General features: G+C 33.8%; 7 protein-coding genes across 8 annotated transcripts; 5 read left to right on the forward strand and 2 right to left on the reverse strand.

Annotated features, from left to right (window-relative positions):
* Positions 1-15,005: 15,005 nt before the first annotated feature.
* LOC122595947 (zinc finger CCCH domain-containing protein 17-like) lies at positions 15,006-18,478 on the reverse strand. Its single transcript, XM_043768429.1, has 3 exons — positions 18,122-18,478; positions 17,237-17,347; positions 15,006-16,874 (listed from the first exon to the last, which is right to left on the reverse strand). Exons 1-3 carry the CDS (start codon positions 18,257-18,259, stop codon positions 15,207-15,209), a joined length of 1,917 nt encoding a protein of 638 aa, XP_043624364.1. The 5' UTR covers positions 18,260-18,478; the 3' UTR covers positions 15,006-15,206.
* A 3,188-nt stretch (positions 18,479-21,666) lies between these two features.
* Positions 21,667-27,213, reverse strand: LOC122597734. 2 transcript variants are annotated; one of them, XM_043770301.1, is made up of 6 exons: positions 27,051-27,213; positions 26,407-26,533; positions 25,528-26,115; positions 24,049-24,541; positions 22,885-22,966; positions 21,667-21,982 (listed from the first exon to the last, which is right to left on the reverse strand). In XM_043770301.1, the coding sequence occupies exons 1-6, from the start codon at positions 27,090-27,092 to the stop codon at positions 21,779-21,781; spliced, it is 1,536 nt and encodes a 511-aa protein (XP_043626236.1). In that variant the 5' UTR covers positions 27,093-27,213; the 3' UTR covers positions 21,667-21,778. The 2 variants fall into 2 exon arrangements, with proteins under 2 accessions (XP_043626236.1, XP_043626237.1); XM_043770302.1 differs by lacking the exon at positions 27,051-27,213 and adding an exon at positions 26,871-26,980.
* Positions 27,214-34,309: 7,096 nt separating this feature from the next.
* LOC122597288 lies at positions 34,310-35,833 on the forward strand. The gene has a single exon (XM_043769902.1). It carries the CDS (start codon positions 34,310-34,312, stop codon positions 35,831-35,833), a length of 1,524 nt encoding a protein of 507 aa, XP_043625837.1.
* A 4,669-nt stretch (positions 35,834-40,502) lies between these two features.
* Positions 40,503-41,326, forward strand: LOC122598219 (HMG-Y-related protein A). The gene is made up of 2 exons (XM_043770822.1): positions 40,503-40,567; positions 40,658-41,326. The coding sequence occupies exons 1-2, from the start codon at positions 40,523-40,525 to the stop codon at positions 41,126-41,128; spliced, it is 516 nt and encodes a 171-aa protein (XP_043626757.1). The 5' UTR covers positions 40,503-40,522; the 3' UTR covers positions 41,129-41,326.
* A 9,012-nt stretch (positions 41,327-50,338) lies between these two features.
* LOC122596319 (tobamovirus multiplication protein 3-like) lies at positions 50,339-55,471 on the forward strand. The gene is made up of 11 exons (XM_043768871.1): positions 50,339-50,789; positions 52,479-52,569; positions 52,653-52,705; positions 53,131-53,223; positions 53,349-53,420; positions 53,634-53,706; positions 53,797-53,842; positions 54,629-54,692; positions 54,779-54,832; positions 54,923-55,000; positions 55,088-55,471. Exons 1-11 carry the CDS (start codon positions 50,622-50,624, stop codon positions 55,178-55,180), a joined length of 885 nt encoding a protein of 294 aa, XP_043624806.1. The 5' UTR covers positions 50,339-50,621; the 3' UTR covers positions 55,181-55,471.
* Positions 55,472-62,646: 7,175 nt separating this feature from the next.
* On the forward strand, positions 62,647-66,504 carry LOC122595543 (NADPH-dependent aldo-keto reductase, chloroplastic-like). The gene is made up of 3 exons (XM_043767921.1): positions 62,647-63,585; positions 64,684-64,938; positions 66,012-66,504. Exons 1-3 carry the CDS (start codon positions 63,019-63,021, stop codon positions 66,273-66,275), a joined length of 1,086 nt encoding a protein of 361 aa, XP_043623856.1. The 5' UTR covers positions 62,647-63,018; the 3' UTR covers positions 66,276-66,504.
* A 3,638-nt stretch (positions 66,505-70,142) lies between these two features.
* On the forward strand, positions 70,143-71,253 carry LOC122597289. Its single transcript, XM_043769903.1, has 2 exons — positions 70,143-70,605; positions 70,688-71,253. The coding sequence occupies exons 1-2, from the start codon at positions 70,143-70,145 to the stop codon at positions 71,251-71,253; spliced, it is 1,029 nt and encodes a 342-aa protein (XP_043625838.1).
* The last annotated feature ends 836 nt before the right edge of the window (positions 71,254-72,089 follow it).

The raw sequence follows: 72,089 nt of genomic DNA on the forward strand, positions 1-72,089 counted from the left end.
CACCAGGAACTATTTTAACTGTAAGGAATCTTGGGCACAAATAAGAAGGAAGAATCCAGCAGAAGGCATTGGTGAAATTAGACAAGCTTATGAATCCTTCTAACAAGTATAGACTACATTTGGAATAGGCTTACATTTGCTTATCCTATCTAAGGCACTTTCCAATATTTTTTGTTCATCGTGACTCAATACTTCATGGACAAAAGGAAAGAAATTAGCATCCATTGTGTAGGCCGAAGGCTTTAGAGGGTTTTCAATAACAACAATTAGGGGATATCAATATCCATCGTGTAGGCTAAACCTCTGAATGCTAGAGTTTAAAGGGTTTATTTTAACAGCAATTAGGTGATATCATTTTAAACTTCAAACGTTATAAAAATAGATGATAGTTTGGGGTTTATCTAATTGGTGAACAGTGGATTGGACCTTAGCTGCCCAATATGTTGTTACTAGGTCACAGACTCTGTATCCTTGGGAGCCATACGTGGGAAGTCCACGTGGACTTCCCACATATGGCTTCCAAGGATATAGAATCCGTGAACCGGTAACAAATATTGGGCAACTAAGGTCCAGTCTACTGTTTACCACCTAGCTAAAGCCCATACTATCATCTATTATTATAACTTTTTAAGTTCTAAAATGATATCACCTAATTGTTGTTGAAATAAACCCTAGCCTTCAACAGTTCAGCCTACACGATGGATACTGATATTCCCTAATTGTTGTTATTGAAAACCCTCTAAAGCCTTCCGCTTACACAATGTATGCTAATCTCTTTCCTTCTGTCCTGACAGTATTGAGTCACGATGAACAAAAGATATTGGAAAGTGCCTTCGATAGGATAAGCAAATGTAAGCCTATTACAGATGTAGTCTATACTTAAATGGAAGTCCCCACAAGTGACTTACGGAAAGACACATCATTTGGTGCTGGTGATGAGTCAACTAAGATTATCATGAACAAAGAATTTAGAGATATGTTCGGAGATTCGGGAAGTTGGAATACTACGAAATAGTTTTGATCTATATAGTATTTTTACCATAAAAAACGATCATAAGCAAGGTACTCTTTAATGCAACAGCCAAATTCAGTGTTCAAATTTCATTTTGAAAATACAGTGACTTGTCAAAAAAAGATTAATCGGTTGCATTATACAAGTTACCACTTACAATCAATAACTTATTGTTCAAAAACACACACGCACACACAAAAAAAAAAGATTATTAATGCATGTGATGATTTCCTGCTATAAGCTTCAGGAGGGATGCCTGCAGAAATTTTAAAAATTATACATGAAACACAATAAGACAACATAAATAAAAAAACACTTAACAAAGGAACAATCTAGATACCACTCATACTCAACGGATTATCGTAATGAAAGTAAGGCTGCATAATTCCCCTATATATACAAAACTAATAATCCTCTAACATCGGGAACTAATCGAGTTTACTGATATAGCTAAGTTAAATCAACATGAGAAACTTCAATTTCAAGCAAATGTGATAGTTATTTAGCTACTTTTGTAGGTTAGTTAGTAAGCTAAATACAGTTAATTAGTTACAACATGAAAGAAAAAAAATACACATTTTGCATAATTAGTGAAAGACTACAGCCCCATTTCACAATCCAGATTAAAAAAAATGAAAACTTTTTTATCTTTTTCTTTATTCCTTAGTCTCTAATATCATAAGCAAATCATAATGGGTTGAATTAAATCAAAATTAAGGTTAACCTGTAATGTCTTTTATTTAAAAAGTTTTTTTCCTTTTTATTTATCATTTTGATAAGACATGAAGTTTTGTGTATATATAAGTATATAACCTAAGTTAAACATAAATCAAGAATATGAAACAGCATAAAAAACACATACCAAAAGCACGAACTGATAGTCAGAAGAGCGAAGAAGAAGAATTAAGAAAGACGAATTTGGTAGTAAAGGTATCCATGGAATTGGGTAGTTATATGTTTATGGCTTATTTTGTAAAGTTTTTTCTATGGGAAATCTAATGTGTACTTAACTGGAAAGTTTATAAATGGACTCTGACACGTCCTTACCTTATATAAATCTCACTTTAAAATTTGTTAGTTATTACTTATGTGGCATGCTTAAAATTGCAAGAAAGCCTAAAAATCATTACAATATTACTCCTTGGAAGGTCTACGGATTAGTTACTTTTATAAGAAGTTCAAATTTTTGACAACGGATTAGTTATGCTTTCAAAAAGTTCAAATTTTTGAAAATTTGAAAATGTAACCGTTCGTGTATTGCTTGTGGCGGTTACTTCCTTGCATGTCTATGTCTATATAAGGCCACTTCCATTCAGTTTTAAGGCATTTCAAAACGTAAACACATAACAGATCAATTTTAGCATGGCTTCACTAAACCATGTTTCAATTAGAAATTTGCGTCCAAATAATAAGTCATGTACGATAACGGTTAGAATTTGCAGCTATGGAAGCAACCTCTATATGGAGATGTTAATAACATAGGTAGTATTGAGATGATCCTGATGGACGAACATGTAAGTATTCATTGTTTGTGAATTTTTCTTTTTTGATTAGATTACTTTTTAACATAACTTTCTTTCGAATTTATAACTAGTTTTTTAACATTCTAATGTATAAACATTTTCATTTTGACAATTTGATAAAGTGGTTGTTGTTGCAACAATCGGTTTTATTCCAACCGACCAGTTATGGTATTCAATGGAATATGTGAACTGTTCTCAAGAAGTTAAGTTGACCGATCTCTACATGGATGCAGTCGACATTATTGATGCTTTAAGGGACAACAAAATGTGGATTTGTTGTTCATGTAACAAGGAAAGAGTTCTCATCAATCCTAGGTATATATTTATATTTCATATTAAAACTCTATAATCATTAAGTTGTGTGGTAAAATCATTAAGAAAAATTATTTAGGGCTGTCTGTGCATCGCACGGGGTCTAAGCACTAGTATCATATAAATGTTTTTGATATATTATAAAAATATCTTCTCTAATTTTCAAGGTAATTTTATTAAAAAGTGGTTAAACTAAGCCTTTCTTTTATGTATTTATCATGCAACAAAAGACGGTATTGAGACACGATTCAATATTATTTAGTTACTTATATATTTACACGAACAAAAAGGGTAAAAGCGGCGACGGTGGCAACAACAGATGGTGCCAACGGCGCAGAAGGTAATAGTGTGGTTATGTATGTAATGTTGGAGAAATAATGATTCGTATTAATAAATATAATGTAAACATGATTAATAATTACTAACCTGAAGATCCTGTGGAACCTGTTAGTTGATTCAGCATTCTTGCCATTGAGATTGGTTCCCAAATTAAGGTGATTGTATATTTGATGGGGTGTTATACGGCTAGGTAATTAGGCCGTGATTAAGAGAGCATAAACACACAATTAAGAGAGATTAGGAAGTGATTAAGAGTTCTAATGAAGTGTAATTAGGTTCTATTTATAAATATAACATTTATACTTTAGCCCCCTAGTGTTTCATGAGTGTGCAATATAATTATCTATAATTCCAATCACCTAATGGGAAACCCTATATTATGTCATTAATGGTAAATACGCCCATCGTATATTTACCGACATATGGATTTCATTTATTTGTCAATTATCATATCGGACTGATATATGATCGGTGAAGGTCACAACTACGTGAGTCCAACATTCTCCCACTTGACCAAGCGATCATTTATCTATGAGTATCACAGTTAATCCGGCCGGGATAATACTCATTTTGTTTTAAACCGAAATCATAGCCAATAAGTACAGTCGTAGAGAAGAACATCAACTCAGGACCCCCACTAGTCAAACTATGACTCAAATTTAAAACTAATAAGCAATGATCAATTGACTAAGACAAATTTTGTTAAATAATGTCTATACACTGTTATGAGCTCAAAGTGTAACTAATAGACAAACAAAATCTGAATATAGAGGAAAATTTTTATTAAGATAATAATGACCAATAAGTACAACATGCTATCATAATGGGTCTTTTAGTAAGCCTCATCTTCGACATGTGTCCTACAAAGATTTTAGGAGGAAGACCTTTGGTCATTGGATCCATTAGCATATTATGTGTACTTATGTACTCAATACAAAGAACATTTTCCTCAATCCGTTCGCGTACAAACAGAAACTTTGCATCGAGATACAACTCAGCGTCAGTTGAACTGTTACTGTTCAAGCAAGTTACGGTAGCTGAGTTATCACAATAAAGCTTCAATGGTCTAGTAATAAAGTTGACGACTTTGAGTCCACTGACCAGATTATTTAACAACATCCAGTGACATGGTATTATAGATGGCAATGCATTCAACCATCATGATGGACATTGTAGTCAGTTTCTGTTTATGACTCCGTCAAGAGTTAGGTCTCCCAGCTAATCATAAAAGTATAGTCAAAAGTAGATTTCTTATCGGAATCAGAACATCCTACTACTTCTAAGTTGTCACCTCTTCTATAATTTAATGTGTAGTCTTCGGTTCTTTGCAGATATCGTAGAATCTTTTAGCCGCTTTCCAATATGCTAATCCGGGATTAGATAGTCAACTCCCTAGCATACCGGCAATATAAGCGATATCTGAACGAGTACAGGCCTGAGCGTACATAATGCTCACAACTACATATAAGTTAGGTATCATCCTCATTTGCTCATTATTAATCTCAATAATTGGACTTCGGAAACAATTACATACGTCTCCTTTTACTAATAGATCTATAGTAGGTGTGTAGTGTTGCATATTATGGCGTTCTAATACGTGTTCAACATAAGTCTTTTGAGAAAGAAACAGAACACCATTACGCCTGTCTCAGTGTATTTCGATACCTTTGACATAAGAGGCATCACCGAGATCTTTTATATCAACATTCTGCGAAAAGTAAACGCTTCGACTCATGCAACATATCCAAGTTGTTACTTGCAAGCATAAATTCATTCACATGCAAAACAAGGATTGTAAATTTACTCCCATTGATCTTGAGATAGGTGCAATGATCCACTGGATTCTTTAGGAAGTCTTTTCCTCTTATGACTTCATTAAACTTAAGGTACCATTTTATTGATGCTTGTTTCAACCCGTATTTGGACTTATTCAACTTGCAGACCATGTGCTCTTCACCTTATGTAATTTCAGGCTCACACGTATACGTCTTATTGCAAGTTTTCATTCAGGAAAGTGATCTTGACATCCATCTAATGTAACTCTAAATCATAATGAGCTACGAATGCCATGATGATCCTTAAGGAATCTTTATGACATACAAGAGAAAAAGTCTCTTGATAATCGATTCCTTCCTTTTCAGTAAAGCCCATCGCAACCAGCCATTATGCTATATGGAATTAAGCTTTCAAATCATGGCTTCATTCCACTACTAAGTGGCCTGTTTGCTTTAATGGCTTCTTGATAAGGAATAGGATCAATAAGATTTCCAATGTCCTCAACTTCTGTTAAATAAGTTATGAAATCATCAAAAGTTATGGCCTTTACATGACCTAGATGATCTCTTGAGTTGATTATCAGGTTCAGTAAGGAAGATGCTTTAGCATTAGTAATAAGATGCTTTATCATTAGTAGTATCTTGATTAGGAAGATTTTGATTAGGAGAAGGTGGATCAGTGATATTAGGAGCAGCGTTGAGTACAAGAGGAGTTATCGGAGGAGTAATAATAACCGACGAGTGGTTCCCCCCGCTTCTTGTACTTCCTGCAAATCTTAAGTTATGATTTGTCGTGCTCCCACTGATCTCTTAGTTCTCAACAAACGTGGCATAATGCGTGTCAATAATGCTAGTAGTGTAGGAAAGACAGCAAAACTAATAACCGATAAAGAAACAAGTAAGGAATTTAGGATCCAGTTTCTTTAAGTTAAGGTTATAGAGTTATGCTTTGGCAGTATAGATTCATACGTTTATATATTTTAGACTCGGTTTCCTTTCTGTACAAGAATCTTCGAGACAGATTCTGACGGAACTCTTATTGAGTATATAAACAGCTGTGCGTAAAGCCTCAGTCCAAAAGATAGTAGGTAGGTTAGTGTTGACAAACATACTTGTCACCATGTCCATTAAGGTTCTATTTCTCCTTTTAGCAACATAAATGATTCGTATTAATAAATATAATGTAAACATGATTAATAATTACTAACCTGAAGATCCTGTGGAACCTGTTAGTTGATTCAGCATTCTTGCCATTGAGATTGGTTCCCAAATTAAAGTGATTGTATATTTGATGGGGTGTTATACGGTTAGGTAATTAGGCCGTGATTAAGAGAGCATAAACACACAATTAAGAGAGATTAGGAAGTGATTAAGAGTTCTAATGAAGTTTAATTAGGTTCTATTTATAAATAGAACATTTATACTTTAGCCCCCTGGTGTTTCATGAGTGTGCAATATAATTCTCTATAATTCCAATCACCTAATGGAAAACCCTATATTATGTCATTAATGGTAAATACGCCTATTGTATATTTACCGACATAAGGATTTCATTTATTTGTCAATTATCATATCGAACTGATATATGATCGGTGAAGGTCACAACTACGTGAGTCCAACATGTAAAAGTAACCGATGTAAATGAGGTAGTGTAATTATGATAAAGGTTAAAGGATATATATTATAAATAATTTCATTAAGAGTATTATAGGTATATTATATGAAAATATTTAAATTATTAAAAAAATGAAAAAGGTAGTCTAGATAAATAATGTTGGAAAATACTTTAAGGATAATTTGGTTAGATGTAGTGTGAGTTAAGAAATAGTTGCAATTTAAAGATATTTTAAATTTTTTAATGACATTTTAAAATGAAAGATGAGTGGTTTGTTTTTTAAAGAAATAAAGATAAAGATACATAACAATGAAATTAAACTTAAATGGATATGAATCTGACTCCACTATTAAAATCTAATTTCGTCGATCGTCAATTCAAATCCAACTTTGATGAGAGTCGAATTAGAATTATGGTTCAAATAGGTAGCATAATGTAAGAAAATGTCGCTTATAGTTACCATATTTCTTTCTGTATATTAGAGAGGGAATAGTAAATTGAATGTTTTTCTAATGAAAAATGATAAATCCTCCTAATATATCCGCTTGTTAACATATGTAATCTACTAATTATCTTTCCTAATTTCACCCTCTGATTTTTCATATGTCAGGGTTCTATTAATTAGGAAGATTTTTAGGCTAACCAATTAGAATGATTGATCATTACCCTTTCTAATATATAAGACACTACTCATAAAGCAAGAGCTCCATCTTTTTTTTAAAAAATAATTCCTAATATATCCATCTCCTTTTATAGATAATTACTCATTTACCCCCAAACCTCTCCAATCACCACCACCTACAACCACTGTCATCTAAAACCATCGCCATCCACAACCACCTACAGCCACCGCCATCTATAACCACCACCAACCACCGCCGTCTACAACCACCCTCCACCGCCGTCTACAACCACCTCCAGCCACCGCCGTTTATAACCACCACCAACAACCACTGCCAATCCAGCCAATTTCAAACTACCACCACAACATTCACCAACGACCACCGGAATCCCACCACCACAATACAGCCGAAAATCTCACTACCACTACCATACTTACCCCATATTTCTGTTCAATATACCACCATACCATCCACCTCCTCTGTCGGTCACCTACCGTAAGCGTTCAACCAATATACGTATCTGAGAAGAGAGAGAAAGAGTAGTAGGTGGAAGTCACTGCGGCAGCAATAGCGACTGAGGGTTGTCCGCCAGCTGGCAGAGGGTTTGGTTTTGTGATGAACGGATCTGAGAAGAGAGAGAAAGAGTAATTGTTGGCGGTGGTTGAAGAAGGAGGAGAAAGTAGAGGAGAAAGAGAAAAGGCGGCGGAATGGTGGTGGTTGGGCATCCGTGTGTGAGAAAATTGATTGTAAAATAGGTTATTGGATTCTTTTGATGGAAGATGATTAGTATTAAGATGAAAAGATTGGTTAGGGATTGGTGGTTGAGGGAGAAAGGGACAAAGAGAGATGGTATTTCAGTGAAATGAAAAGAATTTGACTTGGTAAGTTGGTATTTGGTCTTTAAACTAGTTACGTTACCCGGGCTTCGCCTCGGGAGACATAACGTTGTTTTTGAAAACCTTATACACACGGGAGATAGACTCGTTTGTTTTTTTTGTTTAAACGCATGTCCGAAAATGTATAATAGTGTACACATGTAAAATATATATGTTTAATTGGAAAAAAATGTGGCAAAACGAGGAAAAAAAAGAATGAAAACATACTAAAACTATACTATTATATGTGAATATGAAAAGAAATGGAATATATCATATAAATCAATGTAGAAATTGTACAAAATAGAAAGACAGATAAACGTGGATACCATATTAACTTTGTACAATATATTGTAAAAAGCCAAAAACAATTTAAAGAACGACAACTTTAGTTAAAAGTATAAACGTAAAACAAATAAACAAACTCATTTGAGTAAAATGGACATGATTTGCATTAGCTTTTTGTAACTCTCATCTTACAATAAAATACCATCTAACGATCGTTAACACCCATTTGAGAAAAAAGACTTAACTCTTAGTTAGAAAAAAGGACCTCATTTTCATCCGTTATTGTTACCCGTTAGAAACTCAAACAGAAATTAACGACCATTAAAAAAGAGGACTACTATTGCAATATATTAAACGAGAGGGACTAATAATGCTAAAAAATTCGTTAAAAACTCAAACAGAAGGTAACGATCATTAAAAAAAGAGGACTGTTATTGCAAACTACTAAACAACAGGGACTGATGTTGCTGAAAAACATGGACGCACGGATTTCAAGTAACGCTATTTTGTCCCCGGAAGACATTACGTAACATGTAAACATGTGCAAAATTATATAAAATAGAATTTTCGTGGCAAAAGTTAAAAAGTGAATAGTTATGTGATAAAAAGTAAAGAAAATGAAAAGTTGGTGGCTGAAGTTGAAAAAATAAAAGTATAAAAAGTAAATAAAACAAAACTTTTGTGTGGAAAGTAGAAGAAATAAAAACTTCGTAAATTTGTGTGATAATAAGTAAAGAGAATGAAACTTTCGTAACAAAAGTTAGAAAAACGAAAGTTTAAAAAGTAAATAACACAAAAATTTCGTGCAAGAAATAAAAGTTATGTGACAAAAAGTAAAAGTTTAAAAGTTTCTGTGATAAAAAGTAACAGAATGAATTTTCGTGACAGGATTTAGAAAAACAAAAGTTTAAAAACTAAATAAAACAAAGTTTTCGTGCCAAAAAGTAAAAAAAATTAAATTTATGTGACAAAAAAAGTTAAAAGTTAAAAATTTCCGCATAAAAAGTAAAAAAAATAAAAGTTTTGTGGCAAAAGTTAGAAAAATATATGATTAAAAACTAAATGAAACAAAATTTTCTTGCTAAAAGTAAAAGAAATTAAAGTTATGTGACAAAAGTTGAAAGGTTAAAGTTATGTGGCAAAGATTAAGAAACCTAAAGTTAAAAGGTTAAAGTTAGCTGATAGGAACCATTGTTGTAACAAATGTAACGACAGGGACTATAGATGCAAGAAAAACTTAACATCCATTAGCTGATGAGGACCATTGCTGCAACAAATTTAACGACAGGGACTAAAAGTGTTGAAAATGTGTGATGCACGCAAAAAGATGCATGGTTTTTAGTATATATAGTAATGTGAAGAAAGAGATAAGAAAAATATGGGTTGGAAATCTTTATATATACACGTGAGTATAATTATCTTATCTATATATAAAAGGGATAACTGCAGAAAATATAAAACACATTTCGATCAATTCACGATATTAGCAGTGACCTTTAAAAGTTTACGTATTTAACAATGACCTTTCATGTATTCACATAAACAGTAACATTTAACACATGTACAGCTGACGTGGAAAATTTTAATGACGTGGCGATCTTTTACATACATGAAATATCTTATTTATCTATTACTGCTAATTTTGTTTCCACGTCATTTCCCCCCGAAATAAGTTTAGTTCCCCTCTAAATAAAAACCCCCCAAATCGATACAGTGATTTTAGTTTGGGGAAAATGACTTGGCAATGAAATTGGGAGTAAAAGATAAATAAGATATTCCACGTCAGTAAAATATTGCCACATCATAAAAATGTCCCACGTCACCAGCGACGCGTGACAAATGTTACTGTTTACGTGAATAAATGAAATGTCATTGCTAAAAACGAAAACTTTTAAAGGTCACTACTAATATTATGAATTGATCAAAAGATGCTTTCTATTTTCTGCAGCATGATCCCTATATAATATACTAATACTAATTTATATATACATGAGTAAAAATGGAGATTACTTTTATATTAATTACATATAAATAATGGGTTGGAAATCTAGGACTCTCTCCCTTACCGATCCTGATTCCTGAGTTCCGCCCCCTAATTATACCGCCGCATTGTGAAGGTATATGACTCATTTTAAAAATTCATTACCAAATGTATTATAAATTTATAATATCATGTTATTCGCGATATGCAACAAAATCGATGAATATGTTTGTAGAATTAGTAATCATCTGTTATGCTTTACTTTTACGGCATGGGTTTTTCAGTACGTAATTTAATTTGGTAATTTTTGTTGGTTATGCATAATTAGTTAACTCTAGAGGTGTAAATACTAGTAAACTGGTATCGGTTCTGGTTAACCAGTACCGGTTAAGAACCGGTTACCTATATGGAAAAACATAAACCGATGCAACCGATTTCAGGTTATAAAGCCCGGTTAACCTACCAGTTTACCGGAAAAAATAACAGGAGAAGAAGCCTAAAAGCCTAGCAAAAACTGGAAATTACGAAATTTGAAACAAATATGAAAATTGAGCAATCCAGAAAATATAATCATCTAAATGATATCATTCCATATGGAAAATATATAAAGCAACCAATTGATTGATTTTTTGGGATGAAGAAAAAGATCGATTTAGGTTAATAACCGATCGATTTTGTGAGAGGTGTATTCAATCTATCGATTTAGGTTTTTTTTGTGAGAGATTTTTTTTTGTTACGGTCTTTTATGAATATTAATCGATGATCATGATTGAACGAAGAAAAAGATCTATGATTGAATGAAGAAAATGATATTCGATCGACTGTCTTGGATTCCATTTTGGGAATCAATCGATTTGGGTATAAGTTGATGTTGTGGCTTTGTTTGTTTCGATTTACAATAATGGGTATCACCAATGGTGGCTACAACTCTGAAGTCCGAAACAAATAAGAACCCTAAATCCCTCTTTTATATATGTATAATAAATAAATAACTAGTTAACCGGTTATAATTATAAAAAATAACCGGTTAACCGGTTACTAATCGGTTTTTGGTTTAAAAAGTGAAAATCGATTACTAACTGGCGGTTTTTGGTAACCTATAGTCAGTTTGTACCTTGTCGGTTCCTAACCTGTTCCGGTTATAGGTTAACTTTCGGGTCGATTGGGTTAATCGGTTATTTTTTACACCTCTAGTTAACTAAATAAGTAAATTATTTCACAATTGTAAATATAAAAGTTTATAAACTAACCTTGACCAAATCACTAATAATTGACTTTGATTAAATATAAAACGGGATATATTTTTGGCTAATAAAAAATACTTAACTCGTTAAATTAGTTAAACATAATAGTTACTTGATTTATTGGGAAAAAAAATTGATTGAATCCATACCGACTTTATAAATTCATTAAGTCATTTTATCAATTTAATAATTCAATGAATAAATAAAACATACAGGCCCTAATAGTCATATGACTTGATATTCTTATAAACGGTTGTAGATGCAAATAATTCTAACCAATATTTTGAAATTGCCAGGAAAAATGTTTTAAAATAAGCACGATAATTTTTGAATTGAACATTGTACATCTGAATTCAATAATTAATGCACTCTCCATAGAAATGAAAGCGAAAACCAACTCCATTTCGTTAGTCAAATTAATGACTTCTACATCTAGTATGTTTGGTTGCAAACAAGAGTACAAGTTGGTTTGATGTGGTAGGATGAGAACGTGGCTCCATTATACATTTATACATAAAAGGGGGAGGGAGTGGTAAGTACCCAACTACAACTCCACAAGTATCCAATCTTAATTAATTCTTTCTCTAATCAAAATCCTCCATCTCACAAATACCAAATTCTATCCAATTCTTACCCGCATAACATATCCAATCTTACATTTTTTTATTTAATTTATAAACATTAAAAAATAAATTTATACATTTCAATTTGTTAACAAAACTAATTTAGATTAAACGAGTTTCAAACCCGGGCTTCGGTCCAGGAACATAACATTTATGTGTATTACAATATATAAAGTTATGATGTGCTATCGGAAACAATGATATATTGCATTAGAAATATTGATTTTAGCATTAATAAAGATAAAGTATAACAATATTAAGAAAGATAACAAAGTATAATAAAAAAAAAAATGAAATTGAAGATATAAAAAGAAAATGCATGACATTGATATTTTATTAGTACATATAATATGACTTCAATAATTTTTACATAATGATACAATATGCTAAGAAGATAATATGAGGGTTGATAAGGATGAGTGGATAACATATGAAAATACATTTAAGGAAAATAAATAAATAAATAAATTATTTTATTATTAATAAAAAGAAGTTAATGAAAAAAACATATGTAAGAGCTACTCATTTTGCATAAGAACCAAAACTACATATGATAATCTAATAAAAAATTTTTTTTTTTCATTTTCTAGTTTTGTAACTCGGGCTTTATCCACGAAAACATAATGTTTCTTGTATGCAAAAGATAAATTTATAATGTGTTCCCAAAGATATTATATGGATTAAAATATGAACATAAAATGTATCAATATTTAGTATCCCAATAATAGGTAAATTACTGTTTTGATGTTATTACAAAATATTTGACCTTATATCTTGCTTAAAATTATGTGCACGAAAATGGTAACTAACGTGTAATACATTTACGCATGTCTCTTTTGTTAGATTTTAAAAAAATGGTAATGGGTATGAACTCTCTAGTCTTATCAACCGTCTTGGTACCAATAATCATATACAATTATGAATAATAAGGTTTGTTCATTGAGCAATCAGGGTTCGAGCACAGGTTTTATCTCAAATGACATTCAATGTCGTAGATATTGTGCCGTTTGACGATCTATCCGGCGGTTAACTACCGTGATGACATTCTGCCCGGTGGGTATAGAAACCACATATGGGGTAAAAAGGCTCTGATCAAAATCTAATGTTCAAAAAAAACAAAAGAAAAAAAACATATTATATTGAAAGACATAAAAGAAATATGTCTAAAATTAATCTTCTTTAAAATATTGGTATCACAGCGAAGACCAAAGTCCAAACCTATATTGGATATGAACTCTAAAATCAAAGCAAGCCCAATTACAGAGTGAAATTTAAAAAACAGACGGGCACAAAAATCGATTCATGCCCTTTTTAGGATAGTTATAATATAATAAGAAAGATATATAAACAACTAGGGTTTTTACCCGCATAATGTGCGGATGTTGAATTGATTTTTTAAAACCTACAATATTGTCATTGATAATCAATAAAATATAAAGCGAGCAACATTTAAAAACCCAAAAAAAAAAAAACTTAATTGAACATATTTAGAAACCTAATGGTTTTGCTTTCTAACCTGGATCAGGAGAATTAGTTTAAGCAAGGTTGACGGTATCTTGTGGCTACGTATATTCTCTCAACATCATATTTGATTAGGAATAACTATAATCATAACCCATGAATGTCTTTATTAAAAACAATTACTACCCGTGAAAGAAACAAATTTGTATAATCCGTAACATCAATAAACCGAACATTCATGAAAAGACTGAACCTGACAAAAATAAGGGTATATCGAGAAGAGTTATATACCGATTCACATAAATATAATAACTCACTTTTCATAAAAATTAGGACCCTGTTTCATTATTAAAATTTCAAAACACATATACACATTATGAATCAACTAAAACTAAGAAAATAAAACCTAAAGAATAATAAATATATTTAAGAATCACTAAAAAAAACTGACAGATTTAATTTTATTGTGTAGAACGATGAAAAAAATATGTGATTTCATATTAGAGTGGATATTGGTGTGATGTTTTGATTTGTAATATCATCTATGTAGTTTGAAATATTAAAATTCCTATAATAAAATATTTGATAATATATAACTTGATGGATGCAATGATTTTGTTTTCTCTATACGGTTTTTTACTTCCATGTAAGGGATTTGATTCCTCAATTTTACATATATATATGTAGTTTGTATTTAATAATTAATGGTCAAATATTGTTAAAAAAATATGGAGATGCCATGTAAGATAGAATCCTACTTGAAGATAGTTTTAGGTTTGAAGAGTGTCTAAAAACGCTCGGTTAACTACTCTTTTAATAAATACATATAGATATTAAAACAAACTAAAGAATATTAACTTTAAAATAAAAGGACCAAACATGGATATTTAAAAAAAAAAAAACATATAAATATACAGGTACAAAACATGGATAAATGAAAGTGGTTGCCTTCTGTATTAGACTACCTGCAAAAAAATCTATATATATGTATCTTAGTATCTATATGAAAAAAAGAATGAAAAAAATTAAAAATAGCAATAGTATAAGAAACAAAGCACCGTTGAGGGGGGATCAACTTTTCAACGCTCACATTTTGATCCCAAAACTCGGTTTCAAGACTCAAAATGCTACCCGATTTTGCCTACCCGAATGGTACCCGATCGCAGCGCAGTGTAGCCAATCGGGTTCGGCGAACCAAGCTCAGCCCGAGGGGTACTTCCTCCCCCCTAACAATATATAAGTTGTGGTCATGAAAGACATGGTTAGCGATGCGTTTGGAAATTACTATCAAGAGCTACTTTCTATTCATTTGATATGAAAATTACCACACGATATACAGTAAACAATCAAATTACCCCTAATAAGGCTCATTCATATTGGGATCAAACTGATGTTGGCCAAAAAGCCAAAAGTTATAAATACTTGAGAATACAAATCAAATCTATAACAATACAAAGGGTAAAAAAAAGAAGATTAATCCTTTTTTTCACAAACTACAATCAAAACCAACGTTCCTCTTAAGACCTCATTGTATTCTAAGAGTACACCACATTTTCTTTCTTTTCATATTCTTCTACTTCCTCTTCATCAATATATTCACCTTCATCCAAATTATAATCTTCTTCTTCACCATCCATTTGGTCGTAATCATACTCTCCGTCTCTTTGATCATCGTACGCTTCAAGCTCCTCATCAAGCAATGCATCTTCATCGATCAAACCATCTTCATTTTCGACCTCGATCTGGCCATTATTTACTGAGTTGTCATCCTCTGGTTTATTATTCTCAATTACTCCTACCAGATCAGCTGATACAGCGTTGTGCTCCTCTTTATTAGATGATACAATGTCACTTTCTTTCGGAGTATTGTCTTGTGTGTTTATAGAAGAAATGTGATCTTCACTGTTACTGATACTGATCCCTCGTTTCCGCTTCAAAATCTCACTAAGAGGCTTTGGCCCTTCAAAAGACATATCATCCTCCGTTTTTGGGTATTTTCTTTTTCCCAGAGATGGTTCATTATTTGGCTGATGTTCACTTTTAACACTTTTAAGCTCCGACAATCTTCTTGGCCCTGCAAATTTGGCATCGTTATCTGACACCATGTCCCGGGGTCCCTTTATTCTGTCTCTAAGTCTGCTCTGGTTAATGGACATCGGTCTTCCTGGAGAGTACCTGGAAAGATGCTTCCGTTCTATGTCAATATCCCTTTCTACCCTCCGGTTGTTTTCATTGCTGCCAGGAATCTTTATTCTTCCTCTAAGTCGGCTACTCAGAGTTCCCTGATCTGGGTGCTGATCGGGCCGGTGGTGGTGGTGGCTCTCTCTCCTTGGAATCCAGTCAACATGATTTTGACTTTCACGGTCATAATCACGGTTAACAACTGACCTTACACCATTGTCATTACCTCTTCGTTGCTTAGATATACGGTGGCGCAGATCTGACCCGTTTTCACGATCACTTCTAGGAAAAGGCCTCCTTTCTAGATTTTCAACATGGTCGGCATCAAAATGACCATCACGTTCATTAAAATGGTCATAATCACGGTGCTCACGATACATATCTCGGTCAACATCATAATCTTGACCTCTAGCTCTTCTTGGTCCGTCCTTTTCATGGTAGTATTCAGATTCCTCAAGCTCATTATCCACAAGAACATCAAAACCAGGGGAAGGTTCTCTTGAATATTCATCAGCATCCTTCCGACGAATGGTATCGTTTTCTGATACATGATAACCGTGGTGGCCACTGCGATTGGGTTTGCTGGATGGTTGTTCTATTATGGCAGGTGTCGGAACCACATTGGCTGGTTTGTACCTAGGAGGCTCCCTGAAATTAGAAGGCGGTGATACCTTTTTATCAACAGCCCCGTTACCACCATTTCTGGCCGGAAGAGTTGTTACCTTTTGAATGGTTGCTTGTTGTGCAAACTTCTGCTCTTGAATGGGCTTCTCGGGATTAGAAGGAACCATTTTGGAAGCATTGGAAACAGGGTTAGCTGACCCGGATTGGGAGGGTTTATTATTGACCGAATTTGGTGGCCCATGCAAGAAAGGGCATAAATGTCCCTTTAAACAAAAGCCTTTCTGAAAGAAAATACAAGCAACTCCTTGTTTCGGGGTGACATAAGGAGCCTGATGTGGTGCAGGTACGGGAGGTCCCATGGGAGTCGAAACATCAGATCCCAGTAATCCATCAAGTGGCTGAAATAAATGCACGTAATTAGATATTAGCATCAATTATCCATCAATATACAATAAGGTGGCATAAATTTGATCCATTTACTTACGAATGGGTTGATTCATAATAAAATTGCAGGTCAAAACTCAAAAGTAGCAAAAAATGTATTTTTAATGCCAACCGCGCACCCCACCCCACCCCCCCCCCCCCCCCCCAAAAAAAAAAATTAAATAAATAAAAGTGTTTGGGGTGGATAATCACAACTACCCATGCACATACAAAAGACACCCATTCAAACATAAACACATTTTGAACATGCTACAATCCCGGGTCCCATTTTGACACCTCTCTCTTATTGACCACAATACGAAACAAGGATACTTACGGGGTGACGGAATGCACATTTTGGATTCAAGCAGTTCCCATTTAACCAATAATAGCAATCCCTGGGGTTGACCCGTGCAACGTCACTATGGCGATATTCACACTCACTTCCCTGTAAACAAAACAAAAGGTTTATGAGTGAACAAACCTTAATGTTGAGTAACAATTGTACTTAATTCTAAATCACACGAACTGCAGTCTGCATGATCTAAGATAAGATACACAAGCAAAAAAAAAAAAATGTAGAACAAAAACAATACAAACAAAAACTTAAACCTAACTACAAATGCAGCTAACATGAGATATTAAAAACTCAATGACTACATACAAACTAAGTATGTCGTAAAACAAGTAACCAAGTGTAGCTTCAAAAAGAAGAAAAAGGCAGTAAGGCACCATACATTCCTATTCAAGTTCCCCCTGATCAAGATAAGCTACCCAGCGGAACTCATAAGCTTTACAAGACTTCTATTTTAAACCAGTTGAGCTAACTAACATCTAATATTTTGCCAAATCTTATTACTTCGTATAAAAGGTATAAACTTGCAGCAAAATAACCATCCAACTATTAAAAAAGACTAATACTTTCACCCTGATTAGCCTTTATCGAAAAATCTTACTACTTTGTATGAAAGGCATAAACTTGCATCATCAAAATAACCAGAGAAACACTACAAAGTTACAAACTATGCATATATATCATATACACACAGCTATAACACATCAAAAATATTAATAAGATTGAATCTTTACTCAACTCAAGATCAAGATCGAAACTTTAAACCAAGAAACAATAAATTCAAGATACCTAAATCAGATATAGCTACAAGATCTAAAAGATAAATAAAACCCACAAATTATTTACCAATAAAAAAAAAAAAGGTACCTTTTTGCATGTCAAAGGTGAAGCAAGAAAGTAAACACAATCAGTGTTTCTTTTCAAGATCTCATCCTCTTCTGACGAAATTGCCGGCGCCGGTGCCGGAGATACCAATTGAGAAGAAGTAGCACCACCACCAACCATAGCTGGTCTTTAAATTTATATAAAATAAATGATAAAGATCGAAACTTTGTGAAAATTGGAATTCAAGATTGGGATCTTGGACTAATTTTAAATAATTGGATCTTAAGATAAAGGTTAGATTATAGTTTTGGATCTTTGGGAAAAACGAAAATAATTGAAACCCTAAAATAGAGAAATAAGAAACATAGATGGATGATGTTCGTTTTAGTTTAAGGAGATGTGGAAGAGAAAGTCCAATGGTTCATGTTACTTTCCCTTATATGAACTATATTGTTTTTTTTAATTAATATTTTTGTTGGATGTATTATTGAATTTCATCGATGAATTTTTTTTTTTTAAACGACATTTTATTATATAGGTTAGTGGTTGAGTACCAGTTTTATATGTTATAGGTTTCGAGTTCGAGACGTAAGAAAGACAAAAAGGACAAATAAAATCTTCTAGTAAAAAGCACGCTTAAGTCCTGCAAAAAGGACAAAGGTTTATCCCGACTAAATGTCATATCTTCGAGCAGTTTAGTTAGAGGTTTCTTCTCCTACTTATGCCCCTGTACTCAAATACTCTAACAATAAAGGTCCTCATCAACTAACAATCGTTAAATTTTGCTCGAGTGTTTAACGACAGTCAGGCCCGGCCTTTAGTAAGTGTCATCGACACAATAGAGCAGGGCACCCAAAGTTAATGGGCACCAATTTTTATATAAGATACGTTAGTATAGATAATACTCTAATGTTGCATTCTTGAGTCGTTTTAGCAATAAAAAGAGCAAGAAAAGAAAGTGATAATTTGCTTTTTGCATTCTCAAGTTTTTTTAGCAAAAGAATAGAATAGAAAAGAAAAGGTAACCATTTCAGTCCAAAGTAAAACCACCTCACATGCTGTATAATTACTTTTTTTTTATCCCTAAGGCTATATTCTCGAGTTTATTTAAAGGATAAGAAAGGAGAAGATTGAATAAGAAGTGAAAAGAAAAAAAATTATATATCAAAAAAATCATTCTCGAGTTACATGAAAAAGTAAAGAAAAGAAAAGAAAGTACAAAATCAATAGTATTCTTGAGTTAAAAAGAAAAGAAAAAAAAGGGAAAAAAAATTGTAAATTTACAATTATGTTTTTTTCTAATAAAGTTGTTATTAGTTAATAGGGGTAAACTGGTAATTATACACATAACTTAAGAGTTTTTCATCCAAATCCTCCCAAAAATGGAAGGAAAGTTTTTACATCAAAAACATTCTTGTTTTCTTTTCTTCCCCTTTCTTTTCTTTAAAAAAAAAACTCAAAAATATAAAATAAAGAAATTTTAAAATCCTTTCTTTTCTTATCATTTAAAAAAACTTGAAAATGCATTCTAAAGCTTATAAGATACTGACTGGTTAATTGGTTTTTAAGTCTTTTAATTCATTTTTTCCTTTCTTTTCTTTATGTCCCAATAATGCTTTTTAAGTCCATGAGTTTTTGTTTCTTTTCCCTATCCATTCTTATTTTTTATTTTATTTTTTAATTTAAACTAAAGAATAGAGTGTAAGTTTGGTGAAAGCGTTTTAAGTGCAGTCAAAGCTCAATTCTAGTAAAAGCATAATACATCTAAAATTGTCTTATTATTATTTTATTTATAGATATATACGAACAGCAAATCTCATCCTAAAGTAACAAATAATTTAATTTTATTTTTTGACATTTCAAGGTTTTTAAAGCAAATCGCATAAAACCAAAACACAAAACGTAAGTTTTGAAATCAAATATATATTCACTTACTTAATTTGATTAAATTTCTTTTTTTATTAATTTCTATTTAACTATTAAAAATAAATTATTCTAGCGCATCGATTATGAAGAGTTGATCAATGATTTTGCTTCCAAGAATGTTAGAAGAATGGTACTATTCGAAGCGTAAATTTTGATGCATTTAACAACTAGCTAATAAACCCGGATTTAATCCGGACACTTAAAAACATGTTTTATTATAAATACAAGATAAAAATATTTGTAATAGGTAAATTTTGATGTTGATATCGAATTTAATAAATCTTTCAAAGTAACAATCATTTAAAGGATTCAAAACGCCTGTACATATTGTATATTCGAAACTTTTGGGTACTTGAATTAATACACATATAAAAGTGTGGTTTTGAAAAAACGAAGAGTCGACAATGTTAAGATTCATTGTACAATTACTAATAAAAGAACCATACTTGCGATTGCGATGATGCGAGTAAAAGATACGTAAAATAAAAAAATAAATAAAAATTAACAATTGGAAAGGAAAGAAAACAAATTTTAAAAAATTGTTAAATTAAAAAAAAATTATTTTTTTAATATGACATCATCTTTTTTAAAAATAAGATGTATAGACAATTTTAAATTTGCCACATCAACTATTCTCCAAAAATACTTTTTAAAGACAATCCTCTTTTATTTATAATAGAGATTAGTTAAAAATTTTGCTAAATTGTTTTTTTAACGACATTATTGTTATAGTTTTTGATGCTTTTATACATACGTACTCACTGGCTTTTTCAATTTTAATGAAAATTTTTGGCGTCTAGTGGGCCCCATTTATATTATCGAGCAAGGTAACTAAAATTCATGAGACGGACCTGACGGTAGTTACAAAAACTGATGCAAATCAGGTCCTTTTTCTCTAACAGGGAGTTAAGTCTTTTTCTCTAACGGGTCCGTTTCTCTACATTTTTGTAACTAGCATAAAACATTACTTATAACTTTACAAAGTCTAATTATAGTATGTATGAGTTTTTCCACTTTTAGATTGTATGGTAACTACAATTCAGTGACAAATCAGTAGCATTTTTGTAAATAATCCTAAAAATACGTTATAAATCTTACATATAATCGCACATAATAAACGTCTGAAATACATTATTAATTTTACATGCTACAATATACATAAACGTATTGTCTCCCGGGGTAACGTCCGGGTGACATGTCTCGTTATTCCTAAATTACATGAATGTTTGGATTTGAATCTAAGACCTTCAAGTCTCAATTTTTTTATATACCAATCCATTTATTGATAGTTGGTGCTATGTTATACCAATCCATAAAAACATAGTACTAGTAATTATTCAAAGAACTTCTACTTTGATATAGTTACCTGGAAGCTGGAACCAAAAACTTCATAAAAACATTTATATTGTTTATGAGTAACTACAAATCTAAACTTTATCAAAACTTGAAGCTTTGAAAGTGTATTCATTTCGCCCGGTCTGGGATAGTTTGAGACTCGTTTGAGTTTCAGTTCCATTATAAAGTATTTGGTTTTGGTTCAGTTGCGGTCTGGTATACACCAGATGAATTTAGCGTCATAAGAAAATTGCATTACCGATCTTCAATTGAAATTTTGATATTTAACAAATGGAGAAACAAGTTTTTTAGTAATTACAAACATATCATAGAAAATGGCATTATATGCAAAGATTTTTTCTAAACATAAGTTGTTTTTTGATTACAACAAGCCATAAGGTACCAAGTTTCCTAACAAAAGAATACAGACTTACAATTCTAAAAGCACCAACAATAACATGAGAACGAAGATGGTATTCGCCCTGTCTTACGAATGTATGCAGCTTGTTCTTCTGCTCTTGCAGCTTCTCGATTTCTCTTTGCCTCTGCAGCAGCCCGTTTCTCTTCGGCCTTGTGTCTTGCAGCTGCCAGTTTGTTCATCAGTCGATCATGTGCTCCACCTCTCATCCGTTCTACCTCTACCTGCAAGTTCATGAACAAGTTACAGTTCATTCAATATCTTGGTTACCTCTAGACACTCACCATTGCATCATGGGAGGATATCATGTCATTTGATGAATGGTTTAGTGTTTATCAAAATGCATCATTGCATCTAGACAACTTGTATGATTGATTTTTATGATTATCTGACTATTATTGGTAAAAGCTACCAGATTACAAGAGGGATGAAATAACTAATCGTAACATATAAAGACTAAAAATAGAGATAGATGTGATATTATCAAGCCATACTAAACTTTGATTAAAAGATAAATTTCAGATTCTAGAGGGAACCAAATGGGCTGGTGGGCAAGGTAGCCAGGTTGGATCAAGAGTAATTATCTAGTACAGGTCGGATCAGGTCGGGACAACGATAAGTTAATATTCTGAATACATCGATGTAGGAGTTTGTATGCATTAAACGTACACTTTTTTGCAACCTTCGACATATTCCCCCTATTTTTATTTAAGGCATTATACATAAGCAAATAGGTTAAAATTGTCACCTCTGTTGTTGCAATAATCACTACACTAACACACTTCAAACACCATATAAAACTCATGAATCACTACGAGCTTGGGATCTGATTGACAGTCAACAATTGAAAGATTTTGCAAAGAGTCGCACTAAGGTATTGTTGCTCATGTGAAGTGAAGTTAATTAATAGGGATACTCTCGGATTATGATGAGAACTGTACCAAAGTCTTTATCCTAATAAAAATTACTAATTTCTGTTATTTCATATACTCAAGAAAGTTTAAGAGTATTACACATATATACTATATAGTGAATGAGTGAGGCACACGTGACATTAAAATTTCCAAGCAAGTTGTAGACCAAAAAAGTTAAGGACACAGCCGAAAATGATTAAACAATTACATACCTCAATTCTCCTCATTTCAGCTTCTGTCTTTGCCTTTTGATGGTTTTCCCATGCCTCTATCTTTACCTCTTCACGTTTAAACCTAATTCAACAAATCAGTTGATCAGCATGCATTTCTATCTGAACAAAGTTACTATCCCCAACACCTACCTTATTCTTGTATTTGCGTGTTTTTCATCTAAACATGTCAACAGTTAGGACCAAGAATATTTTTCAGGTTCTTTCATAAAATAAGCGACATTCAGATAAATTTGTAGATGACTCCAAGTTATTATAGTGCATAAAACATTTGACTCCCGTGCATCACTCACGACATTAATTTAGTAACAATATACACAGGTCACAATTACAAACGGTTCATCTCGCTCATTCTAAATTGTATGAAAATCCTGATATTTATACATCCTTATAACCTCTTATTGTGTTCCAAAAGAATGATATTATAAGTTCACTAAGATGGCAAGATGAATGGTCGGCTAACAGGTCAATATGAGTAAGATTCTTGCAAGTCAAAAAGGATCAGGCTGATTTAACCCAAAACATTTTTTTGTCCAAAAATTTGATGATTTTAATAAATATATATATATATTTTTTTTTTTTGAAAGACAGAAGTTTTTTAATAAATCGAACTAACATAGTGCATAAGTAATTATCATTATTTAAGTGTTTGACAACACATTGATCCGTCAAAATCGAAAAAATCACATTTTTTGTTGGATGCATCATTTTAATGAATATGCATCCAAGATGGATGCACAAAACAAAAAACATGATTTTCTCGATTTTGACAGACCAGTGTGTTGTTAAACACTTAAATAATGATAATTAGTTATACACTATGTCAGTTTTATGAACTTTTAATGCATCAATATGTAGTTTTTAAGTGTTTACACCGTGTTCTTATTTGATTACCCCCCTATATATGCATATATTTTACCCAGTTATCTTACAGTGTATATCAATAAGTATCCAATTTGTTTGAGCGAAACGACTAAGGAGGTTTTATGCATTGAGAGTATACTATTGGGGGTTTTTGACCAGTTCCCTGTTCAGATGCATGGTTGACCCAAACCATAGCCTTAACTAACCCATTCATAAGTAAACAGTTCGAAACTGCCACCTTTAGAGTCCTTTACTAAAACTAAAAAACTAAAAATAAATTACCTAGCCATATACTTGGCTTTCTCAGCATCTTCCCAAGCAGCTGCACGCATCTCAATAGCACTTTTACCCCTTTCTTCAGCTCCTGAATCTTTTCCTGAAGAGGATGCGCCTTTGTCTTCCTCTTCCGTGCTGGCCCAGGCAGCAATATTCTTCTTACCCAACTGCGTTCCAAGAGCCTTTATCTCTCTTCTAGTTTTAATCTGCAACTCCTTTTCCGATAACTCTTTGTTACCGGTTTCCATCCTTTGATTTGAAAGATTGGTGGTTGATGAAACTGGGCCAGTCCTTTCTGGAGTTGTTGGTCTAGACGAACTTGGACTCCGGCTAGGAGTTGTTGCCCTTATTGGGGTTCCGGTTCTAGAAGGTTCTTGGCTAGCAATTGGAGTCATTTCAGTGCCCATGTCTCGCATTGATACTGATCTAGCTTCCGAAGGAGGAGGGACAAATGTCGTGTTCTGAATGGATAGAGAAGAGTCATGGCGACTCAAATTAACTGCAGGGGAGCAAGCAACAATTACATTGCGTCAACTTATGAAATGGTTTTAGCATTTGAAGGGAAACCAGTTGGTGTACATTTGCAATTTGGGATTGCATTCATCCTACGTTCAGATTGCTTATAATGCCAGTGTTTGAATGTGAGTTCAAACTAGCTTTTTAGCTCCAAGGGCCTGGGTAATATTTGATTAGTATTTCATGTTATGTCCATAAGGTCAAATGATCATATGTGGAGAGACAAACAGTGTACCCTTTTTAACGCCTTCTTTAGCCAGCTTTGGATAAATATGGAGATGACAAAATGGGTTGGTTAAGTAACAAGTTAAGTTTCCATGTACTCATTCATACTCTATATAGTAAAATGGCAAACATCTATGTGTTGATATCAGCTTGTAACTTATGCTACCCGTAGTATTTTATGGGTCCATAACACTAGTTCCAAAAATCAGCAACTTTTTATTAATTCTTATGCATAAAAAATGCACTGGAAGCAACCTATAATCAATGCGACCCATTTGACCCAATTCCTTTGAAGTTACCCTTTGGCGTCAGAGATGAAATATAATAGGTACTGATCCATTTGAGAAAAGGGTCAATGTTTGTTAGCTCTTTTGCTGGATGGGGTACCAATCTACCTATTGAGAATGGAAAAATAAGCCTACAACACTACAAGTGTACAACCTTTTACACTCTAGACATGAATGCTAGTGTCATCAAGATGAAGCTCCCTTGAACAAGCTTATTGTCTGAGAGTTCTCATTAACTAGATTATATAACCACATGTCCAGGTTTTATTTGTCAACCACAATCCTTTTTTATTTCTTTTTTAGCATGTTCCATTAATTATGATAAGCCCATGAGCCCATGAAACAACATCTTGCACCCAAATCCAGTTATGCCCATAAACTGATTTATGGAACTCAATTTCTGGCATATAAGTAATAAATATTCAGGAAGAATAGAAATAAACGGTAGAGGTCTTACTTGCTGAATCGCCAACAGAGTCTTCAATCATCAAAACTGGCTTGCTATATGAATCAACCATTGTGGAAGAAACATAATCACCCTCCCAAGTCACATACTGCCCCTTGTTATCTTTAGAGTGGCTCAAATCGATCTGCTTGGTATCAGGCTCGTCATAAGGAACCAATCTCTGATCAGGAACTTCCACCACCACCTTAGTGACTGGTTGTCGGTTTCCATGGCTAACATGACCACTCTTCTTCACAGGCTGCTCATTTTTCACACGGCTGGATGTCGGGCTAGCTATCCACTTCTGGGCATCATCCCACTTAGATGGTGCTTGTTTTGAAAACGGAGTCATAGACTTTCTATTTGAGGCCCGTTCAGTCTTCTGAAACTCGAAGGGCGATCCAGTAACCTTATCAACCCCAGTGTCATAGTCCAAATAGCCTTCTTCTTGAGGCCCGGTTCTTGAACTTAACAAATTGTGATCTTTTGATCTATGGTCACTATCAGTTCCTAAGGCTAGTGTATCGGCCGTTGGTGATGTCACACGTTCGTGAAGTACACTTACAACATCGACATCTTTGTAATTCTCTAAACACTCACCTAGATACACACAAACAAAAATTCATTACTAAAAGTCCCAATTCCTATATAAAACTATCACCAGATTTCATATCAAAGTTTTACAAAGCGGAGAGGGATCCCTGTTCAGGCTACGCAGCCTAACCCGGGTCTCTTTTGAGACCTTCAAGACAACTTAATGTTTTATTAACAACCATATAATAAACGTTATAAAAACACCACTTAACAATAACACAAGATTCAACTAAACAAGCAACATTTTCCATTAAGAAGAGTAAAATATACTAAAAATTATGAAAAAAATATAAATACCAGAATCATAATCCTCAGAAGCTTGAGATTCCAAAGTGAAAGTAGTGGACTCAACTTCATCTTGCTTCTTCTTTCTCTTCAACATATTCCTCAATTTCACTGGAGATAATCCTCCAACTCCACTTCCCTGCCACCAAAAAAGATTTATCAAAATCAAACAAAACACAGAATTAAAACCACATTTTTAACAAAAACTAAAGACCCAAATCACATATTAGTAAAACCCAAAACCAACTCATATTTAACAACCAGTCCCATGGCCAAAATCAAAAATCACATTTTTAACAAAACCCAGAATGAAAGTCACATTTTTTACAAAACCCATAATCAAAAGCACATTTTTCAAAACAAATCCCAGAAGCAAAAATCACATTTTTAACAAAACCCAGAATCAAAAATCACATATTTTACAAAACCCAGAATTAAAATCACATTTTTAGCAAAACCCAGGAAAAAAAAATTACATTTTGAGCATAAGGGAAACTTGGATTTCAGTGAAAGGAAAACTTGCAATGATGTGATAGTGTAACAGATCTGACAGATCAAAAATAAGGGAAAGAAATGTGAATAATATGGGCTGAAAATATAGTGTAGTAATAGTAATATATAGAAATAGAGAGCTAGATATAGATATAGATACATACCAGTGGAGGGTTTTTGCTTTTGTTTATCTTATGGTAATCCATTTGAAATAATCTTTCATTAATGGTGGTGCTAGTGTGTTATTGGGGTAATTAATGCATTGGCAGCCATTATCAGCTAAAATGTAGGGATTATGGTGGACAATGAAACAGACTGAAATGTGCAAAAAAGGATAGCAGGAATCAATGTTGAAGCAAATGTTTGTAACTTGTCAAGTAGTGAAATGCATAATTTTGTTAAGAGGTCCCCTTGATGTAACTACACATGGTAACTTCCAATGTTGAATGTTGTGTGAGGGACATTGTTTTGTTGTTTTTGGGCAACTCCAATCGTATAGGTTTTTTTAAAAAACTTTTTACTCTAATAATAAAAACTCGAGAAGTTTTAACTCTAATGACAAAAGTATGAGAATGACTTAAAAATAGTTTGAACTTCTTTAGATTACAATTATATATGTAAAAGAGAGTATAATGACTTGAAAATTTTCAAGCTTTATATAAAAGAAATTTTAGATACTATAAAAGTCTTATGTCACTTTAAACATTCAAATTTAATTTGTATGACCTTGGATGTTCTCTTATATACGGATTGAAGTCGAGCACCATGAGAGACTCATGATGTTCTTTGAACCTCATCGATTATAATTTATCTAACTATATACTCTTATATTTAGCGTGACTCTAATTTACTTGATATGTTTTGCAACCTCTATCTTATAAACTACATTAACTATATTTTATGCATCTAAATGTAATACGAAGCCTGTATGATTTATTTGTCATCAATTGTTTTAGTTATAATATTAAAATGTTCGAATTATATACTGCATCCTTTCCTTGGGTTCGTAGAGTTGGGTTTCCCGTTTACCCACAACGGAGGAGCCGCCCCCACCGGGCAGGCGGCCACAGGTCATAACGCACTCTTCGGACAACAATTTCCCTTTTAAGTTGACTTACTCGCTCGGCCAATCGTCGGAATGTGTATGAGATACCATAAGGGCTCAATATCTCACAAATTTTATTAAACTTATTTTACTTGCAAATAAAATATCGTGAATCATTCAATTTAGATATTGTGAGTGTTATGATTAGCAAATTCTGCTTATTTTACATGTTTGATATAAGAGATATCTTAAATATACGTTATGAGACAAAAAATTATACAGGTTAAGTATTGATCTGATGCATTTGAAAAGAAACAAACAACCTTGTTTTTAATCAGGCTCAACCGAACATTATTAGTATAATAGAGGATATTAAAGCTTCAAAAAGTTTCCATTGACTTAGAAAACGGTTGAAAAGCTTCAACTTAACATGAGGGAAATGAAGAGCTTTTAAATTATCTGGATTTTGTTTATGCTATATTGATTATAATTACTATAATCACGATGATAACACTACTGTAATTAATGTACATATGTGTATGGAAAAAAAATTGTTGGAAAATATAAGGGGAGTGATATTTTTAAAACAAAAGTTAATCATCTACAACAAATATATAAATTTTTATGCACGGAATACAACTGCTTGATGCAGGTTTTGTTATAAATAACTAAAAGTTGCGGTGGAAAATAAAAATATCATTTTCCAAAATATAAACCTCAAAAAAGCAGCATCATAGCTCAAATATGAATCAATCACTTTATATATGCCCTTTTGGGAAATGACAATTTATGGATGTACGGATCTAGTTTATGGACTTTACTAGAAAAGTGATTCTCTAGTCAATATCAGGTCTTGTAAATTGTGTCTTGAAAATCACATCTTATGGATTTCTCAAAAGTCAAGCTAGCCCTTGTAATAGTGCATGGTTTGGACAAAGTGGAAAGCTTCCACCTCGGTATCGTCAGGGTGGTCAATTACAAGAGGTGGTGTGGTAGTGTTGAAAGGTTATTCTTATGTAAGTTGTATGGTTGTGGTGTGGTTAGAGCGTCTATAATAGGGGAAGGGGTGGTCAAAGTGGAAAGAAGACATGGGGTTCTCCCATTACATAGATGGGGTGGTTGCGGTGTGAAGTTACCAAGGTGGTTTGAACAACGATGAGGAGAATGTGGGGTGGATGGTCTTTGCCTTTTTTTCTTTTGTTTTTTAGTAATGATTATTATAAAAAGTTTTATGTATATAGATAAATGTGTTATGTTTTAATATAAAAATATAAAGGTAATATGATATGGTGTGGTTATTGTTACGGATGTGGTGTGGTTGTTAGGTGGTTATGGTGTGATGCTAATTTGGTAACGACGTGTCACACTACCTTGGTGTAGTGGTGTGACCATTACAATTGCTCTTATGGTGGAGTGATGACGTTGCATTATCACCTTGGTGTGGTAATACTACCATTGCTCATGTTCAACGTAAATTTGGTATGAAAAACATTTTTATACAAGCTTTTTTATAAAGTTTTATTAATAATTTTTGATTATTGAAGTTAATGTTTGAAGGTAGATTCACTCTTTGACATCCTTATCGAAGACTCTTTAATATAGTCTTAATGTTTCTGAATATAAGTTTTTAATCAAATCAAAACCATACTGGAAAGCTTTTGATCAAACTATTATAATGTATGTGTGTTTCATGATGGGTCTTGTTTCTCTATCTAGATTTCGATGTAATTGTATCATTGGGCAACCAGCGTCTTGCTAATTATTATTGATATAATTCTACCGTTTTAAAAAAAGAAACGTATATGTGTGTATTTTTGGTTTTGTGCGTCCAACGATTAGTTTATGTTTTTTTCAACTAGATGGATGCCCGTGCAATGCAGCGGCGATGATGATAGCGGTGTGACGATAGAGGCAACGGGTGATGGTGACGACGAATAAGATAGGTTATCAATATCAATATGTAAACACAACAATCAAAAATCACCCACTTTTCTTTATTTATCAACATGTAAACAAACTTGTCTACCCGTATTTCAAAAAAAAAAGAATTGTAAGTTATTATATACAAAGCTAAATAATCAACCAACTATCGATAATCTTATTCTGGTTTAGTTGCATCATCATGGAACCTCGCTTTCATTTCTGTATATCTATTGACAACCTCTTTATATCCATTGGTATCTTACCGTGAAAAGCAAAGTTACTTTTAAACATTTTAGATATTTTTGAATATACAATTGTGGAAATAAGTAGTTCTACAGAGGGTTTTTTTTTCCAGTATTAGCCAGGGCATATTTGTCTAAGCAGTTCGTAACAGTTCTTAATGAAAGTATACATGTAATAAGTTGGAGGGTAGATTGGACATTTCAGGTTCTTACTCCCTTAAAGCCAGTTTGCTTTATAAGGAAGTATAGATTTTTTGGATTCGTTTTAAGAATTTTAAAAGCTACTAATTTTCATTGGTTTATGGTTTAACAATTCGATTTATCTTACTCATAGATGTAATTGTAAGCTATTACTCGTAATATAAGCATTTAAATGTTATAGCCATCTGTTTTCTTTAAAGAAAAAAAATACACGTAGTCACGTACCATAAATTTTATCAATTAACTTATATAATTTTTACAGCAAATTACAGTTTTAGATTTATTAATTAAAGATGGTATCATCTCCATTTTTGCGGTAGTGCCAACTTGATGTGGGCCGAACTTAACTAAAAATGGGCCGAGCTAATATGTCCATTGGTTGTGAGTTATGACTTTACTTCTGAGCAGGTCTCTAATGACCCAATCATTCAGCAGCCCAATCTGATCATAAATACCTCACTTCTTTGAGTTCTTTCCTTATGTTTAGTTGTAAAATAAATTTAAATAAATAAAGAGAAAAAAAAAAGAGAGAGAGAGAGAGAGAAGTTGTTCATGCCTTCTGTTATTTTTATGTAATTTGAGAAAGTTTTGTACTAAAAAGAAGATAGATGTTTCTTTGTCATTTTAACTAATGACTACTTCGGTTAGCCTTTTTTTTTTTTCCTTTTGAACAACAATTTTATTAATAAAGGAATCGGTTAAAAAAAATTCAGCCGATAACCTAAAATCAAGAGGGTCGATGCATAGTTAAAAGTGGGTTTTTAAGCCACTCAATCCAACCGATACCTACTTCGGTTCGCTATTAATTTCCTCTTGTTTGATTTCTTCCTCTTTTGGTTCATAGAGCTCAATTCGCGGGTACAGAATAATGTATCTCGTGATCAATTCCGAAATGGTATTGTCTATCTAATGTTTTAAATGCAGCCATTTGTATGATCTTTTTTGTTCAGTGTATTCCTTTATCTTCAGTTTGTCACCATCAGTTTGAATATTCATATTATTATGTCAGTTGTAAACCTAGGGACTCAAAATTAGAATTTATTTATAAATGGTGTATTTTGCTTTCTTTATTTGTGCTTTTCATATATAGCTCTTACTCTATAACTTATTTAGAATGAGATGGTGATTCTTTTATGAAACTTAATGATGAAATTGATACACATTTATTCAATCTTTGTGTAACACCCCGAGATTTTAAGGTAAAAGAAATTAACCCCTTTTTATAGTTTTGACATTAAATTAATTTCCTAGTATTTTATTTTTGAATACGGGGTTAATTTAGTTGGAACTTTAACGGATAGCGGGTAAAATACCCTCAAAACTTGAAATAGGTCGTGGCACCCATGGAATGTGCCAGACACTTACACTTTCACCTAACTCACCCCATTATTCTTGTTCTTCTTCTTTCTCATGCAATCCATCCCATTTCCTCCAAAATCTAAGTCAAAATACTTTCAATTTCAAGTCTAGAAACCACCCTAACAATCATCACCATCCATTTATCTCCATTCAAGAGTTTGAAAGTTAGGGTTTTTGTGGCTTTAGATGGTGGCCGAAATTTGCTACGAAAAAGGGAAAAACTGGTGAATTGAAAACCTAAGTTATTATCTTCTATTGTGAGGTATTGATTTCTACTTCATTATTTCATTTGTTATTGAGAATATGGGTTCATGAGTGAACCAATTTGGGGGTTTTATTAGAAAATTGATTTATGGTTGATTTTCCCCAATTCCTTAGTTAACCTAGTTGTTATTGAGTTAAATGATATGTTTGATTATGAAAATAATGAATGCATGTGATAAATTGAGTTCGTGAGAAAAAATGAGTTTTGACTAGTTATGGAATTGTTGATGAAAATGGTAAATTGAACTAACTAGTGTGTTTGTTAAAGAAAATGAAGCTCAATGACAAATGGGTTGGGTTTTGGGTTTAGAAAAGGCTAGTGATTGAGTATGACTAGGTTGAGCTAGTCATAGTTGTGAATGTAAGCTTATGCATTTTTACGATTGATCATAGGTTGAGGCTTGCTTGTACTTGTTCGTTTAGCGTTATTGTCTTTGTTGCGGAGGAGGTGAGTATTATTGCATACCTTTATGTATACGTTGGGCCAATTACCATGAGATGTGAATGTTCCAAGCATGGTAATTGGTTCGGCGTTAAGCCCATGTGGGGCATTGGTTATGAGGCCTAAGAACCTCCAGGGCCTAAGAATCCCGATAGTTGATGTGATATGAGGCCTAAGAACCTCCAGGGCCTAAGAATCCCGATAGATATGATTTGTTATGATTGTTTAGCTTATATGGATCCATATATGTACTGTTTGTGTGCAAGGTGAATATGTAAATGTGACATGACGATGCCATAGGTTACATGTGAAAGTCCTTGTACTATGCCCTCCTTCGTATTCGTAAATGTATGCAAGTATATTCACTAAGCCTTTGCTTATATTTTAGATGTTTACCCTCTTATATAGGTAGTTCCGGAGGAAGAAACTAGTGATTGTTGATTGAGGATAGTTGATTTAGAGTTTGAAGCGATTTGGACGTCTTGAAGGTAATTAGGTCATTCCCGGGCGAATGACGATCTTTTGGTATAGAAGCTTAGTTGTCCCTCATTTCTTGGCTCATGGTACATTTTAGTTTGGGGTCATGCTTTTGGGTAAATTTCTGTAAATGTTCCAGTTGTAAAGTTTTTGGATAGTTGTGAATTCATAATTTTGGTCAAAAAGGTGTCAAAGTGGGTAAATGACCCGTTTGATGGAAACCTTGATTTTGTGTACTCGTTGATGTTGTAATTGTGTTTGAAATGTGTCTTCATAGTTGTTAGAATATTTGAAATTTAGTTTGTGGAAGTTGGGCAAATGAATATTATAGTTTGGAGTGTTTGGTGTGTCAAATGGCTGGTTTTTGCATCAGGTGCAGGTCAGAAAATGCCCACTGCGGCGCAGTGGGAGTGGTCTACACCCACTGCGGCGTAGTGGGTGGTTTTTCACCTCGCAGGTCAGAAATTTTCCACTGAGTCGCAGTGGAAGGTGTCCAACTCCACTGCGGCGCAGTGGGAGGTTTTTCACCTCGCAGGTCAGAAATTTTCCACTGAGTCGCAGTGGGGGTAAAAAAAAAAAATTGTATTTTTGGGTTATCGAGTCGGGTCCTTTCACCTTGACATATGATAAGCATGGATTTTACAATATCCATAGAATTATCGAGTCGGGTCCTTTCAAGTTGGTATCAAAGCCGAGGTTTAAGGGATTTAGGTATTCCCTCGCGTAGAGAGTGCTTAGACTTAAACCATAGTTGAGACTCGACCTTAGGTATCCGAAATTTTATATGGGACCGAAGGATGTGTTTGATGATGCTAGTTTATCGACTTGTTAGTATTTGAAGCACAATAAGAAGCCGGCCTTATTGTGGTTGGAATACTAACAACTTTATAAACTAACGACATCAAACCTTGAACGGTTTTGTATAAAGATATAGGGTTGGCTTTAGTTTGCGTGTGTAGAGATAGGCTTTGAAATTAAATCCGTTTATTTAAATCTTATTAGAGCATGGCCGATCGACACAACGATGAAGATGAGCACCAACGACAAAATGATGAAGAAGAGCCTATATTTGATGCGGATAGCATGGACATATCGGATCAAATTGGGAGAGCCTTGGAAAAGTACACTCCTATTCTACTCAAACGGTTGAATGCTACATTAGAAGGAGCGGTGAATGACCACATCGCTCAAATGATTAAAGAAGAAGTTGCAATCAATGTGCAACGGGAATTTGAAAAGCGAGATGCCAAGGATAAAGGCAAGAAAACCGAGGATGAAAAGGAAGTGAAAGTGACCGGGGAAAGAATCTATAAAAAGAAGTTCACTTTTTGAGACTTTGAAGTGTGCCACCCACCGAAGTATCACGGTGACCGTGATCCCATCGTGTGTACACGGTGGATATCCGAGATCGAGGGGGCATTCCATACTAGTCAATGTCCCTCTCATTTGAAAGTGGTATTCGCGGTTGGGATGTTGAGAAGTGGTGGAAAGAGGTGGTGGGATGGCTTATTGACAATTAAGAAGGGGGCCTTGGATAATGTGGAGTGGCCCGAGTTTAAAGAAATGTTCTTCAAGGAGTTTCGGTCGGAGGCCGAAGTAACAAAGTTAAGAAGTGAATTTTTGAATGATTGTCAAGGCAATATGAGCTTGAATGAATTCCGAGCTCAATTATTGGACAAGGCACAATTTTGTCCGGAATTCCTTGAAAATGATCAATTGCTTAAAGAGCAATTTTACTTGAAGTTAAGGAAGAATCTTTGGGAGAAGATTAGTTTACGTCAAATGGAGTCTTTCTCCATGTTGGCGGATGTGGCTAGAGATCACGAAATTGAGATGTCAAGGGTAGATGAAGGTGTCTTGAAGAGGAAGCACGAAGAAACAAACTCTCCCAATAAGCGGTTTAGACAAGAGGGTAGTTCCGGTAGCCCCTATAATAAAAGAAATGTTCCATTTTGCCGTCAATGCAAGAAAAATCATCCGGGGGTTTGTAGAGCGGGAGATAAGGCTTGTTACACTTGTGGAAAGTCGGGGCATACTAGCCGGGAATGTAGGTCCAAACCTCACAAGCCCGTGATTTGCTTCAAATGCTTCGAAAAGGGTCACATGAGAAGCTCATGTCCGAAATTGACGGAGGAGGAGAGATTGGAAGAAAGAAGAAGAGAGGCGGAAAGGAAGAATGCACAAACGCATGGAAATCCAAGGGGAAGGTCCTTCCAACTCTCCGTAGAGCAAGCAAGAAACACCGATGATGTTGTCACAGGTACATTCCTTGTATATAATGTGCCTATGCGTATTCTCTTTGATTCGGGGGCGAATAGATCATTTGTTGCTATTAGAATGATTCATGTTATTCCCGTGTCTAAATCATGTTTAGAAAATACTTTGCAAGTTGAGGTTGGCAATGGTAGGGTAGAATTAGTGAAGGATGTGTATAAAGGGTGTGAAATCAAAATTTCTTCGGAACTCTTTCAAGCTAATTTAATTCCTTTTCCAATGGGAGAGTTTGACATAATCTTGGGTATGGATTGGTTGAGCTCTTGTAACGCAAAAATTTCATGTAATGAGAAAGCGGTGTATTTGAAGACTTCTAAGGGCGAAGACTTGGTTGTTTATGGTGATAAGAAAGAACGTTTTATACCCGTTTGTACCTTTGCTTGTGCTAAACGTTATATGTCTCACGGTTGTCATGTTTATCTTACTCACATCGTTGATGTTGAGAAGAAACCTCTTTCTATTGAAGATATCCCCATTGTTAAAGATTTCGTCGATGTTTTTCTCGAAGACTTGTCGGGCATTCCTCCCGAACGGCAAGTTGAATTCTCCATTGATCTCATTCCGGGGGCTAACTCCATTGCTAAAGCTCCTTATCGTTTGGCTCCAACGGAAATGCAAGAGATGATGAAGCAACTACAAGAATTGCTTGACAAGGGTTTTATTCGACCTAGTAACTCTCCATGGGGTGCACCGGTACTTTTTGTCAAAAAGAAGGATTGAAGCATGCGAATGTGCATCGACTATCGTGAGCTCAACAAAGTCACCGTGAAGAACAAGTATCCTTTGCCTAGAATCGATGATTTATTCGATCAACTTCAAGGAGCTTCGTATTTTTCTAAAATTGATCTTCGTTCGGGTTACCATCAACTCAAAGTACGTGAAGAAGATATTCCTAAGACCGCCTTTTGGACTCGTTATGGTCATTTCGAGTTTGTGGTCATGCCTTTTGGACTCACGAATGCTCCCGCGGCTTTCATGGACCTCATGAACCGTGTTTGTCGCCCTATGCTCGATAAGTCCGTGATCGTCTTCATTGATGACATTCTAATCTATTCAAAAAGTTCTTTCGATCATGAAGTACATTTAAGGGAGGTGTTAGAAACCTTACGTAAGGAGAAGCTCTATGTTAAGTTCTCCAAATGTGAGTTTTGGCTAAGGGAAGTTCAATTTCTTGGTCACATCGTTAATAGTGAAGGAATTATGGTGGACCCGGCCAAGATTGATGCAGTGATGAAGTGGGAGCAACCAAAGAACCCGTCGGAAATTAGAAGTTTTCTTGGTCTAGCGGGCTATTACCGTCGTTTCATCCAAGACTTTTCTAAAATAGCTTCCCCATTGACCAAATTAACTCGAAAGAACATCAAATTTGAATGGAAGAGCGAACAAGAGATGGCTTTCCAACAACTCCACAACTCCGAGAAAGGTTAAGCCAAGCACCGGGTCTTGTTTTACCCGATGGTCTTGAAGATATGGTGGTGTATTGTGATGCATCATCTAATGGCCTTGGTTGCGTTCTTATGCAACGAGGTAAAGCTATTGCCTATGCTTCGAGGCAATTGAAAGAACATGAGAAACGTTATCCTACTCATGATTTAGAGTTAGCGGCGGTAGTCTTTGCCTTAAAAATTTGGCGTCATTATCTTTATGGAGTCAAGTTCACCATTTACTCCGATCATAAAAGCCTCAAATACTTCTTCGAACAACGAGATCTCAACAATCGCCAAAGAAGATGGTTAGATCTTTTGAAAGATTATGATTGTGAAATCTTATATCATCCCGGAAAGGCTAATGTTGTGGCGGACGCCTTGAGTCGGAAGAGTTCGCATCATGCGCTAGTTGTTTCTGCCCTATGGGTTTTGATCACCAACGATTTCCTTGATCAAATTAAAGAAGCTCAAGAACGGGCTTTGCAACGGGATCCAAAGAGGGAAAGAATTCAAGGCCAAATCCAATACTTTTTTAAGGATTCTCGTGGACTCACTTTACGTTTTGGGAGGATTTGGATTCCATTCTCTTGTGAGTTGAAACAAGTTCTACTTGATGAGGCTCACAAATCCAAGTACTCCATTCACCCCGGTGCTACAAAGATGTACCATGATTTGAAAGTAGAATATTGGTGGCCGGGAATGAAGCGTGATGTGGTGAAGTATGTTGAAAAGTGTTTGACTTGTGCTCAAGTGAAAGCGGAGCACCAAAAGCCGTGTGGTTTGTTGCAACCATTGGAGATACCGAAATGGAAGTGGGAGGAGATCACCATGGATTTCGTCACAAAATTATGTTTGAAATGTGTCTTTATAGTTGTTAGAATATTTGAAATTTAGTTTGTGGAAGTTGGACAAATGAATATTATAGTTTGGAGTGTTTGGTGTGTCAAATGGCTGGTTTTTGCATCAGGTGCAGGTCAGAAAATGCCCACTGCGGCGCAGTGGGAGTGGTCTAGACCCACTGCGACGTAGTGGGGGGTTTTTCACCTCGCAGGTCAGAAATTTTCCACTGAGTCGCAGTGGAAGGTGTCCAACTCCACTGCGGCGCAGTGGGAGGTTTTTCACCTCGCAGGTCAGAATTTTTCCACTGAGTCGCAGTGGAAGTGTCCTAACCCCACTGAGTCGTAGTGGGGGTAAAAAAAAAAATTTGTATTTTTGGGTTATCGAGTCGGGTCCTTTCACCTTGACATATGATAAGCATGGATTTTACAATATCCGTAGAATTATCAATATTGATCGTATGTGGCCAGGCCCGATACAGGCTAATTTAGGATAATTTGTATTGTATATTGGCTTGTCTTGCTAGCATACTCTAGTAGCTAGTCTAGTATCTCCAAGGAAGTGATTCGAACTGGATTTATTTGGAACATAGAACAAGGGTCTACTGATCAAGTTATGGTTGAAGGAATGATTAAGACTAAAAGATCAGCATTAATGGTTTAATCTGTCATATGATTGTTGAATTGTCCTACCATTATTTTGTAAGGCGTGATACCCCTTTAAGTTGAAAGTAGTGTGGTCCTCTTCTCTTTTGTAGTTTTGTTTCTTTTATACTTACATCCCCATATACAACGTATATATATGTTTCCATTTTGAAACCAACAATAAATCTAAAACTTGAATCTGAAACTTAAAATTACTAATTACAAACAATGAAATGATATAAGCTGATAATTGAAATCTTCAAAAAGGAAATAGAGATACACATATACACACAAAAATTCCATATCTCGAAATCTGTCGACCAAAGATATAGATACAAACAATGCTGATGATCCACTTTTACTAATAGAGATCTGGAGTGGTAGTGGCACTGTGGTGCTTCAGGGTGGTGCGAAGAGAGGCGGTTGAGTGGTGGCCAACAGCAGTGATGGTGATCGGAGTTGGTGCACTTTTTTTCTTAACAAAATTAATACCTTCAAGATTAATAACCTTTTACTAATACTTTTTTTTCTTAACAAAATTAATAACCTACATCATGGGTTTCTTCAAGATTTAGAAACTTTAAGATGGGAAAACTTCTTAATCGAAAAAAGGTCATGCACGGCGGGGGTGGCATAGAAGTCAGAGATCTTGGTAGGGTGGAAGAGAAGAAGGAAGTCAAAAATGGGCTTTGGTAAAATCAACCGTAAGTGTAATATAAATGTATACAGTCCCATAGATATATGGATGATGATGATAGATGAAATGATGGTGACAACTAAAATACCCGTGATGGGTTAGTAGTCTCATGTAAAACTACGTACTTTATAGTGGTCTCATGCTGATAACTAAAATACATGTGGTCCAAAGCCTATATCATGTCTTAAGGGAGTGTACTCAAATAAGCCCCCTTTTGTAATGGGAAAACCTTGTTGTTGAAGATGCTTAATGCCTGTTATTTTTTATACTTATATTTGTTTAAATAATCCCAAACAAACTAATATCTACGTAGATAAGTCACTTTTATATAAGCATTTTGTTCTACAGTTATTTGTCTTTTTTAAGGCAAGTAAGTGACTCTGGTCGATGATTATTCTTTATCACACTTATCACTTGATTCAGGCTTGAACTTATTTTCTAACTAAGAGGTAAATTTGGTTGTCGATTGGTTAAATTGTAGCTAAAATTAACCGTCAACTAAGCATTTAGATAGATATATTGCTTTAGCGGTTCGTTTTGGTTGTCTTGGATGTTGTTGTAGTGCATGTACATTTTAAGTCGATGTGGTATTCAGCCATATCATTTATTTTTATTAAAATTTTGAAATTCATGGGTTAAATCAACCCTTCACCAAAAAAAAATGTTAACTGTAATTATGACATGCTTTTAAGTATGGAAATTATCTAATATCTAATAATATTTTATAAAACATTTTTTTCGTTTTTTTAAATTTCAAAAGATGATTTAAACTACCTAAATTTCTCTCTTCTTTATTTAATAATATAAACATCTCTACTTAATATACCTATAATATCCTTAAATCTCAATCATTCATTTTTTTCTCTCTCTTTAAATCTCAAGTCTCAACCACTCATTTTTTTTCTCTCTCCTCTATAAATTATTTTATTCCTCTAATTAATTCAAAATCTTTTATCTCAAAAACCGTATATCGATAAATTATAAAAATTGTTTGGGTGTTTTTTAAAATTTCATGCTTTTTCATTAGAGATGTCATTCGATATACTTTTGACGAATTTTTAAATCCAAAGACGGAGCTCGTACAGCTAAGCCATTTGGGTATCATACTCTATGACTTGATCTATCACTCCTACCATCTCACTCGTCGCAACGCCCAAGCACTATCTCTCGTATAAGATAGATATACAATGACCAATCACGAGTCTATTCGTATGAAAGAATCTTCTCTTGTATAGAACTTGTTTTCTCGTTGTAAATGAAGATTAAAATAGGGAAATGAATCAATGATCTATACATAACACAAATTTATCATACATTAAATAATAGTACCGTACAACTATCTGATGCACATATTTTTGTGTATGACAAAATTATGTTATGTAAAAATCACCTCTCATTAAAATATAGGAAAAAGTAAATTCATACATACAAACGCAATTAAATAGATTTAAAATTAAATTAAAATACCCTATAAAACATAAAGATAACCTCACTTTATTTGACCAACGAAAGCATCAAATACAATCACCAACCAACCAGGCCACCATCACAAACTCACCCATTCCAAAAGAATTCAAAAAAAGAAGAAAAAAAAACTAGGATGGGAATATGAGAATATGATATGCCAGGTCAACAATCCATGACATATAATAACAACAAAATATCTACCGTTGATTTGCCCACCCTCTCTTTCACTCCCTAACCGTTAGATCCACTCAAACTTCAAAATCAAAATTCCCCAATCTTATATTTATACATTTTATTTTCACTCAATTTCACTCACTCTCTTTTCAAATCAAAAACCATGGCTGCTATTCCACCTCAATCCATCCTTCCCCAATACCCTGAGGTTAGTCAAATCCTAATTTAATTTAACTATTTAATTTATTATTTTAACCTGATTTATTTTTATTTTATTTTTTTTGATATAAAATTGCAGTTAATTTTAGCTGCAATTGAAGCTATAGATACAAAAAATGGAGCTAACAAATCAAAAATATCTAAACAAATCGAATCATCGTACGGAACTTTACCGGCGGCGCATTCCACGCTTTTGTCGCATCATCTCAACAAAATGAAAGCCAGCGGTCAACTAGTGGTGATTAAGAACAACTACGTCAGGCCTGATCCAAACGCGCCGCCGCGTCGCGGCCGTGGAAGGCCACCGAAACAAAATAAGGAAGTTCCGGCAGGTGTGGCTACGTCGCCGGCGAGATCTAGAGGACGGCCGCCGAAAGCAGAGGGTGAATCTGCTGGTCCTGTGAAAGTGGCGGTTGCGCCGTCGGTGAGTGGAAGGAAACGTGGACGGCCGCCAAAGGATGGTACGGCGGCGGCGGTGAAGAAGGTGGAGAAGGCGGTTGGTGAACGGAGAGGAAGAGGACGGCCGCCGAAAGCGAAAAATCCGGTTTGAAATTGAAGCTAGTTTTTTAGGGGGTTAAGTTGTAATTGTTGTTGTTTTAAGGAGCTTATTGGATGATTTTCAATTAGTGAAGTGTGTAATTGGAGTGTAAATTTAGGTTTCACTTTTGTTTGTTTTAGATCTAAATTCGAGATGATTTCATTGTGAAATTTGGAAAATGGGATGAATGATGATTGTGACTTTTGACCATTATCTGTTTTCTTTTAGTAACTTTTGATATATGTTCTAAGTTTCTTATATTTCTTTATATTCATTTTGTTGTTTTTGAATTGTGATAGAATTAAATGTACAACAATTTGATGTATATATACTAGTTTTTGTATCAACGTGTTATATCGATTTTAGGGTTGATGGTATATAATAGTTCAGAATTTGAAGTTATAATGAGCTTTAGTTGAAAATGTGAGGTGAAAGTCAAGAATTTGCATATTTGGATATGAGAAGGCGGTGGTTAAAAAAAACTTTGGTTTTCACTTTTCAGGCCTAGATTGCCTAGGATATGGTTAATCCTCTATGGAGTTAGCGTTTTCATACCTACTGTGTTGTCGAGATCGTTTAGTTCTAGTACGTTTAGCTTCATGCCATTGACTGACAAGGTAGATATGTATGTCACTTATAGGAGATTAAGGGAGCATGCAGTGAATGATTATCTGGATTTGACTAGTGTTTGTGGAAAGAAAAAAGAGCATTGTGTTCCTTGTTATAATGTTTCTCCGAATATGTTAGCTGGGTTTAATAACTGTGAGGAATTTGATTGGCATTGTCAAGTCTCGAAAGGTGAACCATATTGTGATGTAGAAATGTTCAGATTTGTTTCACTGGCCCTTGCCAGTGAGCGGAGCAAAACAATTGAAGTGACCAAAATTTCTGAGGGAAAAGAAGATTCTGAAATGAAGTTAAATTCTGAGCTGAAGTCCAATTCTGAGCTGGTGCAGAATTTTGAGGCCTTGATGCCATCTGAGCAAGCCATGTTAATTCTGACAGCGATAACCCATTTCAGACAAGTGTTCACTGAACAAGCTCAATCTCCAGTTGTAACACTTCTCCAGTGGCAAGAAGCTCCGGATACCATTCTCAGAAATCCACCAGAGAAATTATCCACTAAAGTGCTCCAATCCACTAAAGCTCTCCAGTGACTAGTTCCAGTCTCTAGATGGATGCTCCAGATATACATCTCCAGTGGGAGTCCAGATTTCATATTTTACAGTTACCTTAATAAAGTGTTCTGACTGCGCTTGTGGGGTCCAATAAAGGAAGGATGACAGCTGTCCAAAGAAAATGACAACAAAGGAATGAGTGCCCATGTTATTTCTAACGGTTTGTGGGCCCTCTTGCAAAAGGAATCTTTCTAGAAGCTTTATCTGTCCATTCCCCATTGGCTAATAAATTAGTGGTTGTCCTTTGCACATGACAGCTTTTAGATTATTTTATTATTATTTCGATAACTCCTAGGAAATAGTTTATGTGGCTATAAATAGGGGATGTATTCCTCTTTGTAAAGACAAATTATGTCGAGTTGAATGAAATTAATAGAGCAGCCTCTATTTCTTAAAAATCTTCATTTACCTTGATAGATTTTTGATCTTGGTGGTTTGGAGTGATCTCTTTATCTATAATTGTGGTGGTTCGTCATTTATCAATTATAATAGTGAGATCCAAAATCTTCGATTCCTTTATCTGTGTTTGTGGTGACTCGATCTTTATCAAATATAGTGGTGGGTTGGAGTGTTTTCTTTATCCTTGGTTCCGGTGGCTTGGCCTTTACGAATCTTGGTGGTAGATTCTTTTATCTATCCTTTTTTATTTTATTGTCTTGTTTTGTTGTTTATTTCATAAAATCCAGAAAATATCAAAAATATTTATTTAATTTCCGTTGTGCTTGAGTTATTGCGTGATTTACGCATCATATTGCTTGGTTTGGTAGCTTTCGGGCTCATTTGCTCTCACTGAAACTTATGACTGTTTGTATGGCGGCATGAGTTAACAGATTACCCCTAGAAAGAGGTCTTCCAAACAATAATTACAAACTTCAATTCTAAGCAGCTTCCGTTTCCATCATTATTAGCATATGATATTAGGTCTATCCTTATAAAGAACCATTTCTAACCTACGTCTAACACTATTCATCAGTTTCACTCTCTTCTAGACACACCAAGACACACCTTTCCTTATAACCCTCACTTCTAACACTATTCATCCATTATTATATTATTTCATTTTTATTTTTCACAAAGCTAAACAAATATATTTTTTTATAATTAAAACACATTACATTACTTAAAAATAAAAGATAATACAATAATAAAAAAGACAGTACTGGAAAAAAACATGAAATACATAATAAGGATACGATTACTCTTCATCGTCATCATCTTTGATTGACATTTTTCTTAAGTCACGGTAAGCCCTTTCATTGAGCCACCACTTATCGTGTTGTGGGCATTTGATTTCCCACGTTGATTTGTCTTCTCCGCGGTTGTCGTGGTACGATTCGGCCCAAGTGCATTGGTCGGTCAACATGTGCCCGGCCTAAAAAATATTATCAATCACCCTCTTCGCCCTTTTGCTCTCATCCTGCAAAAACAACGAATATGTCTTTTCGTGTTTCGAGACCCTGCGGCCTGGTGCTTCTATTTCCTGAACGTAACGGAGCATTGTACTGAGTTTGAGTGTCAATACTTTACTTTTTGCAGGGGAAGTTCGACAAGATTCAAGAAGCTGTGGAAGAAATTGCTTGCACGGTCATCACCTTGAACGAGTTGATCAATATGGCCAAAGCAGTTTATGTCCAAAAGAAATAAGTAGTTGTTTGTTTAATAATGTGTTTCACAAAATATTATGTTGTATGTTTATCTTTATTAAGTTTGTAATGTTTTTAAAATTATGAATAAACTTATGTTCTTATTAAATCATAAAGTGGACTTATTTTATTAAAATACTTAAAGACATTACAATACTAGAAGATAACACACAATTCAAACTGCTAAAACACACTTAAAAAAAAAATACTAAAGCACACTTAATGAAACTAAAAAGTCTACTTCATAATCCAGAACAACTAAAAAAGAACAAAGATAAGTTGCCTGAATCATTGCTCGTATCTGAATCCCCTCCCATGCTTCTCCCGATATATCTGATGCGTCGTTGCATAATATTGCTCAGCCTCTCCGGTCCTCACTTGTGCAATCAACTGCGTCCAAATTGCCTCAAATTGTTTGCATTCCTTCCGAATCCTACTCCAGTGACCTTTTAGTTGATCTTTAGTTCGTGGTCCTCTAGTGGTGTCCGTGTTGAACATTTCAGTAACGTCGTCCCAAAAGGATACGTCGGGATTATTAATTTCACACCTACCGGTAACAGGATCCGGTCTCCTTGACACCCAACACCTCGACAAACAAAGATCTTCTGATTAAGTCCACACACTTTTAGACATTGTGAATGGAATGGTTTATGAAATGGAATAGAAAGAAATATGTTGTGATTTGAAATGGTAATGTGAAGGTGGGTTAAATAGAGGTATGAAAAGATTAAAAAAAAAAAATCTAAAAAAAAGCCGCTAGGTTTGAAAATGATTTTTAAATTTTTTTTATTTATTTTAGTCACATTAAATCACAAACGGGCCCCGCACATCACCCTTTCCTTGCGTCTAATCCCGGAAACAACCACCGGACGCAATCAAAGACGCGGCTGGTGCTACCAGCGTCCACGCCTTTGGCGGCGTCGGACGCCATTGAGACGCGGCACAAACGAGCTATAAGGACCGGCCTTATGATATGATTCACTTTGTAGAGTGTAGTATTCTATGAATCTATGGGATGATTAAGGTATTATATTCTGTTACATTATCTATTTTCCAGCCTTTGACGCGTTAGCTGTTTTGAACAGTTGGCCTTTTGCTGCAGCGTACTTGTAGATGTTAAAGTTGTTTTGCATCTGGAAGTTTTTTCTTTTTACTAATTCTGGTGATTATTATCAGGGTCGACAAGTAAATTTTGGCGGCCATGTGCAAACTCAAGTTTCAAAAATGGGGCCCATCTAACATAAAAAGACACATATACATATATTTTACAATCTAACAATAATATTAGTTAATTATTTAACCCCTTAATAAAAGCATGGTTGGATTAGTAGTAAACACCTTGCCTTTGGATACAGAGGTTATAGGTTCGATCCTCATCCCATGCAAAGGTTGGAGGGTCTTTTCTACCATTTAGGTAAAAACTGGAAGCAGCCTTTCTACTTAGGTAGAGGTAAGGTCTGCCTACATCTTAACCTCCCTCATACACCGTCAAGGTTTTGGGGCTCAAAACCCACAGAAGGCGACACTGAGCAGTTACTTACTTACTTACTTTTTACTTTTAGAAAACTTTGATATCTTTTTAACTTAAAATTCCTCCAACTTATTTCACTTATTAATTTCAAGACATAATTCTATTTTATATTAATGGTTCGTATAAGAAAAATCAAACTTCTCTAATAATATAGACTTAATTAAATATCAAACATATATGTATAACTATTTTTTTTATGCTTTTGTATTAATAATTTTCATAATATTCTATGTATTTAAATTCAAATATATGTGGCAAATGTAAAACTTTTATTTGAGGGATCATAATGTTAATATGTCTTCGATGGTTGTGTAAGAGAAGAAATCATAATGTTAGTACATTATTAAGTTGATTTTTTTTAATAGTAAGTGCAAAATATCTCATAAAATTAATAATATGAGTAATTTTTAAGTTTTACACTTTTACTATTGTCACTAAATATGTGATTAGTTAAATATAGTTTTTCGCGTATTACGCGGGTCCTTAATCTAGTATTTACTATAAGTGTACAACAAAAAGTAGGATTTCATTAAATACGAAATGTTCTTTTCATAAAATTAGTTAGAACTTGTCATTTTTTCATTTTTCGTTGGATACTAGTCTCTTTTGAAAAAATACATTTAATTTTGTTTTTAATATTTATAAGTCCTTAAAATTATGATTTGTTAATGAATATTTAACTTATACTAACACAACTAAGAATTATTAAAAAAATTGAGGGTCTGACTTAATGCCGGGGCCCTGTATACTGACCTAGTATTTGTCAAGATCATCCACTGATTATTATTATGCATTATGGTTCCATCCATTCTTAATGTCAAAGTTTCCTTTTCCAAATGTTCATATTAAGTGATACTTACATATAGAAAGTAGCTAGAAAGATCCATCCCTAGTGTAGAACTTTTGAAAAAGTATGATTTCCTCGGCGATTTTATTAAATCAAATGGATTGTCACTTATTAAAGTTGAGTAATACTCAGGCCTGGAGACTACATGGAAGTTCATTATGTACACAGAAGGGAAGCATGTCCAGCCTTATTGACCCAGAAAATCAGTTGCTCGGCAAGAAAAAAAATAACTTGAGAAAAGCCGACTATTAGAATCGAACCGAAGAGCACCACTTACCAAGCCTAAAAACAAGAGGCGGTGTAATTATTTTAAAAGTTGAGGAATGTATGTCATAAATAATTTCATTAAAGGTAGTATAGGTATATTCAGTAAGATATTTAGGTTAATAAACGAAGAAGGCATATAATTTAGGTTAATCAAGCTTTTATAAAAAAATAATTTGAATAGGTTATATTAGATTTTAAACTCGTGTCCAACACTGGACACGGGGTTTATGATATTATCAATATTAAATCTTTATACATTTAAGTTATAAAAGTTTATAATTTTGAAGATATACGGTTCTAAATGTTATATTTTGCAAATTTTGTAGTACAATAATCATAGGCTTGTCACTATCATTATTAGCCGAGACATATTGATGAAATTGTTTGCCGTAGTATTCCACAAGACACATGCTATAATAATTTCTCTATTATAAAATATTTTGAAATCAGTTGTATTCATAATGAGATATTATTATGAAAGATAATAAAGATTTAAAGTATAAACATACTTGTGATCTTGTACTTGACATTTAAGTACATGTATTTAATCATGATACGGACTCATAACACATAAGTTTATTTTCAATCATCTGTCCTATGATAACTAGATAACAATTAGGATTATTTTTATATTATTTGATAACAATTCAGACTCTTGATTTGATTGACAACTGTAACTTTAAATATTAATACGCAAAACTAATATATAAAAAAAGAAAAAATTATGTACCTTTTTGATTGATAGATTAAATAAATCTTGAATAGAGTTCATATTGATTTGGATTTAGTATTCAAGTATCCCTTTGTTGTAAATTGTGTTTTGTTTTGTGATCGTTTCATGTTCTGTGATTCCTATTGTGTTTAAGATAATGATGTTGTGTATTGTCATCTGTTATTATGTTTGGGATATGTATCTAGAGTTCAAATCGTTTTTATATTAAATATTAAACTAAATATTAATATTTATAATTTATAAAAATCTAATTTAATATTTGTTAATAAGGCATTAAGTTTTGAAATAAATTTTTGTAGACAATATTTCATATGTTGAATTTTTTTAATTAATTAAATGATTGTAAATTTTTAAAAATTCTTTAAAGTTGATTGCTAAAAATAAATATAAATTGATTATTCAAGGCTAAAAAATGTAATTTAATGAAATTTTTTTTACAAATTAATATAAATACTAATATAATAATATATTTGGATAATGATTTTAGGATTTTTAATTTGTTGTTAATCTATAATCAATTTGATAAAATTAAAAAATTTGATTGGTCAATAAGTCATTAGTTCAACTTCATATACACGTAGTATATATTAAGATTAAGATAAGATTAAGATTAAAATTAAGATTAAGATAGGATGCTTTATAATATGAATATACAAATACAAATATAGATAATTAATCCTATTTTTCATGAGTTTTAATTATGGTACATGAAAGAAAGAGTTGTAGTGTAAATCAAGAAACTTAATAGCGAAATAACGTGAAGTTTGTTTAATAGAAAAAATAAAAATAAAAAAATCACACGTTCACTCCATTATTAACATCAACATCGTTGTTACCAACGAAATAGATGTACGTACCCACGTGAGATTACTTGGATAATATCATTAACACTTGAGAGTTAAGATCTTGTAATGAGTATTAGAGCTATTTATTTAAGAAAAATAATTAATTCTTTTAATATGTTAGCCAGTTAGTCTACTAATCCATTTGATATCATAATCATAATTATTTAAAAGTAAATTAAACTTAATGTCTACGGGTTTTAGGTCCTATATGAGAATCAAACCCCTGATGTTTGTTTCCAAAAGCAAAAACTTTAACCACTTGATCCAAATTAGTTGGTTGTTAATATCATAATTATTTTACATATGTAATCAATTTATTATTTTGAGTTAATTACAGAAATCGTCCCTGTCGTGGTATCCAGCTTGCAGGTTTCATCCCTAACTTTCAAAAATTACAGTTTTAGTCCAAAAAACTTTGCTCCGTCAACAGTTTTAGTCCTGACCATAAACGTCCGTTTAAATTCAGGTCACGTGATTCGCACGTGATGGGTAATCTCGTAAATTGGCTTAATAATACCCAGGATTAATTACAGAAATCGTCCCTGTTGTGGGCGGTCACTTGCAACTTTCATCCCTAACTTTCAAAAAATTACAGTTTTGGTCCAAAATCCAAAATAAATTAAACACAAAAATCATTTGGATTTCTAATGCATAATATATATTACAGATACAATCCCATATCCAAAATCAAACATAAATTTAATCCAAAATTTTATGAAACTCCAAATCTCGTTACTTTCATATCAATACATGATCTGTATACAAATACAATATATAATTATATATTAGATCTATTCTTTATATAAAATTAACTCACAAACAAAAAAATCTTAGAAAATCTCATCATCTTTATTATTCTTATCTCTTTCTCTGTTTTTATAAGTTCTCAAAACAAAAATAAAACTAAGTAAAAAAAAAAAACCAATTACTTAAAACCCATAAACACTTAAATCCAATAGAGTCTGAACCTCTAGTTTTCAAAAAGAGAGTAGGGTGTGAGTTAAGATTGTTTGTGAATTTATATTTAATAGAAATAAAAAAAAGTTGGATAATTAGGAATTTTTTTTTTGTGTGTGTGTAAATGTTTCTTTTCATATAGATTGAGAAGAAAAATTTTGGACCAAAACTGTAAATTTTTAAAAGTTAGGGATGAAAGTTGCAAGTGACCGTCTACAACATGGACGATTTCTGTAATTAACTCTGGGTATTATTAAGTCAATTTACGAGATTACCCATCACGTGTGAATTACGTGTCTTGGTTTTAAACGGACGTTTATGGCCAGGACTAAAACTGTTGACGGAGCAAAGTTTTTTGGACTAAAACTGTAACTTTTAAAAGTTAGGGATGAAACCTGCAAACTGGGTACCACGACAGGAACGAATTCTGTAATTAACTCTATTATTTTTATTCATCATCTCTTTTGATTTTTTCATATGACTTGATCTTATAAAGAATAATTAGGCTAATATTTTAAAATGATCTAATACTACTCTTCATTTAATTGTATAATTCATGTTCTTAATAATCCAACCGCCAAAAAATATTTGCTTTTCATCATATTTCTCTAATCTATACTCCTTATTAAAGATTATACACCCCCCTCAAAATGGAAAGTGTTACCAAAATGTCACTGCGAAATTACCAAAATGTTTTTTTAATAAACACCCCACAATGGAAGGGTTTTTATAGATTAGCAAATTTGCCCTTAATGAATTAATTTACATCCTAAACTCTTATCTTGCTAATTTACATTCTAAGTCCTTATCTTATAAAATAGTTTTATTATCTTAACGTCAACTTACACCACTTGACACCAATTGTCGATGTCATCACCACGCATCACCAACCCCACTATACCGTCGTCGCCGTTACCGCCGCCGCATTGCGCGGGTACCATACTCGTTTATAATGTCTAAAGGCTTGTTATGGTTAGATTAACTTTTTAAGCGATAATTTTTTCTTAATAGGTCACTCCGTATAAAATATTCAAACGATTTTATCATCTAACCGTTAAAAAACAAAAAATAAAATAAAATCGTGGATTATGTTGTACTAAACAGGGCGATTATGACACGACCCGTGAAAGTGTGCTGATTCTGACCCGTCCGGACCCAACCCAGCCCAAAAATACAAACCCAGCAAGTCGTCCCATATTTTCTTTCTGTCAGACACACATGACATGCCAAGACATCACATAATTTTTTACTTACTTTTTTATTCTTTACGTGTTTAGCCAGCCAGCCATTCAGCCAGCCGGCCGTCATTTCCCAACTTCCAATTTTGCACCAATTTCCCATATTTCCAGATTTCCCCCCTTTTTATTTCCTACAAGCAACTTGCAACTCCAAAATAAAATAAAATCAAAATTTCCATCTCAATTTGATCAAATTTCAAGACCCACTTTCCAATCTCATTCTCTTTCAAGATCTCACCGGCCGGCCGGAAACCGGATTTCTCAAAATGGGTCGGGTCGCAATGGGCCCATCTGAATCTTCTGTAACAATGATGATGTATACCCTCAAAGATTCATATACTTTATGGGATTATATAAACGATTCCCCTGTTTGGCAAGATCGAATTTTTCATACTCTTGCCGCCTTATACGGCGTCGTTTCACTTGTTGCTCTGGTTAGTTTTTATTATTTTATGTGATATATGATTACTTTTCATTTGTTTTCTTTTAGATTGTATGTGGGGTATTTGATTTTAAGTGCTTATGCTCTGTTTTTTAGGTGTTTGTATTGAAAGTAATGAACTTTTTTTAATTTCCGTAATGAATAATTGATTGGATGTTAGTTTGTAAATGTTGGATACAGGAATTTTGAAGTTATGATAATCCGTTTTGTGTGTTTAGTGTTACGTCGTCTAATATCGAATTGCGATAAATGTAAAAACTTTGCACTAGTGCTGTAGTATGACTTGGTTTGGTATTGTATAGTGGTTCTGAGCAGAATTATAAACGACCCGTATTGGAACTTGGGAAACTTGAAGTCGAATTTTATAATGATAAGTAGACGGGGCATATTGGGGGGATTAGGATAAGCATATTGGGGCCTTTGAGGCGTTAGAATATCAGTAAATCTGGAATAGGAAGTACAACTATCGATACTAGAATCTCAAACAAGAACTGTCCTGAGATGACTGCAATGAGCATAAATCTCACTCTAACCGGCCTATACGACTAGCAAATACTTGAATGTGGGAGAGCAAGGGATCACCCAACGAATGGATGAGCTCGTAGGGAGGAGGTCCGATAGGTTTTCCTTATGTTTTAGGGGTACATTGCTGTAGTAACTTTGGGTTTCCATCATGCAACACTTTTGATAAATTGAATAAGATATTTCCGATTCCTGCTCATGGATTAAAGCAACTGAACGTAATCACATTAAATGCTTGTGTTTCTCTTTTGTTTCTTTTTCATATATTTGCATTGTCGCATACTATATACCAGTTTTTGATAATATGGGGTATGTAACATTTTCTCGTACATCAAAAGATAACATAAAACTGATTTCTTACATTAGGAGAAGATTGATGAAATTTTTGAAAAATTAGAAAATGTTATCTTTCTTGGTGAATTGTTTCCTCAAATGTTAGATATATGTAGTATAATAAGTTTCTTGAAAAGGCAAACAAACCAAATGGAACGAAGAATTCAAGATTCATGGTGAATCCCATATTATAGCAAAGTAATTTGCAAATAGTCCAGTTGGCAATTATGCTATATTATGCCCCAACCTGGCAAAATCTGTGGGATGTTTTAATATGTTATTTATAGAGCAAAAAACAATATAGAAAAAAAATCTTTCATTCCCACAATAGCGTGTTTAGCTTTCTGTTTTAGTTTGTCTGAAAATAAATGTGCTTTCCCGAAACATTTACTGAGTGTTCTGTTATACCCTTAATCACTCTCTTTCAATAACCTGCATATCTTCTTGTAAACTCCCAAGACTCTTTGCACTTTCAAAGGGTATAATATACATTTTAACTCTTTAAAAAATGCATTTTTTGCACTTATATATGCTATGGGCTTTTTGCCTATTGGACACTTATTTTACTATGGTGCAAATAGTTACCTGCTAAACTAGTCTGTTGTCATAACTCATAACTACAATAAATTAGGGTGGGACATAAAATAGGAACATTACCATGTTGGACCATTTTCTATAGTGTGGATTTTGATTATCATTATATGGAATCTCTAGCTTTACGCAACTAACTGTCCGATTATGCTAGTACAGTAAGTTTAAATTTTGTGCTGATGCACCCTTTATCTTGGGTTATAGTTTTAGTCATGGAAATATTTGAATGTTCCAGGTACAATTAATTAGGATACAGCAAAGAGTGCCAGAGTATGGTTGGACGACCCAGAAGGTCTTTCATTTCCTCAATTTCTTGGTTAATGGGGGTCTGTATTTTTCAGTTAATTTATTCTTTTTAAGTGCACTTTTGGAACAGTTTATACTGATTATAAACATGTTACTAATGCAGCTAGATGCTTGATATTTGTTTTTCGTCGTGATATACAAGGATTGACACCTGAGGTTAGGAATATTTATAATTAAATTGCTTATTGGGGAGGTGGCAGTTTCTACCCATCTACAGCCTTATGTTCCATCTGTAACAGGTTGGATAGGTCAAATCGAAAAAATTTGGTCAGTATGGAACGGGCCAGACGAGTCAAACAGAATTTTTCTTAACGTATTTTTTGAGTGCATACAACCTTCCAATTGCCCAATGCAAAAGTTTAGCATAAACTGTACTCATCGTTTTTGTAATCAAATTTAACACCCTAATTATTCTTACACAATTTGGACAAAAAAACACTATTTGACCCAAACAAAAGATCACCAGTTTTGACCTCCATGACCCAACCCATCCAACTCTTTTGTTTTGCCACCTCAGCACTGGCGTATGGATGATTCTGTCATTTGTGTTGACTCTTCTACGTGAGTATGTTCTTTGCCAGATCAGCCAGCATATGTTGCTTGATTTGCCAAGTCTTGTGTTTTTCACTACCTATGCCCTCTTGGTTCTCTTTTGGGCAGAAATTTACTACCAGGTTTAACAATCTTTTTCTTCTCCTCCTTGTTTGTTACCATTATTTTTTTTTTTTGGATTTTTGTGTTGATTCGTAAGAAAGAGTTTGTTTCCTGTATGATCAATGATGTGCTGAATATCTCACAGGCAAGGAATGTCTCAACTGATGGTCTCCGCCCAGCTTTCTTTGCAATCAATGGAATTGTTTATTCAATTCAGGTAGACTTATGAAAGTTATAACGTTGATACAATAATTTTTACAGTCACTTTTATAAATTTATAATATACGAAAACAAGTTTTGTTTGGTATTTGAGTAGGTATATGTAATTTCCTGCTAATTCCAAGAATGAGTAGATGCACAAAGTTGCTATGAGTACTTTATTTTGTATGTAAGTTAGAGCAAGTGCTTAACTTATATTATTTTTGTACAGCTTGCTCTGTGGTTAATAATCTGGTGGAAACCTGTCCATATCTTGGTTATCCTGTCCAAGGTTTTCTTTGCAGGTCTTATAGCCCTTCAAAATATGGTTGAAATTCTTGGTTTCTACTGTTGGAATATTGTTGAAAGTCTACTCACAATTTTTTTTTTTCCAGGGGTGTCTCTGTTGGCTGCCGCGGGATTCCTTATTTATGGAGGAAGGTACTTCTATTACTTTGTTCGTTTTCCTCTGCCCTGTAATATTTCAGTAATCTACTTTTATCGGCATTAGGTTTTGGAACTTGGGTGTTTATTTATTATTAAGAATAATTTGATTCTGGTCATTCACCATCTGCCCTAAAATCATTAGTTGTGTACCCAATAGTATTGATTAGAGTTGTCAAGACGGATTTGTCGTGCAGGTTGGGTAACTGGATCAGGATGACCAGGTCTTATTTAGTACAAACTCGAGATGAGACTAGTTAGGTTGGTTTGATTTGCATAAAGCAAATTCCCTGTTTTTTATAAAAGTATTAGTGCTATAATTTTGATTAAGACAGCAATATTATACTGATCTGAATATTTGAATAAAGCTATTTAGGAGGCAGGCGTTATAGATATGCTATGCGTTTAGGTTGAAATGGGTGGGTTCGGTTGGATTGATCCACAAAGGCTTTTTCCCATTTTATATAAAAAGTGTGGTGGTTATGAAAATGCTAAATTATTATATGAATCCATTGATTATAGAGGTAGTGGGTAGCCTGTGGGAGACGTTTAAGTTTCAACCCTTCTGATCCATTTGACACGTTTTGTTTATTGCTAGTTTCGTATATACAAACATGTTGAGTTGTTGACCCATTCAGCTGCTTGAGAGAATCCCTAACCAAAAGTCACAAATCAAATCATCTTTAGTGAGAAAGTTGAAACTGCCATCTCTCCAAACTTATTATGTTTCCAGTTGCCTATGTATCGTATAGACCATATTTCTTACTTAACATATTTGTCCAGGCTATTTCTGATGCTACAACGGTTTCCTGTGGAATCCAAAGGCCGTAGGAAAAAGTTGCAGGAGGTATATTTGGGTGTATGTGTATTTCTGGCCTCTTTTGGCCTTTTTTAATGTTGTAAACTTTTCTTTTTTCTGTTTATTTTGTGCAGGTTGGCTATGTGACAACAATCTGCTTTATATGTTTTCTTGTGAGATGTATCATGGTAAGGCTTTCTAGTCTTTGCAATCTCACAAAGTAGTAATCAGGCACATTATTCAGATGTTCTAATGTTTTCTATGATGACGGTATTTAGATGTGCTTCAATGCGTTTGACAAAGCTGCTAACCTAGATGTAGTGGAACATCCTGCTCTAAACTTCATATACTACTTGGTAGGTTTTTTTTCCTGACTTGTATATTTTCTAGTGTTTGAAATGTTGCTAATAGCTGCATCCGTTTTCTAATGTTCCTTTTAACAGTTGGTGGAGATATTACCGTCTTCTCTAGTCCTTTTCATTTTGAGGAAGTTACCGCCTAAGCGTGGGATCATACAGTATCAAGCTATTCGCTAAGTATAGGATGGCCGTCTCAGAATAGTTGGCTTGCGAATATAAAGATAGCATTTTGGTGGAGCGGTTTTCTTTGTCTTAACGGAGTCCAAAGAATTTGACAGCTTTCTCATCACAGAGGGCTCCCACGATTTGTGAATTATTGTATTGATTTGTATTTATTCAACACGTTCAGTTTCAATTATTGTATTTTAATCTTATCATATGAGAAGCATAATTATTTACAAACCACGAATTTTTTTTTCAGCAAAAAGAAAACATGCACGAACGTCAAAGAGAATATTTTTATGTTTATCACACTTCAAAAATATAAATAAATTGTGTATAAATAGTAAAATACCAAGCTATAGTGTTATATTGTTAGTTACTTCACTTACTTGCTCAGTTGCTCATAACTCATAAGGCTTTTGTTATAGTGGTTGAGCCATTATTGATTAAACAGGCCAGGCCCAAAAGTTGCACATGTCTTGTTATTTTCTCAAATGTTTGATTTTTGAAAAAAGTTGTGGGAGTATAATGTTAAGGTGGATGTAGTGGGGTTAATGATAAATCAAGAATTACACTGGTCATATTTTGTGATTTTAAAAACATTGTTAGGCTATTTATTAGGAGAATATCATTTCCCTTAATGTGGTATTTGTAAAGAACAAAAGAAAATTCTTTTTTGAGGAAACAATAGTCAAATGTAAGTCGTGCTGCTCACGTATCAAAGAAGCAAATGCATATATTGGGGTATAACAAGTGAATATTCCTTGTGTTGATAGTATTCATATGAGTGTTGTTGCATTGTTGTATATGTCCATATTTTCATACATTTTGAAACACTTAGAGTCGACAAGTGTTTACAACAAACTAATATACGGTTAGCATAAACTCTATTTGTATCAAATATCATAATCGTAAACAACGAGCTATGGAATTTTGCATAATATTAACTACTATGTATTTCAAAAATCATTTTGAACTGCCACAAGGTATCATCATGTCTTAGTTACATATTTACCTACACTTCATAAAAAGTGTCACTGATATTAAATTTTAACACGAAGAATTTAAATTTTTTAGACCATTAACTAGATGCATTAATGTTTTATTGCTTAACAAGGAATTTCGAATTTTCTTGGTCAGTTTTTTAGCAACCTTTTTTGAACTTTCTTGGTAGTACAATTGATATTTTGTGCTTACCTTTCTTAGTTGTCATTTGAATAGGACCTTTATCTACAAAAAACCAAAGCTAGCATATTATCTATAATCATTTTGAAGACATGTCGGGTGTAAATGCCATCTATAATTCTGGATTCATTGCCGAACGAATGAATCAGAAGCCTACGGCCATATTTATTGATGAAAAAGATCATGATCAGTCGATATCCATACGTTGTATTCATGATCTTTTTTCCTTTGTAAGCCCCTACACCAAGTAACCAAGCACACTAATCATGTTGCACTACCCCTACCAACTTTGTACCAATATATTTTGCCAATTGGTTAGGCATGAGTACAACTAATTTCGGCACGAATGATGTGATAACACAATGAAAATGATCTTTCTTTGGATGATAGACACAATCCTGTAGAAGAGGATTGACCTTTATATATGAATAATAAAGGGGATAGCAAAAAGCTAACAGAAGTAAAGACCTTGTGTAGTGTTTTACAAATACTAGTACTAAAATACTCATTGCCTCGGCAGATGATTCATAGCTTGTGATTCATTTAGTTTTACTCTGTAGCAGAAGTTGCTATGAGGAGAATAACTGCAATTATTATATGGGGAAATCAGAAATGGATTATAAGGTTATCCTGTACTCGAAGTTAAAACTACACCGTTTTGATAAAAATACAAATAAAATAAAACTGACTTCCTTTTTCATTTCACAAGGTTATAATCACAATATCTCTCTTTCTTTTAGGTAAATGATTAATCCTCTTAACAAAAATAACCTAATAATCCTCCTAACTTTTAAGTGAAGACATGTGCCAAAATTTAGAGGCAAGATTATAAAAGAGAATTTATGGATACACATATCACCTTCTATACTTTTAGAAGGATTTTTAGACCAATCTTTAAAAGGATTTATGATTTTCCTTCTTGTATGTTCCATATCAGACATAAGCCTAAACAAAATCACTGTGGGTTCTTCTTCTTCATTCTCCCAAATCAATATTTATACTTTTCTTATAATCCTTAATACTTATGTTCTTGAACCCATTTTTTAGTTTGATTTTTGTAGGTATGTATTTTATTTGGACTTAAAAACATAAGTATTAAGAAATAAAAGAAAAGTAAAAATAATGTTTTGGGATAATAAAGAAAAAGAGCGTACAATGACTTTGTGTAGGGTTTATGTTAGATATGAAAAATAAAAGAAAAAGGGATATTGTGATTTTAATCTTACCTTTAGGGGCTGCCTAATGCCACTCGTCCTCCATTCGTTCTCCTCCCACGGACGAGTGAACACCGCGGGGGTGGACTCGTCCTCCATTCGTCCTAGCCCTACTCGTTCACCCACAGACGAGTTGTTGCACAATTTGTTTTTTTTTTTTCTAATTACTATAATTAACACATTTGGTCCTTTGAATTCAAAAGAACAAGTATCGCCTTTTGACAACTTCAGTCCCTTAACGTTTTGAACAAACTTATTAAACGAAACATGTTACATAATTAAAATACATTACATAATTAGAACACGTTACGTAATTAAAACACATTGCATAATCAGAACACATTACATAATAACTACTCATGACGATCCTCTAGTGACATACTTCCGATCCCTTTGTGAGCGTTTAGGTCGAGCCACCATGTGTCATGTTTCGACAATCTGACATCTTCAATGCTTTTGTCTTCACCGCAATTATCATGGAACGACTTGGCCCAAGTGCATTCTTCTCCCAACGTGTGACCGACATCAAAAACATCATTGATTGCGGGCTTGATCCTCTTAATCTCTTCCTACACAAAGTAGACATATTGGCCTTCATGCTTGAAAGGTCACAGCCTGAGGCCTGTATTTCTTTTAACGTTGGCTCACAACATCACCCTTTCTTCCGCAAACCTTCCATGATCCCAGATATTTCTGTTTAAAGGAGAGTGTCTTTTTTGATATCAGCCATGATTAGTGCCTTCATCTCTTCCACAGTCATACGACGTCGGTGAATGGTGTTTGATGATGAGGCCATTTGATTGTAAAGAATGAATTGGAAATTGAAGTTTGATTATAAAATGAAGGAGAGTAAATGAATATTTCTTGTCCCTGGAATGGTGTTTATATAGGGAAATCAATTTTAGCCGTTTAGGGACTAAAGCTGTATTTTATTTAACTGTCTGGCCGTTTGAGGGACTCAATATGTAAATAATTGGAAATTTGAACGTTAAAGGGACTAGTTTTATAAATAAATTCGAATTTTGAACGTTAGAGGAGCGTCGTCCACTTTATCTATATATATTGTCATCATAATCAAACATCTCAGAGCAAATAAACATACAGTTTATCTATACATATTCTTATCGTCCAAATGGCTTCTTTATCAAATATCACTTTCCCACAACTACCATTGACTGTCAATCAGGTGGCGGACAATATGGTGACCGATATCCTAGACTACGAAAAGTTTCGAGAGGAACTGCAGACAGTTATAAGTAAGCTACATGCAAAAAAGAAATGGTGTCGAGAACAAATTGTCATTTTACTAGCAAGAGAATGTTATGCTCTTGAGTGACAACATATAGATTATTTGCAACTGAAGATCGACAACCTCCAAAATGCAGTTGAATAACTTGATGATGCGGATTTTGCTTTGAGGACCTGGAACATATCGGCTGAACGACAATTTCAGATGGTTTAACTAGTTGCTAATGTCTTTTAATTCCGATGTACTTTTTATTTCTACGAAGTTTAATTATTTAGTTCAATTAGTTAGTTTATTTTATTTTAATTTTCATGTACTTTTAATTTAAATAAAATGGTATTTTTAGGATTTAATATATTATTTGTGGGTTTATTTTTAATTGTAATGCATGATGTATTTTATTTAGTTGTTGTTAAATTATGAGGGATTGAAAGTGTAAAGTTGGATAAAGTGTAGAATTAAATAAATAATGAGTCTAAGACAAGTCCTGTGTATAAGGTTGGATTTAGGAGGATTAGTCTTTGGATGATTTTTTGTTGATATGGCGCTGATTATGACCAGTCCTTCTAAGGATGAGTACTAGCATAAGGTTGCCCCTTAGGAAATGCAACAATAACTCGTTTTCCCCCTTTTTGTTTTATAATCAAAACGGTGTAGTTTTGAAGTGTTCCATATTTAAGTATATGACAACCTTATACCCCCTTTCCCATGTATATATAGCACCGTATTCGCGCAATGCGATGGTAATTGTGGCGGCACAGTGTGGTGGTGGGGGTGATTGTTGGTGGTGGAGATGACGTCGAGTGGTGTAAATAATTAATATAAAAGTAATTGATTTAAAGGGTTAATGGAGATATTTTAAAAAGATAAACTATTGATAGTATAATTTAATCATTAATGTTAAGAGGATAGTGTATGTAAATTTTTTTAGGAGGTGATAAGTGAAAATATTATATAGTATAGATAAAGAGATAGTTTAGACATTTCCTCTTAAGTAACTTTCAACAAGGGAGTCTTTTTTCAATAAATAATATATATATATATACACACTACCGCGGTACTCGTAAAATGCGACGGTGTTGAAGACAACGACAGTTTGGTGGAGGCAGCGATTGGTGGTGGTGGTGACGTCGAGTGGTGTGGATTAATGTAATGTAATTGAAGTCCAGTGGTGTAGATTAATTTAATTTAATTAATGTAAAGGTGGTATTTGAGATATTTTAGAAGACAATGGTTAAATGTGTAAGTTAGTTAGATAAGAGCTTAGGTGTAAATTGATTCATTAAGGGCAAATTAGGTAATTTATAATAACTCTTTACAAAAAAGAGATTTATTAAGGGTAACTTTTTTCAAATGGCGTAGCCCGTAAGTTATAAGCGAAACCTGTCAGTATATGGCGGAGCCATGATGGCTAAAGGCGAGACCCATTACTTATTTACGGTAGTTATTCCATTCTTATTTAGAAGTTTTGTTATGCATCAATAGTTTTTGGTTATTAATATGTTCTACGGTAATAATAGAATGTATTAATGACCGAACTAATTCTAATGAAGTTGTAAGAACTAATTGGATCAATTTGCTGAAACTATCAATCGAGGTCATCACTGCCATCACCAATCGCCACCGCCATCATTGCCACCGTCACTACCATCAATCGTCGGTGCCACAACCACCCCTGCCCCCAAGTGAAAGGAATCAACCAAAATCAAAGTATAAATATTGAAAACACAATCTTTATAACTTATACTTAAAAAAATACGATCATTTTTCGCAAAAAAAAATCAAAATGGTGCAATTCAAGAAAAGATACTTGGAATGTTCTTAAAATAATGTAAATAGACTACTATATTTCAGGACCTAAAAAGGATAAACGAAGGCTTGGAAAAAATTAAGGTTCGAAGTCAGTTGAGCACGGCCTTTGCTGTTTGCAAGAGCTGTGCTCTGTAATACAGAGGTCTTGCTCTGTGACCCAGAGGCCGTCCTCACTGTTGTACTCCAAAAACATACATTTTCACATTTTTCAGCATTTCGACTCATGTTTAAACTTTCCCTTACCATTCCTTGATACAAATAAAACATAAACACATTACTTAACATTGCAAAAGGTTTGAAGTGTTCAAAAGTGAGTTCTACAACTTTACGGGTCATTCTCCCATTTAGTCAAACATCCAAAGTTAATCAAATTGTGATGAGTTACCAAAAGACCATGCCTTTAAATCAAAATCTGCAAATTTTTACATAACCCAACTTTATACAACATATCAAATGTACCAAGAGCCATATGAGGTAGGGTAACTAGGTATCTACACAAAAGCACCATTCTTCCATGAATGGCAATACCATGAAGACTTATACTCTACAACTTCAAATCAACAAAATCCTAGTTGCCTCTTTCGCAACCGCCTATAAAAAGGATAAACAACTAAAACATAAGCGGATGCTTAGTTAATATACTTGCATACATTTATATACACGAAGGAGGGCAACGCACCAAGAACTATTACATGTAGCTATGACACTGTCGTGCCATATCTCTTCCTCTTTCTTTCTTGAATTTCGACCCACACAAAAACATACACTATCCCTCACTTTGAATTCTTATGAGATGATGGAAGATTATTATTGTTGTTACTGTTTAAATTTGAAGGATTTGTTGATTTTGGATAATGAAAATTATAGATGGGAGTAAAAGGAATTCTTGAAAGGGAAGTGATTAATCCTCCTAACTAAATAGCCTAAAAATTCTCCTAACTATTGGATGATGCCATGTGAAAAAATCAGGGGACAAAATTAGGAAAGCGAATTAGTAGCTACCACATATCACCTTCTTAAAATGTTAGGAGGATTTTTAGAATTTTTAGTTATGAGGATTTACCATTTTCCTTCTTGAAAGGAGAAGAATAAAATGGAAGTGAGGGATGAGTCACAACTCACAAGGAAGAATTTGGCTGACATCCCAATAAGATGTCACACCTCTTTTCTATTTTGTGGGTAATTTTTCCAACTAAATTAACCCGATAACTAAAAATAAAATACTAGGTAATTAATTTAATGTCAAAACTACAAAATGGTTGATTTCTTTACCTTAAAAACCTTGGGGTGTTACGTACACCAAGGCCACCAACACCAATGTTGCCGCTACCATCACCAATTGTCACCGCCATCGCCACCGCCGCAACCATTATTACATCGCCACCGTCACCACAGTCGTACGTCACTATCACCGGTCGCCGCCATGATCACCGCAACACGCAAATATCTTTATATATCAACACAACTTGATAATATTCATAAGTTCTTAAAATAACCATGGGACATTATTGACTCTTAAAACAAATAACACACCAATTCTACTGGATTTCCTTAATTGTACCCTTGTAACAAAAAGTCAGCCGCCAATCAATAACAAAAATGCATCTTCTACCACTACCGATCTTCAAAACACATTACACAATACACACACAACTAACACATACATAGTTACATACAATCAAATCATTTACATTTTTTTTTTCTCAAAAAAAACTTTGTTTGGTAAAATATTAGTTTCAATGTACCTCATTTAGGTGCCATAAACCCTTTAATATTTTATTTTCTTTTATTTTTACCTTTACATCAAGATTTTGTCTTTATTTGATTATTTTTGTTACATTAATATTTTGACAGCAAAACTATTTTGTTTTACATTTTGGGTGTTTCTTCATCTTCCTCTTTGTCGGCTGTTCTTGTTGACTCGTATTTTTTCTTTTTAACCGATAGTTTGTCCATTTTTAGGTACACACTTATTATATTGAGTATTTTAGTCTTTTACATAAACCAAGATCGGAGGTCCATTTTATTGGCTTTTTTCAATCTTATCAATCATTTCATTCTTTCCCAGTTTTTTGGTTTGTCTGTAAGTTGTTTTCAATCAAGATCACTGTATTACTATTGTTGATATATCTCTTTCAGGCATTTCATCAAACACTTGTCAGGCACTAGTTAAATTGTCATTTCTTGACTTGAATCATTAACAAGACTACTGTTTTATCATATTTTTCTAAGTGGGGTTTCTTTTTTATAACTTGGGGTTGTGTCTTTTTGGATTGATTTGCATAAAGTTTGAAGCTTTTTAGTGTTCAAGAAAGTTATAAAGAATTGGGGTTGCGGATTTTTCGATTAATTAGCAAAAGTTCTAAGCTTTTTACTGTTAAAAGAAAGTTTAAGAGATGAAAGGGAAATTTGGGTCATCAGGGAATTACTTTTTGTTGAATACAGGTGCCAAGATTCCTGCCATAGGGTTAGGAACTTGGCAAAGTGGTGGAGATTTCTGTGTCGAAGCGGTTAAAACCGCGTTATCTGTTGGATACCGTCATATTGATTGTGCACACTTATATGGAAATGAAGCTGAGGTTGGTGAAGCTTTAACTGAGTTTTTTAGGGGTTCAACAAAAAGAGAGGATCTTTATTTAACCTCTAAGTTGTATTGTACCATGAATTCGATTAATAAGATTGAGAATTCGGTTAGAGTTTCACTTAAGAACCTTGGAGTGACATATTTGGATCTTTATTTAATGCATTGGCCTGAGAGTTCGGCTTTTGGTGATGCCACTGACCCCCCTGCTAAATCAGGTTCTGAGTATAGACAGTTTTTGGGTAAGTTGAAGACCGCTTGGAAAACAATGGAACGGCTGGTTGAATTAGGTCTTGTTCGGGCTATTGGAGTTAGTAATTTCAATATACAACAGATGAAAGAACTACTCAAATTCGCAAAAGTTGTGCCTGCAGTCAATCAGGTTGGATTCATTTGCTTCGTTGGCAATATATTTATTCTCTGTATAACCGTGTCGGTTAAATCATAGACAAGTTTAGCAGGAAAATATCTTTTAGCTTATGTCTTCTGACGTTTTGTGATTACACATGACATTATTTGTATGTTTTTTCAGAACCATTAGAACAGTGAGATAATATAGTATGCATGTTATACATTAATACATATATGTAATATGTGTATTATGTTAAAATGGACCAGAACATAGTTAAATTTCCGAATTGTGTAATTTGTGATTATGTTATGTTAACTTAATTAGAAATCTTAGTCAGACCAGAAGAGATAAAAGAATAATCCACATCATGTGAAATCTAAATTTTGTTATTCATTTGTCACCTTATTGTTGTGCTTATTAAGATGATTGGAACCTATACTAACTTGTTGTAGGTGAAATTTTGATTACTTTGTTTAAGCTTATCAATTATACGTGAAGAGTGAAATGGAATAATCCACATAATGTGAAAACTAGATTTTGTTTTTCATTTGACACTTGTGCATGTTTTCGTAGATTTTTTACTTTTTGAAACTTTGGGAACATAAGGGGTGTTTGGATGGCGTTTATAAAGTGATCATGTGATTCAGAGTTATAAAAATTAGTTGTAATAATATGAGGTGTAGTATTTGGATGTGCATATATTGTTTAAAGATGTAATATTTGAAAATTTGGTTGCGTGAGTGTGATGATGTTTGACAAATTCTTATGATTTTGAAATTATTGCAGAAGATGACTAAAAATAACATTTGTAAAAATGTTTTGTGAGATGATAATAAAAGTCAGGTTAGTTTCAAATATCTTTTGTTAAGCTAGTATGAAACTGAAATAATCAGCTAATCAGAAACATATATGTTTATCCAAGCCATAAAAACTGATTTTTCCGAACACATGTTGCAATAATCATATAATTAATTTCAAAACGCAAATATTAATATCTGACTGATATGAGAAGCAATTTCGGTACAACATTACAACCAGTTTGTCTTGCGCTTATTTCTTGCCATGATATTCAAGTTTTTTGTCATATCAATGTTATAATATATCTAAGGCTTGCTTATGGGTTTGCAGGTGGAATTGCATCCATTTTGGAGACAAGACGAGCTTGTAAAGTTCTGTCAGTCAAAGTGCATACATGTATCTGCTCACACACCCCTGGGAGTACCAACATCAGCTCCTAAACCATCTGAAAGTGGATCAAGTGAAGAAGATGAACCTGGAACACCTCGTATATCTTTTAGAAGGTCCAGATCAGTTCATGGGCCCATGTTGAAACTATCAGTGGTGGCAGAGATAGCAGATAGACATAAAAAGACTCCCGAACAGGTATTTTTAGCTATTTTTGATTTTGGCTTGGCATTTAAATAGGGACATTCATGTTAATGTGGATCATTCCGACTGATGACTTATCCAAGAGTTTTTGTGGAACCAAGAATTGACGGTTACACCACCAACACGCTAAGAGATTGAAAGGGTAAACCTAACAAAAGGTAGGATAATAGATGATGTAAAAGTGCAAATCCAAAACCTTAATTAGAGAAAGATTGATTGGTAAGGATCTCCGTCCTATAAAAGGGAGCGTTAGTGGCTTAGTGCTTGTAGAGTTATGTTTTTCCTTATACTGAACATGTAAATGTCATTTTTTTATTGATCATTTTCAAAAGATAGAGTGGAAAGATGAGCCATCCAATTTTCATGAGTAACCTCTAGTCTAAGCATAAAAATCATAAATCCACCTCAATGCTTATCTTTAACCTTGATAAGAGTTTTGATCCCATAAGATATTAGATGTGTTCATCTGCCTTACTCTTTTCCTGTCAATATTATTTGTTCTCTTGTATAATTGTTAACGAAATTAAAAGCTTTCCTTAGAAACCTTGTATCTGATCATGGACACTACGGCTTCAAATTTTACACAAAAATCATAAATGTACCTTGTATTATTTGTGCTTGGTCCAAGTCCCTTTGATTGAATGACATGTCTCGTACAGCCGTACTTTTGTAGCATCTTAAAGGCTCCTTTACCTCATAGGCTCACATACTTAAACCTTAATTACATATTTTCTTTAAAGGTATTAAAAGGATAATTACGTGTTCTCATCATATCAAATGGCAAACTTATAAAAGCAATCTTTTTGCTTTTCTATAATCTTGGTCTCTAGTACTTGTGGTATTAGCTATTGCAAAATTTGTGTAGCTTTTTCTCCAATGATACCAGTGAGCAAGAAAACTAATAGCGGATCAAAGTTTGAGCTAAAGGAACATTTTTTTTGTGTGTGATAACCCAATCTTGATATAGTCCTGTTGTCGGTGATAATTATTGGTAATAGCTGTGCTTTTTCATATCTGTGGACCTGTTTTATCCTTGAAAGTTTAATCTTGCGATGTGCGACTTGTAGGTTATTTTGCGATGGGGTCTCCAAAGAGGTACGAGTGTGCTTCCATGCAGCGTGAAGCCTGAGCGGATAAGGAAAAACATAGACATATTTAGTTGGAGTTTATCAGATGACGAGTACCGTCGGTTGAACCAGATAGAGCCACAAGTATGTCTGTTTGGAAATGGTCCTCTGGATACTATCTCAGAGGACAATGGTTCGATATTTGGATGTGGTCCTCTTCAAGCAGTTCATGAATCTGAAGATGATGTTGAGTTCAATTCTTGATGATGGTTGAAAATATTGACATGTTTGTTTTTTTTCTTCTAAAAATGCATAAACATCTTTCTTTTATGTCGTTTTGATGTTGGTTTGGTGGATTTTCGTCTTCGTTGGATCAAACTGTGTTCTGAAGACTTCCCGTCATGTACAAAAGTTTGCGTGGAATATTGTTATTGGTTTGTATTTTATTAACTTACGTTTTGCTGGTTAATGTCATTTTGTGAAGTTGATTTAACACGATTTTTGCGTTTACAAGTTTTTAATTATGTAGCACCTGCTCGACTTTCTAGTGAAATCTGGCTTCTTGGTCAATCAAGGGGCTCACTGGTGTGTGATGATAGCAAACGTTTTTACTCAACATGTGTTGGGAAAAAGACGTGCGCTATTACTGGTGTACAAAAGTCTTGCATAACAGTTTTCCGGTTTGTGGGTTCAAGCTTTATCCGAGTCGAAGCTATGCTGATGTTGGTGATGGATCAAACGAGACTTTGCTGTTAGAATTATAATGGTAATCTAAATCTAGATTATTATAATAAGTTAATAACAACGATCTTATTATAAAAAAATTGTAAGAAAACCCCGACAAAGTCACAAAAGTTGTTATATGATAAGAACACCATTTTGGAGTTCCATACATGGATTTTGGGCTGTGGGCTGGGCCAAGCCACAACCATTTGTTCATCCTGTCATTCACAACGTAAGAGCATCATGTATCACGAACACGACTCGGACATACCACTATTAGCTATGTTAGAGCATGAGGTATGTGTTCAGCCTCATGTTCAGTGTGACATACGCCTGCTTTGCGGTTAACTTTGTCAAAAGCTACGACCTATGATTGAAAATCATGACTGCACATACTGCAAAGAACTTCCACAGAAGAAAATAATTTAAGTGGTATCTCCACTCAAAAAAGAAACATTCTGCTTTACAATTAAGAAAGATAAACTCAGCACATGACCACATGGGTATGTGGAGTAAAAAACATCATGAATAACAATTACTTGAAAGGTATAAATGTCTTTTGTAAAAATCACTTCTATTAAATAAAAAAGTAGGATTTCATAAATTAGGATATCGCTCATCACGCATCCTATTATCAGTTATAACCTTTGTATAGTTTTTTTTGGTTACCTATGGCTCATATTATTGATGTATGATTATATATTTAGGCTATAATGCCATTAACGGACTATATGATCTTATTTCTTGTTTTGGGGAAAACAATAAAAAAAATTTTTATCTAATTTTACGTTGAAAAATAGAAAACAGTTATTTCTGTTTTCTTAGAAAAAGGGTGTTTTCCTAACTACGGTTTCTTTTTCTTCTTTATTACATTATATAGATACTTGTGGTTACTGGTTCGGTGGTTTTGTGTTCACACTTACTTCTTCATGTATGTGATTTGTGAACCATGATTATTGTTCATATAATTTTTTCTACCAATCGATCAATAGATCTTGTTAAGGTTTAAAAATCAACCAACATAAAAATCAATTTAAATATTTGAAGTTGATATAAATGATAGGCCAGGTGTGATCTCGCAATGATCCACTATTGAATAGGAGTCCGTTTAATTTGTGTGAAGTCAATGATTCATAGATATAATTTGTCATGATCCAAAAGCCGGTAAATTCTAGCTCATATATTTGACTATGTCTAATACCCTATCACATACAGACATACAGTATATGATGAAAATATGAAAGTCATAACAACTAAGGTAGAATGGAGAAAGTAAAGCCTAACGAACGTCAATAGGAGATAGACTTTGTTATTCTTCAGTTGAAATAAAATGTCAAAATAATATATTTGTATAAATACGTGTATATTTCTTAATTAATAAGTTGATTTAATATCTAATATTTGATCCGACTTCTTTTGTATGAATCCCAAATGTTATTTGATGTGACATTATATATATTACTCTAGTATGCAACACCATAAGTCATAACATATTGTCTTTAATATCTCTATGACAATCATGTTACACATTACGAGTTAAAACAAATCCCTTCTCGACTAATTAAAGGAACCTAAGTGGCAATGGGGTAATAATCGTAATATGTTAATTTGTATTCAGGTATATGTTTGATCAGGTCATGATATATTGGTATTAGTAGCTAGAAAAATGAGAATATAGGATAAAGGCATGAAAATAATTCCTAGTAAAAGTTTATATGTTGTTTATTATCCCTATAACTATTACCAGCGGAACTTATATGACACTGCATTAATTTATGCATGAACCGATTTTTCTCCCAGCCACCAAGTTCAAAAATCAAACTTGGTGACTTTTTTTTGTTGTTTGATCATATCCTTTTTCAATACTTCAATTAATTCAATAAATGTGGATATTCATATTCTGTACGGTTGTGGTTTAAACTTGCATATCCAAAATAAATTTCCCTATCTTATGAAGAAATTTGAATACGCCTGACGTTTTGTATCCGCTTGGCAATGAGATTGTGGAATCTGTGGATCACTTGTTCACTTCCTCCTCTCAAAAAGTGTTTGAAGATATACAATCTATTGCCATACAAAGGTGTGAGTGCAGTGCGACCTTGTTAATTTCACTCTTTCCCATATGGTTCAAGAAATAAACTTATAACTTTAAAGAGTCGGACCTAAATCATGTGATTAAAAACCAGTGATGTATTTGTTTGGTTAACTTGTTTATATTTTAAAAGACATTTTGTAGAAGATTTAACTTCTTCTTTTTTTTTTTTTTAAATATTAGTTTAAACCTATCTTCTTTATATTAGGGTTTTGTGAATTAAAAAATTTATGATAAACTAATAAAATTGAGATTTTCTCTAAGCTTCATTTTGAGCATTGATTTACTAAAATCCTCTGTCTTAGTATTCCATTCACAACTATCCCAACATTAATCTAAATTTACCATATAAAATAGTAAAAAAGAAAAAAAACAAAAAAAAGGTAATTGGATGGAAACCCTAGCTTTGATCTCATGTACCATTTGTACTCACTAATTATTCAGCCATGCTAGTGTTTAGATGAATCTCAACAACTTATTAATCCCCTGATTATATCAAGTTTGCTTTTGACAAGGCTTTCAAAAATTAACGGCTGATGACCACTAGGCTATTACCTAGTGGTTACCATATAAAATATATAGTAGATTGGACGTAATTCTGAATATATATCATAAATCATGTATCAACAACATATGTTGTATTATTATTGTATTTATGAAACGTGAAAATAATGTTTAGTACTGTTTTAGTTTTTTGAGATAGAAATTAAAATGCGTAATACAACGTACTAAGGGGGGAGGGAGTCGGACGCGAGCTGGGAACGAGATGGAGGCGAGCTCAGGCGAGATGGGAAGGTTTCAGATGCCACCTGCGCGAGATGGCCTGCGAGATGGCGGAGCGAGCTGCAAGCTCGCTGAAGGTTGAAGACAAGTTTAGGCGGGAGGGGGGGGGAGTGTAAATAATTTGAAACGGTCATATGACCGTTAAAGGACTGGTTGTGTAACTTTAGACGCTCCAGGGGGCAAAAATGACAAGTCTGGAAAACTTTTTTTTTTTTTAAATTTGTATATAAAGGGCCGAAACTATTATACCAAAAACACAACCAAACACCATTTTTACTCTATATTTCTCATTTCAAACACAAATATTAACATATTTTCATCATATGGATCCATTATCTTCATCATCATCGTTATCCGAAGAAATTTCTTCGGCTTCGAAATTTTCAATTCCTTTGTCGTTTCCAAATTTATCCACGGGTAGTAGCCTACCTTTTTTGCAAAGTGTTCTTGACGCTGTTGAAGACGACACGACAAGCTCAACCGAAACCCGCACCTACATCGAGCGGTTTCGTGAACGAGCTCACGAAACGCTTATGCGTGACTACTTTGTTGAAAACCCAAAGTTGGGCCCGGTTTGGTTTCGTGAAAGATTTCGAATGAGTCAAAGGTTGTTTTTGAAGATTGTTACTGATATTGAGCAACGGTTCGTTTACTTTCAACAACGTATAGATCGGTCGGGGAGAAAGAGTTTAGCAGCCATACAAAAATGCACATCCGTGGTGGAACAGCTCGGAACGGGCAACCCTCCAGATAACTTTGATGACTACTTGTGCATGGCAGCAAGAACTTCTCGCGAAAGCCTTGATCATTTTTGCAACGCAGTCATCGAGTTATATCGTGACGAGTACTTACGTAGGCCGACTAGTCATGATGTTGCCCGGTTGTACGAAGCGCATGAACGGAGACACAAGATTCCGGGAATGCTAGGAAGTCTTGATTGTACGCATTTTGTTTGGAGAAATTGTCCCAAAGCGTTGAAGGGACAATACAATAGAGGTGATCATCCATACCCAACAATTACGCTTGAAGCCGTTGCTTCTCACGACTTGTGGATGACATGCTTTTTTTGGTCCTCCAGGATCGCTCAACGATATCAATGTCTTGATGCAATCGACTTTGTATATGAGGGAGCGAAATTCGACGGCTCCTGACTCGTCTTTTACCGTAAACGACCGTCGTTATAAACGGGGATACTATCTTACCGATGGAATCTATCCTAGGTGGGCGACTCATGTCAAGGCAATCCCATATCCGACTGAAACAAATGACAAGAAGTTCAAGAAAGTTCAAGAATCGGCAAGAAAGGATGTGGAGCGAGCGTTTGGTGTTTTGAAAGGAAAATGGGGGATTTTGAGTCGGCCAATGCGAGCGATGACGGTCGACAAGATTACTAACATTGTGCACGCATGTATCATATTGCACAACATGATTCTAAAGGATGATGGAAGGGCAATAACACTGGTTCGTATTGTGGATAGGGGAGTTCAAGTGGTTTATAACCACGATGCAGTGGATGAGATAGAAGATGAAGAAGTTCATCATCGTCTTCGATATGATCTTACAGAGCACGTTGGGAGACTAAATTTATCCCACCTCGACGACCCGGCGGCTCAACCAACACCGATTGCCGATTTATTTATTTAGTTTTTTTTATTTTTCGTAATAAAATGTATGTGTTTTTATTTTAATTTATGTTTTGTATCTTTAAATTTTTAATATCTAAATAAAATGTATGTGTTTTCTTTATATATTTGGTTAGTTTATATTTAAAAGGGCTAGTTATGTAAAGTTTATAAAGTTAAGGTTAAATTATTAAAATGTGAAGAAAAGGTTGGGAGTTCCGGATGCCACTAAAAAAAGGTTACAAAAAGGTTGAAAAAGGTTGAAGGGTTGAAATGAGATGGAGTAATTTGATTGAATAATTGAATGGAGATGAAAAGGTTGGAGCCTTCGGCTCCCTCCCCCTAACATTCTCACTTACGCCACCAATCTTTTTACTATCAAAACTTGACCGACTTCCAAAACATAAAAGTCAACCGTAGTTACCTTCTTAGTAAATACAGTAGTTAATAGCATTGTATCTGCATAAAGAGACAATGTCCAATATTTCAGATGGAAGATAGAAGTTGTGTTAAGCTTCATTACAAGAATTTTCTTCGACATGATGACCTCGACAGTATCCCTTGAGGATAATAATGAGTGTAGAGTATAAAACGTAGCTTAGATTTTCATAGTTTTTCGTGAATTTATATATCAACTCGGACTGTATTAATTTTTTTATAACTGACGACACGTACATCATATCTTTGGTGATAATTACTGACCCATTTAAACAGTTAACGTGTATGTTCGGCTAAGGACTTTTAAATGTTTAATTAAAGCTCAAAACTATACTTTACCTCTTTTTAAAATAGCAGGGTTTTGTTAATGATAACCCTTACGCCTCTCAATAAAAATTAATTGGGTGCATAAAAATTTGT

The sequence above is a fragment of the Erigeron canadensis genome, chromosome 4 (genome assembly GCF_010389155.1).
Source record: "Erigeron canadensis isolate Cc75 chromosome 4, C_canadensis_v1, whole genome shotgun sequence".
In the NCBI taxonomy this organism is placed as follows: Eukaryota; Viridiplantae; Streptophyta; class Magnoliopsida; order Asterales; family Asteraceae; genus Erigeron; species Erigeron canadensis.

Bases quoted from the DNA above. Each gene is read 5' to 3' on its own strand.
- LOC122595947 (XM_043768429.1), bottom strand. From the start codon at position 18,259: ATGGTTGGTGGTGGTGCTACTTCTTCTCAATTGGTATCTCCGGCACCG. The intron at 17,348-18,121 runs GTACCTTTTTTT...TTTTGTTTACAG, and splicing joins CACCTTTGACATGCAAAAAG to GGAAGTGAGTGTGAATATCG. The intron at 16,875-17,236 runs GTAAGTATCCTT...CATTTATTTCAG, and splicing joins AATGTGCATTCCGTCACCCC to CCACTTGATGGATTACTGGG.
- LOC122597734 (XM_043770301.1), bottom strand. From the start codon at position 27,092: ATGGATTACCATAAGATAAACAAAAGCAAAAACCCTCCACTG. The intron at 26,534-27,050 runs GTATGTATCTAT...TTTTGGTGGCAG, and splicing joins AAAGCAAAAACCCTCCACTG to GGAAGTGGAGTTGGAGGATT. The intron at 22,967-24,048 runs GTAATTTATTTT...TTGTTGAATTAG, and splicing joins AAAGCCAAGTATATGGCTAG to GTTTAAACGTGAAGAGGTAA.
- LOC122597288 (XM_043769902.1), top strand. From the start codon at position 34,310: ATGTTGAGAAGTGGTGGAAAGAGGTGGTGGGATGGCTTATTGACAATT.
- LOC122598219 (XM_043770822.1), top strand. From the start codon at position 40,523: ATGGCTGCTATTCCACCTCAATCCATCCTTCCCCAATACCCTGAG. The intron at 40,568-40,657 runs GTTAGTCAAATC...ATAAAATTGCAG, and splicing joins TCCTTCCCCAATACCCTGAG to TTAATTTTAGCTGCAATTGA.
- LOC122596319 (XM_043768871.1), top strand. From the start codon at position 50,622: ATGGGTCGGGTCGCAATGGGCCCATCTGAATCTTCTGTAACAATGATG. The intron at 53,224-53,348 runs GTTTAACAATCT...AATATCTCACAG, and splicing joins GGGCAGAAATTTACTACCAG to GCAAGGAATGTCTCAACTGA. The intron at 54,693-54,778 runs GTATATTTGGGT...TATTTTGTGCAG, and splicing joins GTAGGAAAAAGTTGCAGGAG to GTTGGCTATGTGACAACAAT.
- LOC122595543 (XM_043767921.1), top strand. From the start codon at position 63,019: ATGAAAGGGAAATTTGGGTCATCAGGGAATTACTTTTTGTTGAATACA. The intron at 63,586-64,683 runs GTTGGATTCATT...ATGGGTTTGCAG, and splicing joins TTGTGCCTGCAGTCAATCAG to GTGGAATTGCATCCATTTTG. The intron at 64,939-66,011 runs GTATTTTTAGCT...TGCGACTTGTAG, and splicing joins ATAAAAAGACTCCCGAACAG to GTTATTTTGCGATGGGGTCT.
- LOC122597289 (XM_043769903.1), top strand. From the start codon at position 70,143: ATGCGTGACTACTTTGTTGAAAACCCAAAGTTGGGCCCGGTTTGGTTT. The intron at 70,606-70,687 runs GTGATCATCCAT...TTGGTCCTCCAG, and splicing joins GAAGGGACAATACAATAGAG to GATCGCTCAACGATATCAAT.